Genomic DNA, 60,948 nt, shown 5'->3' with positions numbered 1-60,948 from the left:
GCACTTATTCTAAGATGGTGATTGGAGGGAGGAAGTCTGCAGGAAGGGACAACAAGGTCGAAGATGAGCTACAAAGGTTGTAAAGTTCCTTTCCTTCTCATTTACTCCCAGTAGACTTAATGGCAATCATGAATGTCTCTTGTTTTGAATTCTGTGGTCTACCTCTATTCTGTTATGTTACTTTTAGTAATAAGCATGGTTTACTGCTTATCATTGCACCTTCATCTTTAATCTACTTGCACCCATTATACTTAAAAATGCATCGAAGAAATCATTCTTTTGAAAGGAAAGTGTTGAGGAGTTTTATCAATTTTGAGGCAAGCTAAAGATTAAGAGATGGATTGATGGTATGATTGTGTATTGAGCTTACATGTTTGTGAAAACTTGCATGGGAGCTCATAGACAGGAATTGAAATTTGGAGAAATATTATGGAAATTCTCAAAAATCTATTGAACCAAGAAGCAGTAAACAAAAGAAAACAAAAGAAAAAGAAAAAAACAAGGAAAAAGCCCAAGGCTCTAAGCATCAATTACTAGGACAAAAAAGAAAGATACAAAAACTCAAAGAGTTATTGTCCTAGTTACATGCTTGTGGTGAATTTGTGTCAAAGAAAGAGGCCTGAGCAAGTAAATCCTTAGGGGTGCTTCATCACCTAATACCTTAATCCAACTGGGTTGGGAGTATTGATTGAAAACTTACCCTAAAGGGCCGCTTTGAGACATGACACCTAGAGTCGAGGCCAAGACAAATAAATACTGCTTCAAGGTGATAATCTATAAAGAGGACTCCATAATACCATCCAAATGACACTCCTAAGATCTAAGACTTCCAATATGTAAGGACTAATGAACACTGGAACCCTTGCATAAGCTTATAATTGGAGTTGGCCTCCATTATCACTTAATCACTTCACTCACCAAGGCATCATAAGAAAATCCTCAGCACATTCCAATAAAAAGAATCCTTTGTGCATAATTCTTTCCTTGCTTGGGGACAAGCAAGATTTAAGTTTGGTGTTGTGATACGCGTGCATCATTGCCTACTTTTAGTAGTCATTTCAGTAAATTTCTATTTAGTTTTCATACAAATATTGCCAATATATGAGTAATAGCATGAAAAATCTCTGCATGAAATAAAATCTCAAGCATAGGTGAATTTTAGCTAATATACAGGGTAAATATGATAAAATAGATCACACTAAGTGAAGTTTTGATTTTGAGTATTATTAGCACACTTAGTATATAAAGATTATCTTGTATGTTACCTTGATGCACTTTGTTTGTTTGATTTCAGGCCAAAAGAAGCAGAGAAGAGCCACGTTAGTGGCTACGTTAGTGCTACTAACGTGGGCACTAACATAGAAGGAAGGAAAGTTAGAACGTTAGTGAGAATGTTAATGGCATCAACTTTGAAGAAGAAGCAGCATTAGTGGCAAAAGTGAGTGCCAATAACGCTAGCGAAGGGCAAGAAGACCCACGTTAGCTTCCACGTTAGTTACATTAACGTGGGAACTAACATGGAAGGAGAGGGAGATGCCAAAGTTAGTAAAAAAGGTGAACGCCACTAACGCTAGCGAAGGAAAGGAAGACCCACGTTAATGGCCACGTTAGTTACACTAATATGGACACTAACGTGGGCAAAAGTCTCACCTGGCAGCTTGACTATGCCTTCTTCAAACAAGAATAACTTGAGCCACAAAGTTCCAAATGAGGTGATTCCAAAAGCATTGGAAATTAGGATTCCAGAGATTTCCAAGCATATATGGAACTACATGGTGGACACTAAATTTGAGGGAGAAAACTTGCCCCGAAAGTGCAAAGATGAACATGGTATCAACCTGTAGTAAGGCCAACTGACCTCTTCACTTTCCGAGATGTGTAACTCGAGCTGTAGAGCTCTAAATCATGCGCTTCCATTAGCTTTGGAACGTAGACATCCAGAGCTTTCCAACAATATATAATAGTATGGAGTGGACATTAAGTTTGAGCTCCAGATCCTGGCAATATTAAGCCCCTGATCGCTAGCGTTATCGTGACTCACGTTTTCCAATAACGCTAGCGACTATGCCAGCGACCTTGTCCACTTCAAAGGAGCATAACTTGAGTTACAGAGATCCAATTGAAGTGATTCTAGTTGCGTTAGAAAGCTGACATTCAGAGATTTCCAAAGATATATAATAGTCTATAGTGGGCATGAAATTGGAGCACAAACAAGAGGCATCTTTTAAGCCCCAAAAACACCAACTGTGTAGCAAGTGCAACGTTAGCCACAATAACTTTAGCACTAACGCCACACTTGTAGCGTTAGTGTGGCTAACGGAAGCATTAACGCTACGCACCTGGACCTCAACTTGATTCACTTCTCTCTCAAGTCCACTTCAAAACTCAAGCAAGCAAGCCCACAATTGTCAACCAATCAAGGCCACAAGAAGCATCCAAAATAGGAATTTTTATTTATTTGTAATTTGCTTTTAATTTCATTTTGTAATTTAGGAGAACCTATATAAAGGCCTTAGTCTTTACATTCAAGACATCCTAGTGCAGAGAATTGAAGGAAGGGGGAGAGAGTGAAAGACCAATTCAAACTTCTGTGAATTGACACACTCCAAGGGGAGTGGGTCTTCGGACCCCTCCCCTCAACCACTATTCTTCCTTTTCTGTTCTTTTCTTCCTTAGGAGTAGTTTCTTTTCTTTGTACTTTTCATTTATGAATTTGGAAGTTTCAATTTCAGATTTAATCTTCATCTTTACCTTTCTGCACTTTCTTTCTTTTCTATTTTGGTAGAGCAATGATCAACTAACTCTTTTCATTGGGTTAGAGAGCTCTATCGTGATTCAATGGATCAATTGTAGTTCTTATTCTTCTTCCTCTTTCTTTCTTCTTGATTTTACTAGAAAGCTTTCGATCTTCATCCAATTGGTTAGTTGTCTTGGAAAAGAAACTCTCCATAATTGGATCTCCTCTGAGCCTTGGAAAAAGGGATGAGGAGATCATGCTAGAAATTCTCTCTCACATTGGATTAGGTTGGGGGTTGCGCGGATATAGTGACATGTAATCCTCCCAATACTTTGATCTATGAATGTGTGTGGCATAATCAGTGATCAAACTTCATCTCTTCCCATGAGCAATTAAATCAAGGAATTGGAAAATTGTTCAAGCTTAGAGAGATTGGATTGCCAAGGAATTGGGATCCTATCACTTAAGATTGCCAAGGAGATCAATGAATGCATTGATTGAGGAAGAGATGAGAATGAACTTGATCCGGAGGATTGCAATATCTCTTGATCCCAATGTTCATTTGATTTTTAGTTCTTACATTTACTTTTCTTGCCATTTTACTTTTCTGCACTTTATTGGTTTCTTTACTTTTATGCCATTTACATTTCCTTGTTTCTTATCACTCCAATATAATTCATCTAACTAGGATAATCAATTAACCATTGATTGCTTAATCCGTTAATCCATGTGGGATTTGACCTCACTCTATTGTGAGTTTTTACTTGACGACAATTCGGTATACTTGCCGAAGAAAAATTTGTTGAGAGACAAGTTTTCATGCATCAGCTAGGAATGGATCAAAGGAGTGAAGAGAAAGCATGCAAAGTGGAGAAATCATGAAAAGCCAAAGATTTGGGATGCGCCCGTGGACACACGCGCGCACTAGACGCTTACGCGTGGATCGCGTAATGCTCTAGGGACGCGCACGCGTTGACGCTGGCACGTGATTTTTAAGTGAAATCGTGCCTAGAAAATTCACAGAAGCTGTGGGGCCTAGTTTGGAACTAACTTTGGTGCCAAAATGCTTAAAAGGACCAAGGCTTGAAGGGAAAAGGGGGGATTCCGTCATTTTTACACACATTAAGACTTTAGACCTAGTTTTAGAGTTAGTTTATATAAAGAGAAGCTCTCTCTTCTCTCTAGAATTAGGATTAGGTTTATGTTAGAATTTCTTAGATCTAGGTTTTAATCTTTGCTTTCATCTACTTCTACCTTTCAATTCTATGTTGCTACATCTTGTTCTTCTATTCTCTAGTTGTAATTTCCTCTATTTTGTTTCTATACTTTGTTGTGGATCTACTCTTGTTCTTCTCATTTTCTTTTAATGCAATTTGAGATAATTCATGTTAATTGTGTTTTCCTTGATTGTTGTTGTTGATTCTTTGCAATTAATTGTTGTTAGATTTCATTCTTGTTGTCAATTTACTATGCTTTTCTTTTATGTCTTCCAAGTGTTTGATAAAATGCTTGGAAGGATGTTAGAGTAGAATTTTATGTTCTTGGCTTGAGATGGTAACTTAGGATTTCTTGAGTTACTAATATCCAAGTGATTGACGATTGACGGCCATTGACTCTAGATCTCATTAATTCAATTAGTGAATAGTTAGGACCTATGGACTTGGATTGATATAGCTCATTTGACCTTCCTTTACTTGTTAGAGGACGATTTAATGGGATTAATCTTTGCAATTATCATGATGTATCTAGTGATAGGGATATAGATCCTTGACCACCAAACCTTCCCAAGACCGTTTTATCATTTGATTTTTATTGCCATTTACTTTTCATGTTTCTCATCCAAAACCCCCAAAATATTCAACTCATAACCAATAACAAGAATACTACCCTGCAATTCCTTTGAGAGATGACCCGAGGTTTAAATACTTCGGTTATTAGGATTATTAGGGGTTTGTACTTGTGACAAACAAATTTTTGTATGAAAGGATTATTGTTGGTTTAGAAACTATACTTCAACGAGATTTCATTTGTGAATTCTATACCACACAAAAGTCCAACCATCGTATGCACGAAGAGTATGTATACGCATGCTTAGAAAATTTTTAAGTTGGCGTGCACACAGGGGTCATGTGTAAATAAAGGCTGGAAATGGCATTCTAATGGGTGCGTACGTGGTGCAAGAAATTAGAACTCGCACAACTTAACCGACTAGTGCACCAGGTCATCCAAGTTCCTTAGGTGAGTGAGGGAGGATTGTCGGAGATGTTTATCTTTTCATATTAAAACTTCTGATTAACTATTTTAGCAATGAATGATTCATTTTATGGCAAACTGTAAGTGATAAACCCTAATCCCTTAGTGATTAACATGCTCTGATCCTCATCAAATGCCACTCCAGTGGTCATCCAATTCGGATTGGAGGGTGAAGTTCAGAAAACTATTTATACCACAAAGGCCCTAATCACCCCAAATCCCGGCTGAACAGATGTTTCTTGTCCCAAACAAGTTGTGGATTAGCTGTCTAGGAGGTGTGTTCTCAAGCTGTAGTTCAAGCAACCTTTCCCGAGTATCACAAGAACTCATGTAGAAAAAGGGTCATACTCCCGTTCCACCCAGTTTCATTAGATTAAGAACAAAAACACACCTTAGAATTGAATCAAACATATATTAAAATAGATGAATAATAATCTTAATTTACAGAAATAAATAGAGCTCCAAATCTTAACCAGCAGGTTTAGTTGCTCATAACTTACATAGAAAATAGGGTTTTGAAAAGATGCGAAAGGAAGAAGATCCTAAACTTAATTGATCTTTTCCTTTAAATAATAACCTAATAATGAATGCTAAATCTAAAAGATATTATTTTAAAATAAATATTACAAAGATAAAATAAGATAAAAATAATAAGCGCTAAATCCACTTTGGAAGCCCAATAATGTTTAAGTTGGACTATAGGCTGGCGTTCAGCACCAGGATTTGGCGTTCAACACTAGAGCTGGAGGCCACGTTCTGATCTCTTGCCCCCTTGCTGGTGTTGAACACAAGGTGGGCATTCGGTACCCAGGGGGGAGCTGTCAGCATTTTCCTTTCTTGCTCCAGGCTTCTCCAAACTACTCCAAATTTCACTTAAGACCATAAAAACACAAGAAAAACTCAAAGTATCATCCAAGGGTGATTTTTGCACTAAAATCAAGTAAAAGAAATTAAAATCTATTTAAAATTAATATAAAATTAACTAGAAAAAGGGTATGAGATGCTCACGCATCATAACACCAAACTTAAATTGTTGCTTGTCCTCAAGCAACCAAAACAATATAGGACCAAGGAAGAGCAAACACAGAAGATTAGAGTTGTCTTCTAAGCTCAGGTCTGATTATTGAGTGGGGCCAATAACACTCTATTTCTAAATAGCTTTGGCATTTCACTATCCTTTGAAGCTCAGAAATATTGGTGTCCTTCAGAACTAGAGCTCGGATGATATTATTGATCCTCTTCTTTAGGCTCTAGTTGATTCTTGAACACATCATTTCCTTTCTTTGGTGCTTTGCACCTGAGCCTAGCCATGACTCCAAGTGTTTTTGTCTTCAAGCTTAACTTGAAACAGGAATACCACAAGCACTTAACTGGGGGAACCTTTTAGGTTCTAATTTTTCTTTTCTTATATCCCAAACAGTGGTGCTCAAAGCCTTAGGCATATTCTATAACAATATTGGGTCACGACTTTAAGTGCTGAGTCTCAAGGGTTACTTGATACTTTCACACCACAAGGATATGGTTAGAGAAAACCACTCGTTTGAGCTTTTAGATCAATTTTGACCCTACTACCCATTGATGCTCAAAGCCTTGAACCTTTTTCTTTTGATTTTTCTTTTTTTTTCAATTCTTTTTGTTGTTTATTTTGCTTCAAGAATCAATAATACTTTTCTAATTCCTGTTCCTCAAGAACCAATATACTCAACTACAATATTAAATATTCATAGTCAATTCATACATTCAGAAATTAGAGATAAGGCCACCACATCAAAGTAATCAGAATAACTCATGATATAACTCAAGATCTTATGCATTTACTCCTTCTTTTTCAATGGATTTTTCTTTTTTAGCTTGATGCGTGCATACATAAGACATCTTCGAAAAAGTTTTAGAAATAAACTACTAAACTAGAATGAAAACAAATCTTAAGAGTGATCATGCAACTAGAATAAAAAACAGGTAGTACAATGAGACACTAGCAAACAACGATAAAATAGGAATAGGGAGAGTGAAACTAGACCACCTCGGTGATAGCGGCTACTGCTCCCTCCGAAGAATCCTCAGAAGCATTTGAGCTCCTTAATGTCACTCTCCTACCTCCTCTGCTCCTCTATCATCCTCCTTTGATCTTCCATCATCTGATGGAAGAGAGCAGATTGGTCTTGATGCTCTAACCTCAGCTGATAAACTAATGATGTCAGTTCTCCTAAGGATGTGGTCAATTGGTCCCAATAGTCACAGGGAGAGAAGTACATCCCTTGAGGCATCTCTGGAATATCCTGTGGAGGTGGTAGAATTGGCTCTTGTTGTGGTCCTTGTACGGGCTCCCTAGTGTGCTCCATACCCTTCCTTGTGATTGGCCTCTCCTTTTTTATCAGGGTATCTCCCTCTATGTGAGCTCTAGCTGCTGCACATAGGCGGTGAATGAGATGAGAGAATGCCAGCCTCGCAGTGGTGGAGGGCTTGTCTGCTATTCTATAAAACTTCTGAGGGATCACCTCATGCACCTCCACCTCATTACCAAGCATAATTCAGTAAATCATCACTGCTCATTCGATAGTAACCTTGGAGCGGTTACTCGTAGGGATGATAGAGTGTTGGATAAACTCCAACCATCCTCTAGCCACTGGCTGATAGAGAATTATTGTCAGTTTAGAATTTCTCAAAGGGATTTCATTGCAAGCATAGTCTAAGCCAACAATTAACCCTCAATCAAAGTTTAAATTTTATTTGTCACAAGTACAAACACCAATTAAAATAAACCGAAGTATTCAAACCTCGTGTCGTCTCTCAAAGGAATTGCAATCAAGTACTCAATTATTGGCTATAAAGGGAAGTATTTTTGGGAGTTTTGAATGATTGGCAAGAAAGTAAAAATAGCAAGAAAATAAAGCTAACAACTAAGAAAAGTCTTAGCAAGAGGTAAGAATTGGAATTCCTTTCCTCATTATCATCCTTAATTGTGATGGTAAATATAAATTGCCTTCACTTAGTTAACCTCTAACAAATGAAGGAAAGTCAAGTGCATACAATCAACTTGAGGTCACAAGTCCTAGTCAACTCATAGTGAAAGACTAGATTTAGTGAAGTTTAAGCTAACTGGCAATCTTCAATTACAAATCAACAAGAGACTTTGACAATTCAAGAGTCTCCAAATTACTCAATCGAAGCCAAGAACACAAAATTCTAATCTAAAATCCAACCAAACATTTTATCAAACACTTGGAAGGCATAAAAGGAAAGCAAGTAAAATTGCAACAATAATAAAATCTAACAACTACCAATTGCAAGAAATCAACACTAACAACTCAATTCAACAATAAGAACATCAAACATAAATTGTATTAATGAAAATTAAAACTAACAAGAGTCATGAACATAAAAGCAACAAAATGAAAGAAATAACAAATTAAACTAAGAGAGCAAGGATGTAAGAAGAAGAAATTGAAAGGAAAACTAAATCAAAGCAAGAATTAAATCCTAAATCTAAGAGAGATTAACCTAATTTTACCCTATTTTCTACCCTAATTCTAAAGAGAAGAGAGAGCTTCTCTCTCTAGAATTTTAACCTAAAATATGACTAAACCTTTTCTATGACTACTTGGTTCATCCCCTCCAATCCTTCGGTTCAAAAGCATCAGAAATGAGTTGGATTTGGGCCTCTTTGAGGTCAGAAATTTCCCCCAGCATGCTCCTTTAATGAGGTCACGTGACCAGTGTCACGCGTACGCGTGGGTGACGCGTGCGCGTGGGTGACACGTGCGCATGGACTTGAATCCATTGAATCCTCATTTCTTTATGAATTCTCTGAGCCCTTTCGCTCCTTGAATAACTGAGAACACACTTTCTACGATCCTATAGTGGCTTATCGTAGCTAACAGATGATCTTCACAAAATTTGGTCAACAAGCATGTAGCCCGATCCGAACGTAATTACATGTCTCAATACTTACTACCTATACCCGGACCCGGGCCGGAAAGGGCTAAATATAGCATTCGCTAAGCAGCTAAGCTGAAGTCAAATACCCGGCTAAGTCCTATCTCCGAATTCCGGTAAGGAAGAAATTCATTGATAACAGATCATTTCTAAGAAAGAAGAGTTGAGTTAGCAGGCTCAGGGGGATCTTAGATTAAAGCATTTTTCTTTCGAGCTGGGAATAAGAGAACGAGCTAGACACAAAAGCTACCACTGAAAGAAGGTAAACCGAAGCAAACAAATGAAGTAGAATTAGCCTAGCCTAACGGTTCTATAGCCTCTACCTATTGAGTTCCCTCTCCTGGGGTTCAAGAGTAGCTTTCAGAGCCCTTGATTGAGATCTCCGTCTCATCACGAACTCATAAAGACAGCGATCAACCTCTCTTTTCTATTCTTTGGCAGATTACTTGCTCCAGGAATGCTTGCTGTCAGCAGTTAAGGGACAAAGGGAAGGAGTGGGGGCTGTCAGAAGTGAAAGGACAAAGGGAAGGTGAGGAAGGTAATCCAACTACGGCACTAAGACTAATTCCGTCTATTTGGCGACTATTCCTACTGCTACTACTACGGCTACTGCAGTAAGGAAGGAATTCGGTTTTTTCATGCTTTTTCTTCATTCCTTCAACCCAATCTTTGCCTTCTAAACCTGAAATTACTTAACAAACACATCAATGAATCGAATGGAATTAAAGTAAATTCAATTTATCAATTTTAAAGCCTAAAAAGCATGTTTTTACTCTTAAGCACAATTTCGGAGAAATTCACAAAACCATGCTATTTCAATGAATAAGTGTAGGAAAAGTTGATAAAATTCACCAATTTAATACAAAATAAATCATAAAATTGTTGTTTATTACTGCCCTAAGGTCAAGCCTACCCAATTGGTAAGGCCGATCTTGAGCATCCCTCCTCCACTAAGCTCCAGGCATGCAGATGTCTGCAAGAACTTGCTCCAATCTTTGGTCAGTGTTGACCCTTCGAGTGTACGAATGAGGGTCTTTTTATGGCCCTGGCAACTATAGCGCTACCCTCACACTCTCATGGCTAAAATCCATTATATGCCCTCTGATCATGGTGCGCCAATTTTTTGGCTCCGGGTTCACGCTTGTATCATGCTTCTTTGTGACCTAGGTGTTGGAATAGAATTCCTGAACCATTAATACTCTAACCTCCACCATGGGGTTGGCCAGAATTTCCCAACTCCAACTCAAGATCTGGTATAGAATTTCTGAGTACTCATCGTCCTTCAGCTAGAAGGGGACCTCGAGAATCACCTTCTTCTTTCTCACCACATCATAAAAATGGTCTTGATGGGCCTTGGTGAAGAATCTTGTGAAATCCCATGGCTCGAAAGCAGGGGATTCCTCCTTTCTTTTCCTTGAGGGTTCTCCGGTCTTTGGTGCCATGAGTGTAAGATAAAAGAGGAAAAAAGCATAGCGTCCAACACCAAACTTAAAAATTTTGCTCGTTCCCAAGCAAATAAAAATATAAAAAAATAAGAAAAAATAAGAAAATAGAATGAAGAGATAGAGGAAATAGGGTATAGGCTTCTTTCTTTGGGGGGGAAGAAAGGGAAAAATGAAGAAATGGAATGTCTATGGTGAAGAGTATCTAAGATGGGAAGAGTAGTGAAGGTTTGGTGAACGTGGATGAAGTGAGGGGTATTTATAGGAGGGGGTGGGGTGGGTTCGGTTATGGGGAGGGAAAATAGGGGAGAATTGAATTTGAATGTGCTTGTTGGAAAGAGAGATGGATGGGATTTATGAGAGGTGATTGAGTGGAGTGAAAAGTGGGGTGAGAATCAAGGGAAGTAATGGGTGATGGGATGGATGAGTGTGGATGGAAAAATGGGTGAAAGGGGGAGAGAGAATGGATAAGAGTGAGTAAATGGGGAAGTGGTTGGTGGTTGGGTGTCATCCATTGGCCAAAGACTTCAAAATTCAAATCAGCATGCTGCCTTCCCCCTGGGCGTTGAACGCTGGGCTGCCGTTGAATGCCACCAGGGGATCCCCTTTTTTTGGCATTCAACGCCAAGAATAAGGGTTGAACATCCTAGAGGGATCGAAAAATTGCCTTGAAGCATTCCCTTTTGGATGTTAAACGTCCAACTTTGTACTCCCCCCTGGACACTGAACGTCAGATCTGGCGTTCAATGCCAGTGGGGGGCATCCTCCAGGGTGTGCTATTTTTCCTGCTGTGCTTTTTTGTTTCTGATCTGAGCTCTATACATGATCACAAAAGTTAGAAAGATGAGAAAACTATGAAAATAAATGTAAGATAAATTAATATGAAATCAAATTAAAATAACTTAAGTAAAACTGAAATAAAAAGAAGCTAAACTATAGGATACGTATAGTTGGGTTGCCTCCCAACAAGCGCTTCTTTACCATCATTAGCTTGACGGACAGCTCCATACGGAGGTTCATAGGGGCTCAGATCTTCACCCCTCATTGTGAACTTCCTTCCAGTGCTCTCATGAATTAATTCAACATGCTTCAGAGACAGGATTCTGCTCACGGTGTGTGGTATGACTGGACTTCTTGTGAAGACTACTCTCATGCCAGATGAGAAGTCTTCAGTTGGGATCTTCTTGTTCTTCCAACCCTTGGTACTTTCTTCTTGAGACCTCATCCTTCAATGGTGGGTGGTGAATGTCCAACACCAATCTTAGGTTTGATGTCTGTGGGGTTTGTATGGCTTTCTACTGACTAAGAGGGTTTGAGCATTGAGCTCTGCATGATAGTACCACCTTTGTTTGAGAGAGGTTGAGGCTTAGGAATCTTGAACAGTAAATGGTCCTCATGCATTCTCCGGACTAGCTCTCCTCTCTCTACATCAATTAAGGCTCTCCCAATAGCTAGGAATGGCCTTTCCATGATGATGGAGTTATCTTTTTCCTCTCCAGTGTCAAGTATCACGAAGTCTGCAAGAAGGTAAAAGGTCTTCATCTTTTACAGGAAGTTTTCCACCAATCCATATGCCCTTTTTAGGGACTTGTCTACCATCTCCAGCGAGATCTTTGTGGGCATCACCTCTTGAATCCCCAGCTTCTTCAACACAGAGAGTGGCATTAGATTTATGCTTGATCCAAGGTCACATAGTTCCCTCTTAAATGTGATGGTCCCTATAGTACAGAGAATCAAGAAGCTTCCAGGATCTAGCAATTTCTGAGGTAGCTTCTTTTGCACTAAAGCACTACACTCCTTGGTCAGCACCACTATTTCATCTCCTCTCAAGGCCTTCTTCTCAGAGAATACACTTTTCAAGCAGGCCATATAGGGAGGTTTCTTCTCCAACACCTCAGTAAAAGGAATATTGACTTGTAACTTCTTGAAGACTACTACGAATTTAGTAATTTGCTCATCCTCAGTCTCTTTTTACACATTTAGAGAGGGTCGTACTTTAGGCTCCTTTATCTTTACTGGGGCGTGTGTTAGTGCATTCCTAGTCTCCTTTTGAGCCTCTCCCTCTTTCAAATCCTCAGCAACAGCTTCCTCTTTGGGCTCGGCCTCCTTGTCTATAATGAGGGCCTTGCACTCTCCCCTTGGGTTTACCTCTGTGTTGCTTGGAAGAGTGATGAGCGGATAATTTATACGCCTTTTGGCAGTGTTTTTAGTATGTTTTTAGTATGTTTTAGTTAGTTTTTATTATATTTTTATTAGTTTTTATTTAAAATTCACTTTTCTAGACTTTACCATGAGTTTGTGTGTTTTTCTGTGATTTCAGGTATTTTCTGGCTGAAATTGAGGGACCTGAGCAAAAATCTGATTCAGAGGCTGAAAAAGGACTGCAGATGCTGTTGGATTCTGACCTCCCTGCACTCGAAGTGGATTTTCTGGAGCTACAGAAGCCCAATTGGCGCGCTCTCAATTGCGTTGGAAAGTAAACATCCTGGGATTTCCATAAATATATAATAGTTTATACTTTGCCTGAGATTTGATGGCCCAAACCGGCGTTCCAAATCAGCTCAATACTGCCCGGCGTTTAACGCCGGAATTGGCACAGAAGTGGGAGTTAAACGCCCAAACTGGCACAAAAGCTGGCGTTTAACTCCAAGAAAAGTCTCTACACGAAAATGCTTCAATGCTCAGCCCAAGCACACACCAAGTGGGCCCGGAAGTGGATTTATACGTCATTTACTCAATTCTGTAAACCCTAAGCTACTAGTTCTCTATAAATAGGACCTTTCGCTATTGTATTTTCATCGGGGGGATCACTTTAGATCTTCAGATCATCTTTGGACGTCTAGTTCTTAGATCATGGGGGCTGGCCTCTCGGCCATGCCTAGACCTTGTTCTTATGTATTTTCAACGGTAGAGTTTCTACACACCATAGATTAAGGTGTGGGGCTCTGCTGTACCTCGAGTATTAATGCAATTACTATTGTTCTTCTATTCAATTCAGCTTATTCTTATTCCAAAATATTCATTCGCACCCAAGAACTTGATGAATGTGATGATTATGTGACGCTCATCATCATTCTCACTTATGAACGCGTGCCTGACAACCACTTCCGTTCTACAAGCAAACAAGGCTTGAATGTTTATCTCTTGGGTTCCTTAATCAGAATCTTCATGGTATAAGCTAGAATTGATGGCAGCATTCTTGAGAATCCGGAAGGTCTAAACCTTGTCTGTGGTATTCTGAGTAGGATTCAAGGATTGAATGACTGTGACGAGCTTCAAACTCGCGATTGTGGGGCGTTAGTGACGGACGCAAAAGAATCATTGGATTATATTCCGACATGATCGAGAACCGACAGATGAATAGCCGTGTTGTGACAGAGCGCGTTGAACATTTTCACTGAGAGGACGGGACTGTAGCCATTGACAATGGTTATGTCCAACATACAGCTTGCCATGGAAAGGAGTAAGAAGGATTGGATGAAGACAGTAGGAAAGCAGAGAGACGGAAGGGACAAAGCTTCTCCATACGCTTATCTGAAATTCTCACCAATGAATTACATAAGTATCTCTATCTTTATTTTATGTTTTATTTATCTTTTAATCATTAATCCTCCTTAACCATTTGAATCCGCCTGACTGAGATTTACAAGATGACCGTAGCTTGCTTCATACCAACAATCTCCATGGGATCGACCCTTACTCGCGTAAGGTTTATTACTTGGACGACCCAGTGCACTTGCTGGTTAGTTGTGCGAAGTTGTAATAAAAAGTTGAGATTGCAATTGAGCGTACCATGTTGATGGCGCCATTGATGATCACAATTTTGTGCACCAAGTTTTTGGCACCGTTGCCGGGGATTGTTTGAGTTTGGACAACTGACGGTTCATCTTGTTGCTTAGAGTAGGTATTTTTCTTCAGAATTTTTAAGAATGAATTCTAGAGTTTCAAGGTGATGTTCTTATCATCACCAAAGCTGATTGATTTTCATCAATTTAGCTCTAGAATGTAATGTCCTGCTGAAGCTTGGCTAGCCATGTCTAATCTTTTTAGACTAAAGCTTTAGACTAACATTGCATGATTCCTGGAATTCTCATTAAGAATTTTGATATCCTTATTTTCTTTTTCCACTCAATTTTCAAAAAATCAAAAAAAATTTATAAAATCTTAAAACCAATAATATTTTTTTGTTTCTTGTTTGAGTCTAGTGTCTAATTTTAAGTTTGGTGTCAATTGCATGTTTCTATTCTTCTTGCATTTTTCGAATTCATTCATGTGTCTTCATTGATCTTCAAGTTGTTCTTGATGATTTCCATGCTCTGATCTTTAAATTCTCTTGTCTTGAGTGTTTTGTTGTTTCTCATATGCATTCTCAATTTGTTGTGTCAATAGTCTACAAACTTTTAAGTTTGGTGTCTTGCATGCATTGTTTATTTGATTTTAGTTGCATTTTGATTATTCCTCATCATTAAAAATTCAAAAAAATTCTTAATTTGTGTCTTTTCAAGTCAATAATACAGAGAATTGAAGATTCAGAACATGCAGCAGAGGAATTACACAGAAAAAGCTGGGCGTTCAAAACGCCCAGGGAAGAAGGAAAACTGGCGTTTAAACACCAGCCAGGGTACCTGGCTGGGCGTTTAACGCCCAAAAAGGTAGAGTTTTGGGCGTTAAACGCCAGAATGGATACCATTCTAGGCGTTTACTGGCACAAGAGGGAAGATTTTGTTTTTAATTTAAATTTTTTTCAAGTTTTCATAATTTTTCAAAATCAAATCTTTTTCAAATCATATCTTTTCAATCATATATTTTCAAAATCAATTTCTTTCCATTTTTCAAAAATACTTGCTAACAATTAATGATTTGATTCAACATTTCAAGTATGTTTCCTTTTCTGTTGAGAAAGGTTTAATGTTTGAATCATATCTTTTCTTGTTAGCCAAGTCATTAATTTTAAAAATCAAATCTTTTTAAATTGTTTTTCAATCATATCTTTTCAATTATATCTTTTTAAAACCATAACTTTTCAATCATATCTTTTTAATCACATCTTTTTCAAAATAGTTTTCAGTCATATCCTTTTGATTTCTAATTTCAAAATCTTTTTCAAAAATCACTTTATTTCTTTCCCAACTTTAATTTTCGAAAATCATTCTTCAGTTTTTCAAAATTTCTTCAAAATCTTTTAATTTATTCTTCCCCTCTTCTCACATCATTCTATTTATGGACTAACACTCCTCCACTATCAATAATTCGAACTCCATCTCTCTTGATAAGTTCGAATTCTTCTACCTTCTCCTTCTATTCTTCTTTTCCTCTGACACCTCAAGGAATCTCTATCCTGTGACATAGAGGATTCCATATTTTCTTGTTCTCTTCTCTTTCATATGAGCAGGAGCAAAGATAAAAGCATTCTTGTTGAGGCTGACCCTGAACCTGAAAGGACCTTGAAGCAAAAGCTAAGAGAAGCTAAAGCACTACTCTCTGTAGAGGACCTAACAGAAATCTTCAAACAAGAAGAAACCATGGCAGTCGAAAACAACAACAATGCCAACAATGCAAGGAAGGTGCTGGGTGACTTTACTGCACCTACTCCCGACTTCTATGGGAGAAGCATCTCTATCCCTGCCATTGGAGCAAACAACTTTGAGCTTAAGCCTCAATTAGTTTCTCTAATACAACAGAATTGCAAGTTCCATGGACTTCCATTGGAAGATCCTCATCAGTTTTTAGCTGAATTCTTGCAAATCTGTCACATTGTCAAGACCAATGGGGTTGACCCTGAGGTCTACAGACTTATGCTATTCCCTTTTGCTGTAAGAGACAGAGCTAGGATTTGGTTGGATTCACAACCTAAAAAAATTCTGAACTCTTGGAAAAAGCTAGTCAATGCCTTCTTGGCAAAGTTCTTTCCACCTCAAAAATTGAGTAAGCTTAGAGTGGAAGTACAAACCTTCAGACAGAAGGAAGGTGAATCCCTCTATGAAGCTTGGGAAAGATACAAACAATTGATCAGAAAGTGTCCTTCTGACATGCTTTCTGAATGGAGCATCATAGGTATCTTCATAGGTCTGTCTGAACTGTCCAAGATGTCATTGGATAGCTCTGCTGGAGGATCTCTTCATCTGAAGAAGACGCCTGCAGAAGCTCAAGAACTCATTGAAATGGTTGCAAATAACCAATTCATGTACACTTCTAAAAGGAATCCTGTGAACAATGGGACGAATCAGAAGAAAGGCGTTCTTGAGATTGATACTCTGAATGCCATATTGGCTCAGAACAAAATATTGACTCAGCAAGTCAATATGATTTCTCAAAGTCTGTCTGGAATGCAAGCTGCACCAGGCAGTACTAAGGACGCTTCATCTGAAGAAGAAGCTTATGATCCTGAGAACCCATCAATGGAAGAGGTGAATTACATGGGAGAACCCTATGGAAACACCTATAATCCTTCATGGAGAAATCATCCAAATCTCTCATGGAAGGATCAACAGATACCTCAACACAGTTTCAACAACAATAATGATGGAAGAAACAAGTTTAGCAATGGCAAGCCTTTTCCATCATCTTCTCAGCAACAGACAGAGAATTCTAAGCAGAACTCCTCTGACTTAGCAACTATAGTCTCTGATCTAATTAAAACCACTCAAAGTTCCATGACTGAAACAAGGTCCTCCATTAGAAACTTGGAGGCACAAGTGGGTCAGCTGAGTAAGAAAGTTACTGAACTCCCTCCTAGTACTCTTCCAAGAAATACAGAAGAGAATCCAAAAGGAGAGTGTAAGGCCATAAACATGGCCGAATTTGGAGAGGAGAAAGAGGCAGTGATCGCTACTGAGGAAGACCTCAATGGACGTCCACTGGCCTCCAATGAGTTCCCTAATGAGGAACCATGAGAATCTGAGGCTCACACTGAGACCATAGAGATTCCATTGAATTTACTTCTGCCATTCATGAGCTCTGATGAGTATTCTTCCTCTAAAGAGGATGAAGATGTCACTGAAGAACAAGTTGCTAAGTACCTTGGAGCAATCATGAAACTAAATGACAAGTTATTTGGTAATGAGACTTGGGAGGATGAACCTCCTTTGCTCACCAAAGAACTGGATGACATGACTAGGCAGAGATTACCTCAAAAGAGACAGGACCCTGGGAAGTTCTCAATACCTTGTACAGTAGGCACCATGACCTTCAAGAAGGCTCTGTGTGACCTAGGGTCAAGCATAAACCTCATGCCTCTCTTTGTAATGGAGAAGTTAGGGATCTTTGAGGTACAAGCTGCAAGAATCTCACTAGAGATGGCAGACAATTCAAGAAAACAAGCTTATGGACTTGTAGAGGATGTTCTGGTAAAGGTTGAAGATCATTATATCCCTGCTGATTTCATAGTCCTAGAGACTTGGAAGTGCATGGATGAATCCATCATCCTTGGCAGACCCTTCCTAGCCACAGCAAAGGCTGTGATTGATGTTGACAGAGGAGAATTGATCATTCAAGTGAATGAAGAATCCTTTGTGTTTAAGGCTCAAGGATATCCCTCTGTAACCATGGAGAGGAAGCATGAAGAGCTTCTCTCAAAACAGAGTCAAACAGAGCCCCCACAGTCAAACTCTAAGTTTGGTGTTGGGAGGTTCCAACATTGCTCTGAACATCTGTAAGGCTCCATGAGAGCCCACTGTCAAGCTACTGACATTAAAGAAGCGCTTGTTGGGAGGAAACCTAATGTTATATTTATCTATTTTCTATTGTTATTTTATGTTTTCTACAGGTTAATGATCATGGGAAGTCACAAAATCAATTGAAAAAGAAAAAACAGAATGAAAAACAGAAAGAAAAATAGCACACCCTGGAAGAAAATTTGCTGGCGTTTAAACGCCAGTGAAGATAGCAAAATGGGCGTTTAACGCCCAGTCTGGCACCATTTTGGGCTTTTAACGCCAGAAAGGGGCTGATAAACCCCAATTTGACGGTTTATCTTGTATTGAATTTAGAGTATTTTGATGACCTTTTCTCACATTTAACCCATGAATTAGCATGGTTTTGTAATCTCTCCCGTATTTCTGCTTAAGTGTAAAAACATGCTTTTTAAGCCTTATTTTGATGAACTCTAATTCCTCTTTGATTCCACAAGATGCCTTGATGTGTTTTGCTAGTAATTTCAGGATTGAAATAGGCTAGGCATGGATCAAAGGGAGCAAGGAAGGAAGCATACAAGTGGAGAGAAGCATAAAAAGCCAAAGAAGCAAAATCAGTCATGTACGCGCACGCGCACAAGGCGCTCACGCGTACATTGCAGATTGGTCAAGGGCGCGCACGCATACCGTGCGCGCACGCGTCGAAGTCCGCACATGACTTCATTAAAGCAGCACGTGCCTGGCGATCTTGGGGAGTTTCTGAACCAACTTTGGCGCCAAAATGCACTAAAAGGATCAAGGATTGAAGGGGGAGACATCTTGGAATCATTTTAGCATCATTAGGATTAGGATTAGTTAGTTTTAGAGAGAGAAGCTCTCACTTCTCTCTAGAATTAGGATTAGGTTTAGGTTAATCTCTCTTCTTAGATCTAGGTTTAATTCATGCTATGATTCACTTCTCCATTATCAATTCTTACTCTTCTCCTCTTCCTCTCTCTAGTTATGTACTTTAATTCTTGCAATTCTTCATTTTGTTGTGGATCTAATGTTGTTCTTTTGTTTTCTTTCAATAATGCAATTTGAGGTAATTCATGATAATTGTGAGTTCCTTGATTGTTGTTGTTAATATTTTTGCATTCAATTGTATGTAGAATTCATTCTTGTTGTGATTTACTATACTTTTCTTTTGTGCCTTCCAAGTGTTTGATTAAATGCTTGGAAGAATGTTAGACTAGAATTTTATGTTCTTGGCTTGAGAAGGTAACTTAGGATTTCTTGAGTCACTAGTGTCCAATTGATTGATAGTTGATAGCCATTAACTCTAGCCTTCATTAATCCAATTAGTGGAAAGCTAGGATTTATGGACTAGGATTGATATAACTCACTTGACTTTCCTTTGTTAATTGATTTAAGGATGACTAAGTGAGATTAATCCTTGCAACTACCATACTTGTGGCTAGTGATAATGATGAAGACCCTTGACAACCAAACCTTGCCAAGACCATTTTGTTAATAAAGTTTTCTTACCATTTACTATTCATATTTCTCATCCAAAACCCCAAAATAAACAAGTCCATAACCAATAACAAGAACACTACCCTGCAAGTCCTTTGAGAGACGACCCGAGGTTTAAATACTTCGGTTTATAGATTTTAGGGGTTTGTACTTGTGACAAACAAAATTTTGTATGAAAGAATTATTGTTAGTTTAGAGACTATACTTTACAACGAGATTTCATTAGTGAAATTCTAAACCGTCAAAAATCCAATCATCAGGGGCACCAGACTGGCATTTAATGCCAGAAATGGGCAACAGCCCGGCGTTTAACGCCAGGATTGGCAGAAGGAGCATTTTTGCACGCCACTTGGTGCAGGGATGAGTTATCCTTGACACCTCAGGATCTGTGGACCCCACAGGATCTCCACCTACCCCACCACTCTCTCTCCTCTTCACCCATTCCCCAATCACCTCAATACCTCTTCCCCAAAAACCCCTCACCTATCAAATCCCACCATTCTCTTCACCACTCACATCCATCCTTCATAAAACCCCACCTACCTCACCATGCAAATTCAAACCACTTTCCCTCCCAAACCCACCCATAATAGCCGAAACCTACCCCTCTCTCCACCTCTATATAAACCCATCTTCACTCCTTCATTTTCATATAACCTACACACTACTTCTCCCCCTTGGCCAAAAAATAAAGCCACCTCCATCCCCTCTATTTCTTCTCTTCTTTCTTCTTTTGCTCGAGGATGAGCAAACCTTCTAAGTTTGGTGTGGTAAAAGCATTGCTTTTTCTTTTTCCATAACCATTTATGGCACCTAAGGCCAGAGAAACCTCTAGAAAGACGAAAGGGAAGGAAAAAGCTTCCACCTCCGAGTCATAGGAGATGGAGAGATTCATCTCAAGAGTGCATCAAGACCACTTCTATGAAGTTGTGGCCCAGAAGAAGGTGATCCCCGAGGTCCCTTTCAAACTCAAGAAGGGTCAACTTTGATCAAAGGTTGGACCAAGTCCTCATGGATACCACTAAGAAGAGGATGGAGCAAACAAAAGATCCCACTCATGGACATGAGGAAATTCCTCATCATGAAATCCCTGAGATGCCTCAAGGGATGCACTTTCCTCCACAAAACTATTGGGAGCAAATCAACACCTCCCTAGGAGAATTGAGTTCCAACATAGGACAACTAAGGGTGGAGCACCAAGAACATTCCATACTCCTCCATGAAATTAGAGAAGATCAAAGAATCATGAGAGAAGAGCAACAAAGGCAAAGAAGAGACATTGAGGAGCTCAAGCACTCCATAAGATCTTCAAGAGGAAGAACAAGCCGCCATCACTAAGGTGGACCCGTTCTTTAATCTCCTTGTTCTTTATTTTTCTATTTTTTGAATTTTTATGCTTATGATTATCTATGTTTGTGTCTTATGATCATTAGTGTCTTAGTGTCTATGCCTTAAAGTTATGAATGTCCTATGAATCCATCACCTCTCTTAAATGAAAAATGTTTTAATTACAAAAGAACAAGAAGTACATGATTTCAAATTCATCCTTGAAACTGGTTTAATTATTTGATGTGGTGACAATACTTTTTATTTTCTGAATGTATGCTTGAATAGTGCATATGTCTTTTGAATTTGTTGTTCATGAATGTTAAAATTGTTGGCTCTTGAAAGAATGATGAAAAAGGAGACATGTTACTAAGGATCTGAAAAATCATAAAAATGATTCTTGAAGCAAGAAAAAGCAGTGAATTCAAAAAAAAAGAGAAGAGAAAGAAAAAGCAAGCAGAAAAAGCCAATAGCCCTTTAAACCAAAAGGCAAGGGTAATAAAAAGGATCCAAGGCTTTGAGCATCAGTGGCTAGGAGGGCCCACAGGAATAAAATCCTGGCCTAAGCGGCTAAACCAAGCTGTCCCTAACCATGTGCTTGTGGCGTGAAGGTGTCAAGTGAAAACTTGAGACTGAGCGGTTAAAGTCGTGATCCAAAGCAAAAAGAGTGTGCTTAAGAACCCTGGACACCTCTAATTGGGGACTCTAGCAAAGCTGAGTCACAATCTGAAAAGGTTCACCCAGTTTTGTGTCTGTGGCATGGATGTATCCGGTGGTAATACTGGAAAACAGAGTGCTTTGGGCCACGGCCAAGACTCATATAGTAGTTGTGTTCAAGAATCATAATACTTAACTAGGAGAATCAATAACACTATCTGGATTCTGAGTTCCTATAGAAGCCAATCATTCTGAACTTCAAAGGATAAAAGTGAGATGTCAAAACTGTTCAGAGGCAAAAAGCTACAAGTCCCGCTCATCTAATTGGAGCTAAGTTTCATTGATATTTTGGAGTCCATAGTATATTCTCTTCTTTTTATCCTATTTGATTTTCAGTTGCTTGGGGACAAGCAACAATTTAAGTTTGGTGTTGTGATGAGCGAATAATTTATACGCTTTTTGGCATTGTTTTTAGTATGTTTTTAGTATGTTTTAGTTAGTTTTTATTATATTTTAATTAGTTTTTATTTAAAATTCACTTTTCTGGACTTTACTATGAGTTTGTGTGTTTTTCTGTGATTTCAGGTATTTTCTGGCTGAAATTGAGGGACCTGAGCAAAAATCTGATTCAGAGGCTGAAAAAGGACTGCAGATGCTGTTGGATTCTGACCTCCCTGCACTCGAAGTGGATTTTCTAGAGTTACAGATGCCCAATTGGCACGCTCTCAATTGCGTTGGAAAGTAGACATCTTGGGCTTTTCAGAAATATATAATAGTCTATACTTTACCCGAGATTTGATGGTCCAAATCGGCGTTCCAAATCAGCTCAAGACTGCCCGGCGTTTAACGCCGGAACTGGCACAGAAGTGGGAGTTAAACGCCCAAACTGGCACAAAAGCTGGCGTTTAACTCCAAGAAAAGTCTCTACACGAAAATACTTCAATGCTCAGCCCAAGCACACACCAAGTGGGCCCGGAAGTGGATTTATACGTCATTTACTCAATTCTGTAAACCCTAAGCTACTAGTTCTCTATAAATAGGACCTTTTGCTATTGTATTTTCATCGCGGGGATCACTTTAGATCTTCAGATCATCTTTGGACGTCTAGTTCTTAGATCATGGAGGCTGGCCTCTCGGCCATGCCTAGACCTTGTTCTTATGTATTTTCAACGGTAGAGTTTCTACACACCATAGATTAAGGTGTGGGGCTCTGCTGTACCTCGAGTATTAATGCAATTACTATTGTTCTTCTATTCAATTCAGCTTATTCTTGTTCCAAGATATTCATTTGCACCCAAGAACTTGATGAATGTGATGATTATGTGACGCTCATCATCATTCTCACTTATGAACGCGTGCCTGACAACCACTTCCGTTCTACAAGCAAACAAGGCTTGAATGTTTATCTCTTGGGTTCCTTAATCAGAATTAATCAGAATCTTTGTGGTATAAGCTAGAATTGATGGCGTCATTCTTGAGAATCCGGATGGTCTAAACCTTGTCTGTGGTATTCTGAGTAGGATTCAAGGATTGAATGACTGTGACGAGCTTCAAACTCGCGATTGTGGGGCGTTAGTGACAGACGCAAAAGAATCACTGGATTCTATTCCGACATGATCGAGAACCAACAGATGAATAGCCATGCTGTGACAGAGCGCGTTGAACATTTTCACTGAGAGAACGGGACTGTAGCCATGGAAAGGAGTAAGAAGGATTGGATGAAGACAGTAGGAAAGCAGAGAGACGGAAGGGACAAAGCTTCTCCATACACTTATCTGAAATTCTCACCAATGAATTACATAAGTATCTCTATCTTTATTTTATGTTTTATTTATCTTTTAATCATTAATCCTCCATAACCATTTGAATCCGCCTGACTGAGATTTACAAGATGACCATAGCTTGCTTCATACCAACAATCTCTGTGGGATCGACCCTTACTCGTATAAGGTTTATTACTTGGACGACCCAGTGCACTTGCTGGTTAGTTGTGCGAAGTTGTGATAAAGAGTTGAGATTGCAATTGAGCGTACCATGTTGATGGCGCCATTGATGATCACAATTTCGTGCACCAAAGAGTGTTAGGAGGCCCCTCAGGTATCCAGCTGCTCAACTGACCCACTTGTATTTCCAAGTTCTAAATTGAAGATTGGGTTTCTTGCATAAAACTATGAGTGGTCTTGGAGAGGTCAGAGACTATTGTGGCCAAGTCAGAGAGGCTTTGCTTAGGCATCTCCATCTATTGTTGAGAGGGTTGGAACTATCTATTGTTGAACCTATTTTGTTTAGTTCCACCCTGATTATTGTTGAAGCTTTGTTGAGGCCTCTACTGCTTCTTCCACTCAAAGCTAGGGTGATTCCTCCATTCCTAGTCAAAAGTATTTGCATATAGATCATTATTGGGATTTCTAGAGGAATATCCTATGTAATTCACTTCTTCCATGGTGGTTAGGGAAGCATCACCAACATCCCTTCCATAAGATGCATCTTGAGTGTTGACAACTGAAACTTGCATCCCGGTTAAGTACTGAGAGATCATGCTTATCTGTTGGGACATGAGCTTGTTCTGTGCCAAAATCTCATCCAGTGTTTCTATTTCCATGACTCCTCTCTTCTGAGTGGTCCCAGCGTTCACAGCATTCCTCTTAGATGTGTAACATGTACTGGTTGTTGGCCACCATCTCAGTGAGCTCATTTGCCTCTTTAAGCATCTTCTTCATGTGCATTGAACCATCTGCTGAATGGTCCAGTGACATCTTAGCTATCTTAGAGAGGCCAACATAAAAAAATTCTAGCCTGGTCTAATCTAAAATCTTGTCATGAGGACATCTCCTGATCAGCTGCTTGTATCTCTCCCAGACTTCATAGAGGGACTCTCCCTCTTTCTGTCTGAAGGTCTGGACTTCCATTCTAATCTTACTCAACTTCTGGATTGGAAAGAACTTGGCCAAAAATCCAGTGACTACCTTGTCCCATGTGTCCAGGCTCTCCTTGGGCTGAGAATCCAGCCATAGCCTTGCTCTGTCCCTTACAGCAAAGGGAAAGTGCATGAGCTTGTAAACCTCAGGGTTCACTCCATTCGACTTGAACGTGTTACAGATCTGCAGGAAGTCAGATATGAATTTGATGTGCTCCTCCTGTGGGAGTCCATGAAATTGACAGTTTTGTTGCACTAGAGTGACCAGCTGAGGCTTGAGCTCAAGATTATTGGCACCTATGGCAGGTACAGATATACTGCACCCATAGAAGTCAACAGTAGTGGGTGCAGTGTATGAGCCAAGCACCTTCCTTGCATCCTCTTCAGCTTTCAGATTAGCTGTTATAATGGTCTCTTTAGCTTCCTTCTAAAAGGTTTCCGTGAGATTCTCTTAGGCTTTGTAAGCCTTAGTTTGTTGCAAATGCCGCCTTAAGGTCCTCTCAGGCTAAGGATCAAAATCAAGAAGGGATTCCTTATCCCTGTTCCTACTCATAAACAACAAGAAATAAAGAAAAAGTGGGAGCCTCTATGTCAAAGTATAGAGAACTCCCAGTGAGATATCTTGAAAGAAATAAAATAAATTAAAGTAAGCACTTAACGAAAAAAGTTGAAAATAAAGATGGAATATTTAACCTAAAAATTTTTGAAAATTAGAAAGAAAGGGGTTTAAAAATTTTTTAAATTCAGAAAGAAAGAGAAAACACTAAAGAGACACCAAACTTAAAAATTAAAATTAAATGAAAAGAAGATAACTAAAACAAAATTCAAAAATCAAGGGAAAGATAAATAAGATAAAAATTGAAAAGCAAGAAAGATAAACAAGATAGAAATAAAAAATTAAGAAGAAAATTAATTAAACAAAAACTAGTAAAAATACCTAATCTAAGCAACAAGACAACTGGTAGTTGTCAATCACGAACAATCCCCGGTAACGGCACCAAAACCTTAGTGCGCGAAATTAGAACTCGCACAACTTAACCGGCAAATGCACCGGGTCATCCAAGTAGTACCTTAGGTGAGTCAGGGTCAATCTCACAAGGATTGTCGGATTGAGCAAGCAATAGTTATGCTATTGGACTTAGTCAGGCAAACAGTAAAAGTTGGTTGTTATTGAAAACGCATCAACAAATAAATAAGAAAAGCGATAAAAGGTTTGGTGTAAAACAATGATGAGAAAATAGTTAAGGTCTCGGAGATGTTTATCTTTTTGGATTAAAACTTCTTATTAACTATTTTAACAATGAATGATTCATTCTATGGCAAACTGTAAGTGATTAACCATAATCCCTTAGTGATTAATCTCCTCTGATCCTCATCAAACGCCACTCCTGTGGTCATCCAATTCGGGTTGTAGGATGAAGTTCAAAAAACTAGTTTATACTACAAAGGCCCTAATCACCCCAAATCCCAGCTGAACAGATGTTCCTTGTCCCCAACAAGTTGTGGATTAGTCGTCTAGGAAGTGTGTTCTTAAGCTGTAGTTCAGACGACCTCTCCCGAGTATCACAAGAACTCATGTAGAAAAAGGGGTTATACTCCCGTTCCACCCAATTTCATTAAATTAAGAATGAAAACACACCTTAGAATTGAATCAAACATATATTAAAATAGATGAATAATAATCTTAATCCATAGAAATAAATAGAGCCCCTAACCTTAACTAGGAGGTTTAGTTACTCATAACTTACAGAGAAAATAGGGTTCTCAAAAGATGCGGAAGGAAGAAGATCCTAAACCTAATTGATCTTTTTCTTTAAATACTAACCTAATAATAAATGCTAAATCTAAAAGATATTATTTTAAAAATAAAGATTACAAAGATAAAGTACGATAAAACTAATAAGTGCTAAATCCACTTTGGAAGCCCAATAGTGTGTAACTTGGATTGCAGGCTGGCGCTCAGCGCCAGGATTGGGCGCTCAACACCAGAGAGGGAGGGCGCGTTCTGATCTCTTATCCCCTTGCTGGCGTTGAACGCAAGGTGGGCATTCAGTGCCGAAGGGGGAGCTGTCAGCGTTTTCCTTTCTTACTCCAAGCTTTTCCAAACTGTTCCAAATTTTACCTAAAATTATAAAAACACAAGAAAAATTCAAAGTAGCATCCAAAGGTGATTTTTTCACTAAAATCAAGTAAAAGTAATTAAAATCTAATTAAAAACAATATAAAATTGACTAGAAAAAGGGTATAAGATGCTCACGCATCAGTACGCACAAGGGTGATGCGTATGATTTCTCTGTTTTTAACTGTTTGGCTTTTCCGGCAAGCTTGTAAACTTCCATAACTCGTAATTAAGGTCCTATAACTAGTTTTTAGGCTTGAAAATGAGTGTGAACTTATGAATTAGATTAAATTGATGTTTTGGAAGTGGTTTTGGATCAAAGTGAATGGTTATTAATGGAGGCTTTATGGCTAATATAATTATTGAGTAAAGATTTTACTGTGAAATGAACTGAGATGTATTATTACAAGGTCAATGGTATAACCTGCTTGCATATGGATTGATGTTACTCTTGGCAAGGACATCGCAAGGACTGCTGTGAATCCCGCTTGCATGAAGAATAAAAGGGAATTAGGTGCTGGAATTTTAGAAATTAAACAAGAGAGAATAAGTAGAAACCAAACAGAGAAGTGGAAGATGAAATAAATTGCAGCAGATTCAAACAGGAAGGTAAAATAGCTTGAAGAAGCAAACAGAAATTAAATTCAGCTTAATTGCAAAATGAAATTGAAGATCTCAGGGAATCAAAGAGACTAGAAAACAAGTCTAGATCTCAATTCCTTCCTTGATCCAACAGAGAAACAATTTGAAGAAGAAATAGAGATGGAAGCAGTAAAGAGAGCCTTGATTCAAATCACAATTCAGTGAAATTATGCAGACAAACAAAACAAAGAGAAATCTCAAAGGGAGAATGAAACAAAATTCCTTCAATTCTCCACCTAAGATTCAAAATAGAAATGAAAACTAAAAGAGAGGGCAAAATGAAAACTAAAGAGTGCAAAACTCCCTATTGGAGCCAGCCTTTTTCACAAAAATGAAAATGATGCCTTATATAGGCTTTACAAAGTGAAAATAAAAATAAAATTGAAAATAATTTAAAATTCAAATGAAAATCCTAATCTAACTGATCTTTGTGCCTTTGAGTGATGATAATGGGCTTTGCTTGCTTTGGATTTGAAGAAGAGTGGATTGATTTAGATTTGGCCTTTTCAAATTGGTGAAGAATTGGCTACCAATTGGTTTTTAATTAAAATTGAACCATGGTGCACCTCCAGGGGAGCGTTCAGTTAACTAAGTTAACTGAGCGCTCAAAGCTTGTTTCCTTGGCCCATTTGATGCGTGCCTCGCTCCAAGGTAGCGTTAAGTTAGAATTTTCTAACTGAGCGCTACATGTGCTTGTCTTTGGCCCAATTCCCTTGCGTGACAAAGCTTCATTGGGCAGCCCTCATAGCGCTAAGTTAACTAAGTTAACTGAGCGCCCCTGCCTTGTAGAGAGAGGCTCCAAGTTCGAACCTTGGGTGAGTCAAATTGGTGCCATTCTCCTTGTATTTTCTTTGAATGAGGCACGATAAAGTTAACTTAAGTTAACTGAGTGCTCCTTGTGAAGTATTGGCGCTCAGTTAAAACATTTTAACTTAACGCCCTTGCTTTCCCTTGGTCTCCACTTTGAATCCTGGCTCTCCCAATTTGGAAAATTTTCTTGTACATTAATAGCGCTACTTTGCTTTGGAGAGAGGCTCCCACTTCTAGCCTTGCTGGTTGCATTTTGTGGTTGATTTTTGGGCCTTAAAGATGCCTTTCACTTGTGCTTCAATTGTATGCCAAATATGGATTTCTATATATCATTGCAAAGCTCTGAATGGCAGCTTTCCAACGCAACTGAAATTGCATCAATTGAACATTTGTAGCTCAAGTTATGGCCCTTTGAAGAAGGTATGGTCATGCTGTCACAAGGCTTTATAAAAAGCCTAGCGCTCTCTTCAAATTAGGCGCTGGTTCCTTGTTGAGCGCTATTTGTTCATGGGTCATGCTTTTAAAAGCGTGGCCTAAGGCATCAAAGTGTGTTCTACCTTCAAAGTGTGCCCCAAAACTCTTCTTTTCTCCTTTTTAGCTTATTTTGTGTTTTTTTTGCTTCTTTTTCTTCTTATTTTCTACAAAGTTTATCAAATCAAAAGATCAAAGAAATATACCATTTAAGCACCAAAGCATTCAATATTTAAGCACAAATCATCAATTTCTTGTATGAAAAAGCATAGAAAAATATGACATTGTGATATGTCATCATTGGGCACGCATCTCGAATAGCGCTGCCTCTGGTGAGAGGTGCAAGGGTGTCCCTGCTCTTTTTAGATCGTCTTTGATGAAGTCGAGATTGTTATATTCCTCAAGGAGATGCACGACACAGAGACAATGTTCGGGTTAGCTATCGGATGTGTCAGGTTCTGGAAGAATAACCGACACGTAAGCTCATGGCTAGTGGGATAGGCATGCATCATATGCATTTATGTAATGTTTGAGTGTGCATTGTTTTAGTTTGCCTACTTTTTTATCTCTGCTTAATTGCTAACTACTGTATATGTTATAACTATTCTTCATTGTGTTTGAACCCTATTAATTGTGTTTGCATTTACTAAATACATTTACTGAAATCAATACCAAATTTATGTGGTATTAAATCAGAAAGAGACAGGCAGAATGGATTGTGGGATGAGACTGAGATTTGGACCATGAATAGTGAAGTATGTAAAGTGTTTTACCCAGTTTTGGATTAGTATAACCCTAGGCTTGGATCTCGGTTGTTGGAGCTTAGGATTGTCTAGTGGGTTCAGGTAGTTTTACATCGTCTCTATTTGGAACTATTACCCTGTTAGGAACCTTTTGGTTCTCATTCATTTCGAAATTTTTTCTATTTTTAGATATAGGACGTGACACACCTCGTTGAGCGTGCTTGATTCTCTCTGCAAGTGAAGACTACTTTTGGGGTTTTTATTTTGTACTTAGAATATATATATGTATATGCTCTCCACTTTTGCATTTTAACTTGTATATCTCTCTTAGAGGTTAATTTTAGAGAAATAGGATTTATGTTTATGTTAGCTTTTAGGGCTGTATATATATGTACTCTAGCCGGCCTTTACTTCATAGGTCGAGACTAATAACTTGATATGTATCTCTTTTAGATTCCTGTGTTATATATATATATATATATATATATATATATATATATATATATATATATATATATATATATATATATAAAAGAAAAAAAGCAAGCAGAAAAAGCCAATAGCCCTTAAAACCAAAAGGCAAGGGTAAAAAGGATCCAAGGCTTTGAGCATCAATGGATAGGAGCGCCCAAGGAAATAAAATCCAGGCCTAAGCAACTAAATCAAGCTGTCCCTAACCATGTGCTTGTGGCATGCAGGTCCAAGTGAAAAGCTTGAGACTGAGTGGTTAAAGTTGTGATCCAAAGCAAAAAGAGTGTGCTTAAGAGCTCTGGACACCTCTAACTGGGGACTTTAGCAAAGCTGAGTCACAATCTGAAAAGGTTCACCCAGTCATGTGTCTGTGGCATTTATGTATCCGGTGGTAATACTGGAAAACAAAGTGCTTAGGGCCATGGCCAAGACTCATAAAAGTAGCTGTGTTCAAGAATCAATATACTTATATAGGAAAATCAATAACACTATCTGAACTCTAAGTTCCTATAGATGCAATCATTCTAAACTTCAAAGGATAAAGTGAGGTGCCAAAACTGTTCAGAGGCAAAAAGCTACAAGTCCCGCTTATCTAATTAAAACTAATATTCATTGATGTCTTGAGATTTATAGTATATTCTCTTCTTTTTTATCCTAATTGATTTTCAGTTGCTTGGGGATAAGCAACCATTTAAGTTTGGTGTTGTGATGAGCGGATAATTTATACGCTTTTTGGCATTGATTTTAGGTAGTTTTTAGTAGGATCTAGCTACTTTTAGGGATGTTTTCATTAGTTTTTATGCAAAATTCACATTTCTGGACTTCACTATGAGTTTATGTGTTTTTCTATGATTTCAGGTATTTTCTGGCTGAAATTGAGAGACCTGAGCAAAAATCTGATTCAGGCTGATAAAGGACTGCTGATGTTGTTGGATTCTGACCTCCCTGCACTCGAAATGAATTTTCTAGAGCTACAGAACTTTAAATGGCACGCTCTCAACTACGTTGGAAAGTAGACATCTAGGGCTTTCCAGCAATATATAATAGTTCATACTTTATTCGAGTTTAGATTATGCAAACTGGCGTTCAACACCAGTTCCATGTTGCATTCTGGAGTAAAACGCCAGAAACACGTCACAAACCAGAGTTAAACACCAAAAACACGTTTCAACTTGGCGTTTAACTCCAAAAGAAGCCTCTTCATGTGTAAAGCTCAAGCTCATCCCAAGAACACACCAAAGTGGGCCCCGGAAGTGGATTTCTGCACTTAAAATTATGGAAAAGTCTAAGGGGCCAGCAGTTTTATTGAATTTTGGCCAGCATGTAACCAGCAGAGGAAGGTGAGCCATTGGATGAAATCTCACACCAATCTCACACCATCAAATTATCATTGATGGCTAGTTGATGGCTAACAATCACAAAAATTGCTGGCCCCCTTGCATTGCTCTAAAATTATTTCTGTAAACCCTAGTATCTAGTCTAGTATAAGTATGACTTTTTACTATTGTATTTTCATCTGGGATTTTAAATCTTTGATCACATTTGGGGGCTGGCCATTCGGCCATGCTTGGACCACCATCAATTATATATTTTCAACGGTGGAATTTCTACACACCATAGATTAAGGTGTGGAGCTCTGTTGTACCTCGAGTTTTAATGCAATTACTACTATCTTTTATTCAATTCAAGCTTATTCTTATTCTAAGATATTACTCGTACTTCAACCTGATGGATGTGATGATCCGTGACACTCATCATCATTCGTCCTTATGAACGCGTGCCTGACAACTACTTCCGTTCTACAAGCGAAAGCTAGAGTGAATATCTCTTGGATTCCTTAACCAGAATCTTCGTGGTATAAGCTAGAATTATTGGCGGCCATTCTTGAGAATCCGGAAAGTCTAAACCTTGTTTGTGGTATTCCGAGTAGGATTTAGGGATTGAATGACTGTGACGAGCTTCAAACTCGCGATTGTTAGGCGTAGTGCAGACGCAAAAGAATCAATGGATTCTATTCCGACATGATCGAGAATCGACAGATGATTAGCCGTGTTGTGACAGAGCATTTGGACTATTTTCACTGAGAGGATGGGATGTAGCCATTGACAATGGTGATGCCCTACATACAGCTTGCCATGGAAATGAGTAAGAAGGAATGAAGGAAGGCAGTAGGAAAGCAGAGATTTAACAGGAACAAAGCAGCTCCATACACTTATTTGAAATTCCTACCAATGATTTACATAAGTATCTCTATCTTTATTTTATGCTTTATTTATTATTATTTTCGAAAACCATTTATAACCATTATAATCTGCCTAACTGAGATTTACAAGATGACCATAGCTTGCTTCATACCAACAATCTTCGTGGGATCGACCCTTACTCACGTAAGATTTATTATTTGGACGACCCAGTGCACTTGCTGGTTAGTTGTGCGAAGTTGTGAGGAATGTGAGTGAACCATAGTAGTGTGCACCAAGTTTTTGGAGCCATTACTAAAAATTGTTCGAGTTATGAAAACAGTATATCACAATTTTGCCTATCAATACGCTAAGCTAATCATTCCAAATTCATATGAAATCATCACGATGTTGCTCTCTGCGTTTTGGGATATTAGGTGCCGTTTTGATGATTAAAGAGACTACAAGTTACACAATTACAGAAATATAAAAAAAACATTCATTTAATATGAAAAAATATCTTAATACTTAACAAAAGAAATATCAAGTTATATTTTAGCAAAAATAATTAAATATCTATAAAATTTTAAAAAAATATGAAATTCTTAAAGAAATAGAGACATTCACATTTGTAATACAAAAAAATTCGAAAAATATATAAAAGAACGTCAATTTAGTATGAAAAAGAAACATTCTGATACTTAGCAAAAGAAATATCCATATATATTAACTCGTAGAGATTTTGGATTCACTCAGAGGTATTTGGCTGATTTTTTGCTAATATTTTTTTGATTCCTAGCATTGTTGTAAATTAATTAGTACAATGAATGTAAATTAATAATCATCCAAACAAATATAGATGGTTTGTTTCCCGTGCTGTTTGTTTGGGGATGGAAACAAAAACATTTTGGGGGTAAAAGGAATCGACATTGGAGATGGTGGGCCTTGTTACCTTGTAACAAAGTGATGGAATTAAGTTTGATGATGATGAAAGAAACCAAGCTTTTTCCGTTGCGGTGGCTTTTTCCCTTCTCTGCCCTTGTCAACATTCAAGTAGCTAGTAATGTAGTTAGAACTGAATCCAACGTTACAAACATTTTAATGCATAACCTCTGTCCGTGATACCGTTTATATTTTTATTTTCACTTTTTGTTTTGCTTTTAATTTTTAAAGCTTGTTTCTTTTATTTTATTTTTTTTCGGTTCATCATTAACAGTGGTCACATTATGGAACGGTAGCATATCGAGTGCTATGCCCTTTGCGCACATGTCATAGTGCGTTACCACTGAACAAATGAAATTAAAAGTGCTCTCTCATACCATTCTAAATTGCATGTTCGGAATCTTAGGCTTTGTTGATTAGTTATAATTATGTCATACTTTATTTTTTTTTTAATTTAGCTGAATTATTGTGTTATACTTTTTGTATGCTGAAAGGAGCTTCCTTTTTAATATATAAGTTTAATTTGTTAATTACTTATATAAAGTTTGATCAAATCAACATTTTATTACTAGCTATATAGGGTTTTAATTACCGTAAACCGATAGTAGTATAAAATATTTTACATTATCATCTAATCAAATTATTTTATTTGCATGAATATTTAAGAGATGATCTGATCAATGTTAATAATGTTGACAAATGTCACCATTTTGTTATTAGTAAATGATATTGTTATAAACATTACTTGGAATAATGAGAATAATATAACAGGTATAACAAACAGAATTATGAAGCTAAGCTTGTTAAGAGAAAAAATGGTTTTTCCAAAAAATGCTATAAATAAAATAGAAGAAAAAGTTGAAAAAGATAAGTCTATAATAATCATAAAGTGTACAAAATTAACTTAAGTATCGAAATTTTTTTATAAGTGCTGTTTCTAAATAAAGTAGTTATTTGCACGAGATACTAAATTTATGTATCTCATCAAGATCTAAAAATAATTAAAAAAACAAAAAGAATTATGAACAGATATATAATATCAAACTCAATATATTTAAGTTTAATTCTTTTACTAATTTGTTTAAGTGAAGATTTGAAGTTTATTTATTAGTTCTTAATATGAGCACAATGAAAGAGCCTAGCAGCGGAAACGACACAAATGTCCAACACAAAAACAATATGGAAGCACTCACAACACAATATGGCAGCAACTATAACAAGCAAATATAGCAAGTAAAGCAATAATAAGAACACACCGAGATTTTAACGTGGAAAACCCCCTCAAGGTAAGAGGTAAAAACCACGAGTCGTCCAGACCAATGAAATAGCTCCACTATAATCAAATGAGGTACAAGAGAGTCTCAAACAAAGCACAAAAATGTGCATATAACCAGCCAAAACATCAAAGCACCAAAGCTCACAAATGAAAAGCAAGAAGATGAAATATACCCAAAAAACAGAGCTGCTGTCGAAGCCAATTTCTCCCTCTGTAGACCTCCAATTAAAATCTCCACCGTCCAGAATGAAGAACAAGATGTGAAGAATCTACAGTTCAAATTTCACGTCGATCCAACGGTGAAAGAATGAGAAACTGCCGTTCCAAAATTGCTGCTCTGTGTAAAAACGGGAAACCTAATTTCTCTCTTGCGAAGCCAATTTCTCTCACTGCAAATCTCCAATCAACATCTCCACCGACCAGAATGAAGAACAAGATGATAAGAACATGCAGTTTAAATTTCAAGCCGATCCAACGGTGAACAACTGAGAAACTGATATTTGAAATTTACTGCTTTGGGCAAAAACGGGAATTTTGTTTTTCCCCTTCTCTCTCACTTGGTGGCTACTCTCACTCACTCTCAATGACCCCAAAAATCTGAACTAGGGTTGTGGCACAATGGGTGCAAGAGACACCCTCAAAATGTTGGGCTTGGGCCTCACAAAGGAGAGAAAAACCCAACAAATCTCCCCCTTCTCGACTAGGTGGAGGCTCTCGCCATTCCGGCGATCAAACAACATGTTTCAAACTTTTCTCTTGACAATGCTTTTGTCATCATATCAGCACCATTGTCATCAGTGTGAACTTTCTCAAGTTCCAACAACTTTGAATCTAACACATCCCGTATCCAGTGATACCTAACATCAATGTGTTTAGATCTTGGATGAAAAGTAGAATTCTTGGCAAGATGAATAGCACTTTGGCTATCACACAACAACACATAACGGTCTTGCTTGAAACCAAGTGCTGCAAGAAACTTCTTCATCCACAACAACTCTTTACATGCTTCAGTTGCTGCAATAAACTCTGCCTCTGTGGTAGAAAGTGCAACACACTTTTGTAGCCTTGACTGCCATGAAATAGCTCCCCCTGCAAACTTGACCAAATAACCTGAAGTAGACTTTCGAGAATCAATATCTCCTGCCATGTCTGCATCAGTAAAGCCAACTAGCAAAGGTTTCTCACCACCAAAACTCAAACTCAAGTTAGTTGTACCTTTGAGATATCTCATAATCCATTTAACAGCATTCCAATGTTCTTTACCTGGATTAGAGAGAAAACGACTCACAGTACCAACTGCATGAGCAATGTCTGGTCTAGTACACACCATAGCATACATCAAGCTTCCAACAGCTGAGGCATAAGGAATTTCATCCATTGCTTGTTTCTCCTCATCAGTGGTTGGACACTGCTTGGTACTTAACTTAAAATGAGGAGCAAAAGAACTAGCAACACATTTGGCATCATTCATGCCAAACCTTTGAAGCACCTTCTTTATGTACTTCTCCTGTGACAAATAAAGCTTCTTGGAATCTCTATAACGAGTAATAGTCATGCCCAAAATTTGTTTGGCAGGACCCAAGTCCTTCATAGCAAAGAACTTACTCAACTGTTTCTTCAACTCATTAATCCTCAAAGCATTCTTGCCCACAATCAAAATATCATCCACATAAAGCAAAAGAATGATAAAATCATCATCAGAAAATTTTTGCACAAATACACAATGATCTGAAGTTGTCTTACGGTAACCATGCTTCCCCATAACAGATTCAAACTTCTTGTACCACTGTCTTGGAGCTTGCTTCAACCCATAAAGACTCTTCTTAAGCTTGCACACAAAATCTTCCTTTCCTTTAACAACAAAGCCCTCCGGTTGCTCCATGTAGATCTCCTTGTCTAAATCACCATGAAGAAAAGCTGTCTTCACATCCATTTGCTCAATCTCCAAATCAAGAGACGCTGCTAATCCAAGCACAGCACGAATGGATGACATCCTCACAACAGGAGAAAAAATCTCCTCATAATCAACACCTTTTCTCTGGCTAAAGCCTCTAACAACCAATCTAGCCTTATACCGAGGCTTAGAATTGTGTTCTTCATTCTTGATTCTGAATACCCATTTGTTCTTCAAAACTCGCATACCCTTCGATAGCTTCACCAACTCATAGGTATCATTCTCAAGCAAGGACTTCATTTCTTCTTGCATAGCTTCAAGCCATTGAGCTTTGCTTTCATCTTCAACAGCCTCTCCAAAGCATTCAGGTTCTCCCCCATCAGTCAACAAAACAAACTCATGTGGAGAATACCTTGACGAAGGCTTTCTCTCTCTTGTAGACCTTCTAAGTGCATTTGCAGGAATTTCTAAAGCTGGTTCTTCATCTTGATCATCATCACCAACTTCATCAAGTATTGGATCAACTGTTCCATCTTCACCTGCACTTGTATCATGCTCATTATTTTGAGCTTCAACTCTACCATCTTCTACCATAGGCATAGAGGGAGTAATATCCAAGTCAGAAAAATCATCACTAGGCTGAACCATTGGCTTTTCCGCATTATCAACATCCTTCAATGTTTGGTCTTCAACAAAGACAACATCTCTACTCCGAATCACCTTCTTGTTAACAGGATCATAAAACCTGTAACCAAACTCATCCATGCCATAGCCAATAAAAATACATTGCCTAGTCTTTACATCAAGCTTAGATCTCTCATCTTTAGGAATATGAACAAAAGCTTTACATCCAAAGACTCTTAAATGATCATAAAAAACATCTTTACCTGACCATACCTTCTCTGGCACTTCAAATTGCAAGGGAACACATGGTGTTCGGTTCAAGACATGAACAACAGTGCTCAAAGCTTCACCCCAAAAGGATTTTGCCAATCCAGACTGTGACAATAAGCACCTAACTCTTTCAACCAATGTTCTGTTCATCCTTTCAGCCAAGCCATTCAACTGAGGAGTCTTCGGAGGAGTCTTCTGATGTCTTATACCATGCTCTTTACAATAAGCATCAAATGGACCTGAGTACTCACCACCATTGTCAGTACGAATGCATTTCAACTTCTTCCCAGTTTCTCTTTCAACAGAAGATTGAAATTGCTTGAACACATTCAAAACTTGATCTTTGGTCTTCAAAGTGTAAACCCATAATTTCCTAGAATGATCATCAATAAAGGTTACAAAATAGATAGACCCTCCAAGTGTTCTTGTCTTCATCGGCCCACATACATCAGAATGCACCAAGTCAAGTATTTCTGACTTCCTTGAAGGTGGGTGGCTCTTGAAAGAAACCCTGTTCTGTTTCCCAGCAAAGCAATGGTTGCACTTTTGCAAAGCAACCTTACAACCAGATAAAAGATTCCTCTTGGATAACATATTCATGCCCTTCTCACTCATATGACATAATCTCTTATGCCATAAATCAGTTTCATCAACAAACTCAGCAGCATTAACAACATCTTTCACAATCTTTGCTTGAGTTAAATAAAGAGTAGAGTGTCGAGTACCTCTAGCAACAACCATGGAACCCTTGGTGAGCTTCCAACTATCACGAGAGAATGAGCTATCCAAGTCTTCATCACACAACTTACCAACAGAAAGTAAGTTCAACCGAATATCTGGAACATGCTTCACACGCTTCAAAGTCAACTTGGTACCGTTGGAGGTTTCCAAGCAAACCTGTCCAACACCGACACATTTTGCAACACCTTGATGAGCCATTTTTACATCACCAAAATCACCAGGAGTATAGGACGTAAACAAATCCCTCCTAGATGTAACATGAATAGAAGCACCGCTATCAATCACCCAACTAGTGCTATTATCAACAAGGTTAACAGATTCAAACTCTTCAACAACAAGAAAATCATCATGAGTTACATTAACCTTGTCTTCCTTGCTACCATCATCTTTATTTGTGCTCTTATCTTTACTTGCCTTGGCTTTCTCCTTCTTTAGCTGCCAACAAAATTTCTTCACATGTCCCTTTTGACCACAATGATGACACTCAATATTCTTATACTTTCCTCGAGACTTGCTTCTACTTTGATCTCTACCTTTAGGACCTCGACTTTTGCTTCTCCCCCTAGACTCAGAAACAAGAACATCTGAATGTGTAGTCGATGTACCTTGTGACTTTCTTCTCATCTCTTCATTCAAAACACTGCTCTTGGCAAGATCCATAGAGATTACACCATCAGGAGCAGAATTGGACAATGACATTCTGAGAATTTCCCACGAGTCTGGTAAGGAGCCAAGAAGTAACAATCCTTGAACCTCTTCATCAAACTTGATACCCATGGAAGATAACTGATTCATAATTCCTTGGAAATTATTCAAGTGATCTGTCATTGATGTCCCATCTGTATACTTCAAAGCCAACAACTGCTTGATCAAAAACATCTTGTTATTCCCAGTTTTTCGAGCATACAACTGTTCAAGTTTAATCCAAAGAGTCCGAGCATGTGTCTCTCCAATAATATGGTTCAACACATTATCGTCAACCCACTGCCTAATATATCCACAGACTTGTCTATGCAACAAAGTCCAATCATCATCAGATTTATCATTAGGCTTCTCTGTACCAAAAACTGGTTGATGAAAATTCTTGACATAAAGCAAATCTTCCATTTTTGACTTCCACAAATCATAATTAGGACCATTAAGAGTGATCATCCTACTAGTATTAGTATTAGCTTCCATTGTTCACAAACTCACAAGCCCAGAAAAATACCAACAAGCTCTGATGCCAGTATGAAAGAGCCTAGCAGCGGAAACGACACAAATGTCCAACACAAAAACAATATGGAAGCACTCACAACACAATATGGCAGCAACTATAACAAGCAAATATAGCAAGTAAAGCAATAATAAGAACACACCGAGATTTTAACGTGGAAAACCCCCTCAAGGTAAGAGGTAAAAACCACGAGTCGTCCAGACCAATGAAATAGCTCCACTATAATCAAATGAGGTACAAGAGAGTCTCAAACAAAGCACAAAAATGTGCATATAACCAGCCAAAACATCAAAGCACCAAAGCTCACAAATGAAAAGCAAGAAGATGAAATATACCCAAAAAACAGAGCTGCTGTCGAAGCCAATTTCTCCCTCTGTAGACCTCCAATTAAAATCTCCACCGTCCAGAATGAAGAACAAGATGTGAAGAATCTACAGTTCAAATTTCACGTCGATCCAACGGTGAAAGAATGAGAAACTGCCGTTCCAAAATTGCTGCTCTGTGTAAAAACGGGAAACCTAATTTCTCTCTTGCGAAGCCAATTTCTCTCACTGCAAATCTCCAATCAACATCTCCACCGACCAGAATGAAGAACAAGATGATAAGAACATGCAGTTTAAATTTCAAGCCGATCCAACGGTGAACAACTGAGAAACTGATATTTGAAATTTACTGCTTTGGGCAAAAACGGGAATTTTGTTTTTCCCCTTCTCTCTCACTTGGTGGCTACTCTCACTCACTCTCAATGACCCCAAAAATCTGAACTAGGGTTGTGGCACAATGGGTGCAAGAGACACCCTCAAAATGTTGGGCTTGGGCCTCACAAAGGAGAGAAAAACCCAACACACAAGTCAGAGGCATCATTAATATACGTAAAGTTTTAAATAATTAGTTAATTAAATTCTATAATTTTTAAAATGACAAGCATAAAAGTATTTTTTTTTTAATAATGCTACACATCACCAAGTAATTTACTTCTGATGATAATAAGGACGTCAAGAAAAATATTTTCGTACTTTAAGACATAAATGAGTAATTTTATAAATATGTACACTATCTATATATTGTAGCGTTTAAAAATTAAACTCTTTATTAATAAATCAATTGAATATATATATATATATATATATATATATATATATATATATATATATATATATATATAGCTAGTTAGTAAAACATTTCAACTGGAAGAAAAAAAGACGAACAATTTCACTCGTCATATTAAGTTAGGCTTCATGTATAACAGACCAAGCCTATAACATAATTAACTGATTGATGATCATAGTGCAACTTGTAGCCTGTTATAGCTTCTTCTTTTTTTTTTCAAGTACTAATAAGTTTGATCAACTATAGGTTTGACAATTTTTTTTATAAAAATAAAAAATTTTAAAAATTATTTTTAATAAAAGTTTACTTTTATGTAATATACTAAATTTAATATTTATAAGAATATTTAAATTTTTAAATTATTTAAAATATACAAAAATATTTATAATAAAATATAATAAATTAAAAATGTTTAATAATTTTTTAATTATAAAAAATATTTTTATATTTATTTATATTTTAATATGTTTAGACAAGCCTGACAAGTTAATAAAATTAATTTGAGTTAGAACTTGTCTTATGAATAAATTTAAACTTTAAAATAATTTGAACTGAACATTTTTTATAATAGAGCAGACCAAGTTAATCAAATACAAACCAAACTATAAACTCCAAATAGATCATTTGGCCTATTTCCACTCTAATTGTGGAGCTATATTATTTGAGTTGATGAATTTCATATACATGATAATTACGTCGTACTATTAAGCAAGTCACCATACAATTAAAAATGTCTAAAAGCCCTTTTTATTCTGTTTTTTGTAATAGCAATCATTAATGACATCTTTTGTCAAAGTTGTAGGCCATTGTAAGGTGCCACCTTCATTCATTTAACTCTTTTTGGACCGAAATTATCAACATAGTCGTTAAAGGGTTCTTGATATGTCCTTTGTGTCTCAAAAAGAACCTGATTCTTCAATCATTAACAACTCTTTATCTTTGGTTTCAATTATAACCTTGTGCATTATTATGAGTCCCAATTAGAAGAAGAAAAAGGCAAAGGAGATATGAACTTAGTCAATAGCAATTCATTTTGCTTTGTGCCTTAGTGGGCAGTGGCACGGAAAGAAAATACTTAATTAAGTCAAGTTAATTAATTGACTAAATTTTTATAGTGGTATGTATTAGAGATTTATGATTTTTATTAGTTTAATATCTTTAATTTTAATTTTTTGTACTAATTTTCGAGATTTAGTTTTAGACATCATATTAATTTCTGTATCATTTTTGATATTGAATCAACGAACAGAATACTGAGCTAACTTTGACTAGTCATATTAGACAAAGAGTAAATGATATTATTTCATTTTGACACTTAAATAAGATAAAAAGAGATTATTTTGGAGAATAAGAAAAAATAATATTGGTTGTACATTATATAAAATCGTCTTCGTCTTCTTGATTTTGTTTTGTTTAAATGCCAAAATAAAAATAAATCCATTTAGTCCTATATCTATTATAGCAAGTCAAAGTTAATTCAATATTTTATTTACTAACTAAGTGCTAGAAAAAATTTAAGAATCAATATGGTGTCCAAAATTAAATCTTAAAATCAGTATAATAAATTCTGAATTTAAAGAATTAAAATAGTAAAAATCATGAATGTGAGTGACCACTTTGAACATTTAGTCCTAATTAATAATTAACAAGTGATGTTATTAAAAGCGATTTCATCATCACTAAAAAGTAAAAGATAAAAGGTAATTTCATCATGTATATTGTTGAAAGTTTACGGCTATAATATTTAACAACTGATAATTTTGTAAATTGAACACAAGTTTATTATTTATATTTTTACCTAGTAATATTTTAAATCAGTTCTTAAAAATTTTTTAACCAAACATTTTAGTTGTTAATAAATTTTAATTATTAAATTAATTTTAAATTTTTATTTCATTAGACATATTAGTTATCACATCATATTATTGTTCATTTTTTAAAAGAATTGAGATGAAAATTTTATAAATTTTTTAGAACTATTATGTTTTTTATTAAATAACGATAGAAATTGAGTTATTTATTTTTTATCATCAAAACTTGACATGAAAATTGATTTGTCTAAAAAAGTAATTAAAAATTAATTTAATAACTGAAATTCATTAAAAAGATAAAATTATCAAACTAAAATTTTTTTGAAGAATTATTTGGAATATTATTCTATTTTTGTCTATAGGCATGAGAGTTGAGACTCACCATTTATGTTATGTGACATGTGCGCACTAAAAAAATGAAGTGATATGCTTATGCGTGCGTGCTCATACAAATATATATCTCATAAGTTATAAGAACTTTTTTTCATTTAATTTTTCTTTCCAATATAAAATTTTCAACCTAACTTTCAACTAGTAATTATTAGAAATTATTACAAAAAAAAAAAGGAATTAGGAGAACTCTATGACAGTAACCAAACGTTCTATAAAGTAAGTTCACCAACCAATCCTTATTATACAAATATATTTCTGAGACAAAAAGAATAATTTTTATCGATCCCATTCTATGAAGATTTTTTTTATTTAAATTAAATAAATATAAAAATTACAAAAATAAATAAAGATTGAGGTAGTTACAAAAATATACTATAAAACATATTTTAAATGCTGAGGGAGCAACTTAAAAATAAGCATATCTTGACGTCTGAGACCTCGTGCTATGATCGGGTGACGTCGAGTCACACCTATTGGATGCACCTGAGATATGTATAAGTACAGAAATCGGATACTGAGCATCTGAGATATGAACATTACGTGCTGAGACCTCCTTTACGTAATACGCATATATCAGGTGCTCAATACTCGATTTTTATACTTATACATATCCCAAATATACTTAGGATGTGATTCGGCGTCACTCGATCATAACAGGAGGTCTCAAACATTGAGATATGCTCATTTTTTTATTACTCCCTCCACGTCCGAGATGTATCTCATAATATATTTTTGTAAATACTTCATCTTTTATTTATTTTTGTAATTTTTATATTTATTTAATTTAAATAATTAAATCCCATTGTATGATGGCAAATTAGCAATATGGGTTAGCCAAAACTTGTTCTTAGCTTAAGTACAGTAATAAAAAATTACACACTCATGGTTCCAAAACTTTAAGTGGTTTAAGAAAAGCTTCAATTTTTTGATGAAATAATATATAACAAGGTAGACAAAAAATATAATGTAACTCTCACATGGATCCGGATGAAATATTGTCCGAGAATTAAAAAAGAAAATGGAGGCAGCGTAATCACTGCAAAAATGATTTTTTTTAAAATGGAATTAATAAAGGTGAAATGCTTTGGTATGGGTCGTATAGGCGTTGAACGCGCGTGTATGAAAGTTGCATCTTCTTGCACCGTACAAGTTATAATTGCTTCTCGCTCCTAGCACGAGAAGGCTTCTGGCTCTGTGCGTGAAGGTTAAAAGAAAGAAGAGACAGAGTTAGGGGAAGTGAGGGAAGAAGAAGTAGGAAAGAGAGGAGGAAAAAGACGACGGTGGTAGGAGTGATTATTGCCGGCGCCGTCGTTGAGACGTGATGGAGGGGAGGAGAGAAGAACACCTCCCTGCAATTCCTTGAGAACACGACCTGAGATTTGAATATTTCGATTATCAATTTTATTAGGGGGTTTGTTACTTGTGACAACCAAAACTTTGTACGAAAGGATTCTCTGTTGGTTTAGAAACTATACTTACAACGCGATTATATTTGTGAATTTCTTTACCGATAGAAAATCCGATTGTCAAAATGGCGCCGTTGCCGGAGAATTGCAAACGTGTGCCTTATTATTGGTTTTTGTAAATATTTTTCTTATTTGTTTTCTTTATTTTGATCTAAAAATTCTAAGTTTGGTGTCATTTTATTGTTTTTTCTCTTTCCTCGTTAAATTCAAAACTATTTTTTCTCTTTATTTTAATTGATTTTTTTGAAAATTAAAAAAATTCAGATTTTTATTTTAAAATTGTTATCTTATCTTATCTTAGTTTTAAATTTCAAAATTTAAATCTTTTTCAAAATTCCAATCTTTTTCAAAAATCATATCTTTTTCAAAATCTTATCTTATCTTATTTCAAAATCAAATTTCAAATTTCAATATTTAAATTCCAAAATTCAAATTTCAAATTTCAAAAATTTAAATTTAAAATTTTAAAAATCAAACATTTTCAAAATTTAAACCTTTTTCAAATTTTTATCTTATATTGTTGTCAGTGTTTCTAGTTTTAGGAGTTTATTTTCATTAACTTTTATTAGTTTTTATTTCCTTTAGCTACCATGAACTCTCACAACTTTAACTATGAGTCTGGTTACAATTATGTTGCAGGGATAGGAGATTACAATGAGAACATGCATCAAGGATGGGACAACCAAAGATGGGAGGAGCCACAAGGATTTGATCAACCCTCTTGGCAACAACTTCCACCAACATACTATAACCAAGAGCCCTTCCAAGAGGCATACCAAGATGACGGCTATGATGAGCACTCTTTTGATTATCAACAACCACCACCATACGCCTATGAACCCCCTCCCCAGCATAGCTTTGAACCACCATACTCACAAGCCCCCTACAACCAACCACCTCCATATGGCCCAAACCCATATCCACCATACCAACCACCCTATGAACCGTATGAACCATACATAAAGCCACCCCAATTCCAACCCAATTACTCCCAAGAACAACCACCTCAATATACACCATGTCCATATCCATCAACCCAAGAATCAAGGGAGCGTCTCAAAAAAACAGTGGAAAAACTTCATGCAACCCTTCGCCAACTGGATCAAGCGATAAATCGATTGTCTTCCCGATGTTCGGATACTCAAGGAACCCCCATGGCTTCATGTGGTCAATCTAACGAAGAACGTAGCATTAAGGAGATACTAGAAACTCCGATGGACAGTAAGAAGCATGACTTTGTACTGGAACAATTGGAGGAAGCCGAAATTATCCAAGAAGAAGTCGAATTGGTTGAAGACTTAGGAGATGATGAACCTCCATGGGAAAGTCAAGTTATAGAGCCTCTTTCAAAGACGTTTGAAATTGACGTTGAGGAGGGTGTACAACCTCCAAGGCATATCATGGTTGAAGACTTTGAGGGGGATGATCAAGAGATGGATTCAATCATTGATGAATTCTTATCTACATTTGAATCCTCTCCCATTGAACTTAACATGGAGATGAAAGAAGAAGAAGCACAACCTCCCATGCCCTTGGTGAATAATGAAGAAAAAATTGAATTGGAAGAAAGCTACCAAGAGGAAGAGGTTGAAATTGAAGAAGCTTGCAAAGAGGTGAAAGTTGTCAGAGAAGAGCACAAGGGAGTGGAGCTTGCAAATTCATTAGAAACACCTCTCCCAAAGCCATCACCGTCCATTCCTTCATTCAAGTGGGTAAATCTCTCATCTTTAAGCTTAATTAGCTCACTTGAATATGCTTTACTTGAGACAGATGGTCAACTTAGAGCTCTTTGTGGCATTAAGAGCAAGTGGAAGATGGTTAGTGGTTGGAGTTGTCAAGCAAGGTTCAACATGGTTGTATGCTCCAAGTTGAAATGCAAGGTTTGGTGTAAAGCTCAATTGAATGGGTCTAGGAAACAGTTTGGATGCCTTAGTGAGAATTTCAATTGCGTGCCACCCGGATGGAATCATGATAATCAACAAGAAGACGGGTGCAAAAGCAAGATTTGGGACCCCGGAATTCAGTCTAGCAATCAATACTCTTGGGGCCTTGTCACTTACTTTAACTTGCTTGAAGGCTTTCTGCGCCTAGTTTAGGATCCCGGAGGCCATTGGCATTACAAACATTGGTGGAGATTCTTGGATGAGTTCAAGCATAAGCCACCATGACAGGGAGCTCACCAAATATCCAACTTAAGGACTTTAACTAAAAGTGCTAGGTGGGAGACAACCCACCCTGGTATATTCTTTCCTTTTTGTTGTTAGTTTTATTTTTCATTCATGTTCATTCATAATTTCTACATAGTCATCTGCATATAGCCTGTATTTACATTTGCATATTGCAAAAAAAAAAAAAAACACGCACGCGACACGTAAGCGTTGCTGACGCTTCTGCATCACAAGTGCGTTGGGAAGAAAAGAAAATTAAACAGAAAGTCACGCGAGAGCATGGCTGGAGGCGTGCCTTAGGCACAACCATGCTCACGTGACCGCGTCAATAACGCGTCTGCGTCATTCTGAAAAAGAGCCTCCCACGCGTCCGCATCACCCATGCAAATGCGTGGCCCTATAAAATCGACGTAAACGCGTGTATGGCAGCAAGTTGTGATGGAGTGGGGCTGGAATCATGCTAGAAGCACAAGCTCTACCACACGAACGCGTGCTCCATGCATCTGCATCGTTTTCAAAAAATGACCATTCACGCGATCGCGTCAACCACGCGAACGTGTCACCCTAAAATTTGGCAAAATGAGTTTCAAACAGAGAGTTGCGCGAACGCGAGGCTGCTCTCGCGCCAATAGCACAAATCAACTCACGCGACCGCATGACCCACGCGTTCGTGTCACTTGAAAACATCGCACACCACGCGACCGCGTCACTCACGCGTTCGCGTCACATGCGGCACACAACTTATCCAGCTCAGCCAAATATCTTATCTTTTCTTTCCTAAATCCTAATTTTTCTTATCCCTTCTTATTTCTTTCTTCTCCCTTCTTCCTTCTTCCTTCTTTCTCACTTTCTACTTCCTCTTTTTCACCACCATTATCAAGGTTTTTCTTTTCTTCTTCCCTCTTTACTTTTCTATTCTTATTCTTATTTTTATGTTTTCTTCTTCTTTTTCTTTTTACTTTCATTATCTATGTTTTCTTTTTCTTTCTTTTTCTTTTAATTGGGGTTGGAAATTTATTTGGGTCATTATTTTCTATATTTTGCTTGTGAATTATTAAGAAATTATTTGACAACTATATATTACTTTTTATAGGGTTACTTGCATGTTCAATTTAATACTTTCAATAACTTATTTACCATGCATGCTAAGTGTTTGTGAAAAAGCCTGTATGGCATCATGCACTACTTTTATGTTATCCTACTACTTTAATGCTTGTTTTTCACAAAACCCCTTTTATATTTTATTAATTAAAATATAATTGTCAATACAAACAGATTGTTAGTTTGAAAGAGGTGATAATCTAACTTTAACATTTAGTGTTTGATCTATGCTACTCATGCCTTTGCCAGCATGCCAATAAACATCTTGCATTTAATTGTCATTAGATGTACTTGCTATATTTCCATTGATGAACTTTTCACATGATGTCATCACCATGCGTTAACGACATCCCTCTTTACCGTGCATTGATTATCACATATACTATCCTCTCCCTTGCTCGAACCCTTAGCTTTACATGTACTTATTTTTTTTCCTTTTTAGGATGGCCATCAAGAAAGGAAAAGAGAAAGCTACTCCCAAACCATCAGCAAGAAAAGGAACAAAAAGAGCACTAGCTGCGGAACCACCCGTCCACTTGTACATCTCTGCATGCACCGAGGATGGTGCAATCTTTAAGTGTGGGGAGGTCGATACCGACTTCCAAGGGTTAGTTACCTTCTTTTCAACACCAATATTCTATTTTCTTTGTTTGTTCATTGTTGCATTTGCATATTTGATTGTATGTTTGTTTGATTTTATGCATTTAGTTACTACTTGGTTGAAGTAATATTTTCTTTTTCAAGAAATTTTTATAGTATTTCACTAATTTAAATTGAAAATTTTTTGTTAAATTTGTTTGAAGTTGTATTTGGAACATAGTTTAAAAAGCTAAGAACAGACAACCCATAAGATTTTGAGTCTAATTACATGGTTATACTATTTAAACCATGAATTTTATTCTTGTGTGCTTTCTTCCCTATGATTGCAATCTTTGCTTTGTTCCATTCTATATGTCCACTATTTAGTGTATTTACATGCTTGCATATGATTGAGGCCATTACTTGTTTTAGCTCACTTCTCCCAAATAAGCCTACCCTTTTATGTCACCCTTGTTAGCCACTTTGAGCCTTTTAATCCCATTTATTCTATATTTTACCACATCACTAGCCTTAAGCGGAAAAACAATTAATTACCTCAATTGAATCTTTGGTTAGCTTAAGATAGAGATTGTGTATCAACTAAGTGTGGGAAAACTATGGGAACATGGGTTAATAAGGGAATGTGTTATGTTTTTACTTTGATAAAATATTGGGAATTTGGGTACCTACTCATGTGAGACCAGAAAAATAAAAAAAAATCCATGTGCATTGATATGTTATGTTTATTTTCAAGTAAAAAAATAAAAAAAGAGAAAAATCCAAAAATATTCAATAAATAAGTAAATAAATAAGGGGACAAAATTACCCCAATGCAAGGTTAAGTTAATAAAAATATCAATGCATATGTGATAAAATTAAAATAAAGGTTGATGCATGAGTATGTAATGCAAAAGTGGGAATTTTGGGTAGCTAGGCATGAATTTAAAAGTATATAGAGTATGTGTATAGGTGAGAACTTAGGTTAGTCAAAGATTCATATTATAGCTCACTTGGCCATACATATACCCTCACCCTTACCTTAGCCCCATTACAACCCTAAAAAGACCTCATGATGTTTGCATTGGTATACTAAATATTTGTTGATTGGTTAGATGAAGAACAAAGTTTAGAAAGCATGATAAGAGAGGAGTAGAGTGAATTACCCTATACACTTGAGATACTAGAGTGATATACACTACCAGTGAGGGTTCAATGCTTGATTCTATATTCCTTGCTTTCATGAGCTATCTTCTTACAAGTTTACTTGTTTTTACTGTATGGTTTGAATTAGTGGAATTTGATTTATGTTTGTCTTGGAGAACTTATTTATTTTTAACCGAGTAGGTAGAAGCATTTCACATTTAGTTGCATTCATATAGATAGGTTGCATTTCATACATTTTACCATTCCTCTTCACTCCTTTATAGCTTCTCTTGGGCTTAGCATGAGGACATGTTAATGTTAAGTGTGGGGAGATTGATAAACCACTATTTTATGGTTTATCTTGTAGCTCAAGTTATGACCATTTGAGTGCGAAGAGGTCAGGGCTGACAACTTTGCAGTTCCTTCAATTTCTTTTATTCCTTCCACTTTTGCATGCTTTCTTTCCCTCCTCTAAGCCATTCCTGCCCTATAATCTCTGAAAACACCTAACGCACATATCATAGCATCTAATGGTAATAAGAGAGGGTTAATATTAGCAAATATAAGGCCAAAGAAGCATATTTTCAATCATAGCACAAAATTAGGAAGGAAAAATATAAACTCATGCAAATTATATGAATAAGTGTGTAAAGAATTAATAAAAACTACTCAATTGAGCACAAGATAAACCATAAAATAGTGGTTTATCAAGCTCCTAACCTTAACAGTGGGTGTTTAAGTAAGAAAATGAGGTAAGAGAGAAGAGAATAGAGCTCGAAGGGCTAATTTTTTTTCCTGTTATATATAATCCTAATTAATGTAAAATATATTTTCTAAAACTAAATAATATCTTTTCCTATTTGTAAATAAAATTAAAGTTTTAATCAAAATCTAAATAAATCTTTGAATGCTCCTTGATCATACGCTGGGACCATTGATTTACGCTTGGCTGGCGTCTAACTTCACCAAAGTGAAGTTAGACTTCACCTTGGCCGAATGCAATTGGAGTCTTGATTCTTCTTCCGGCGTCTAACTTTCGAAAAGCCAAGTTAGGCGCCCATATGGCCGAACATGCTGGAGAAGAAGTGTATACTATTATACATTGTTGGAAAGCTTTAGAAGTTAGCTTTTCAATTCCACTAGAAGCATGTCAATTGAACTTCTGTAGCTCAATTTATTCCTGTTGGAGTGTAGGGAGGTCTCAAGGTTGATAGCATCACTCACTTTCTTCTCTTTTTCTACAGAAACTCCATCAAATCCATCCGAATGCTACCTAAAATAAGCATAATTGCACACAACTCAAAGTAGCATCCATAGTGGCTAAAAGATATTTAAATCTTGATTAAACTTAACAATTCAAATGCAAATTCACTAAGAAAAGATAGAAAAGATGCTCACGCATCACAATACCAAACTTGAATGGTTGCTTATCCTCAAGCAACCAAAACTAATATAAGCTTAGAATGTGAATTTTTATGAGAAGTGAGTGTTCAATTAAGCTTCTGTCTCTTCTTAAAGTGGGGTTTACAAACTACAATCCTAAATAGCTTTGGCATCTCACTATCCTTTGAATCAGAGAAATGTCACTGTCATTTGGAATTGGAATCCGAATGATATTATGAACTCTCTGACCTTTATACTTTGGTTTAATCCTTGAGCACATCAAAATTTCTTTCATTCTCTTTTCCTTGGTGATTTTGACCTTGAGCCTAGCCGTGACTTTAAATGCTTTGTCTCAAGCTTTACTTGACACAAAAGTACCACAAGCACTTAACTGGGGAACTCTCTTTAGGTTCTGATTTTTCTTTCAATTACTCCCAGACAGTGGTGCTCAAAGCCTTTGGCATACTCTATTAAATGCACTTGATCTCGACTCTTAGTGCTTTATCTCAAGGATTACTTGACACATTTACACCATAAGCATATGACTAGGGAAACAAATCTTTAAGCTTTTAATCATGTCTGACCTCCCTAGTCATTGATGCTCAGAGCCTTAGACCTTGCTTTTATTTTTCTTTTGCTTCAAGGATTAAGCTTATGTTTACTTCAGAGAATTCATAATAGTTCTCTAAATTCTTATTCCTCATACATAAACATCCTTTAATTCAAATTCAAATATGTACTATTCATATCATGCATTCAGAATCATAGATAATACCACCACATTTAAGTAAATAAGACTACTCTTTAATATAAACTCAATTTCTCATGTAATACATCACTTCTTTTTTCTTTTTCTTTTTCTTTTTGGATTCAAGCTCAGTGAGCGTACATGAGACAACTTTTTTTAGTACTAAAAACAAATAACAGAATTAAAATTTGTAAAATTAAACTAGAAACTAGGAATTGAAATAACTAAAGATCATGCAGACACTAAGACAAAATAGTGGAAAACAGGAATATAACATAATAAGAACGGAAGGAAATATAGAATGAAAGGAACTCAACCACCTCAGTTATCCTAGTGGCCGTCTCATTTTTCAGGTTGTGCTCCTCCGTGAAGATGATTCGTCTCCCTTTGGTGCCATTAAAATAAACAGAGAAGCCACAAGCGAAGCGAAAACACCAAACTTAAAAATTTGCTCGTCCTCGAGCAAAATAGAAAATAACCAAGATGAAGATGGAAGAAAAAGGAATCTAAAATAATGAAATAAAATTAAATTTAAAAGTTTCTTTTTCTCTTTTTTTTTGGGAAATAAAATAAACAAATAAAAGAAATAAAGAAAGAAAAGGCTGTACAGAGGGGGGAACGTGGGAAGGGGGAAGGGGTTGATGGGGTGATATGTTGTGGGTTAGGAGGAGTGGGGGTGGGGGCAAGGCTTTGAATTTGTGTATAGAAAAGGGTTGGGGATGAGGGAATGGGGAGAGCAAGACTGTGTGGTGCTCGAAGAGAGTAGTTGTGGGGTATGTTGTGTGTATGGAAGAAGGGGTGGGGGCGTAGATGAAGCAAGGTTGGGGTGTTAATGTATGTAGATAGAATGGGTGGTGGGGTCACGAATCATGAAGGATTGGACTTGATTTTGGTTTGATGCAGATTTGGTTTGGAAATCACATGATTTGGTCTTGAAATAGGCCAAATTAAGGAGCTGGCACCTAACTTGGTGTAGATGGCCCCTAACTTAGTGTGAAGACCCAACCTGGCGCCTAATTTGGAGATTATGGCGCCTAATTTCATGTGTGTTCCACTCACGGTGCCTAACTTCATGATACTGGCGCCTAACTTCATCCTTTGCTTCTCACCTGGCACTTAACTTGAGAAATTCCAAGTTAGGCACGGACCAGGCAGAACTAACATTTCCTAGCACGCTTCATATGGCTCCTAACTTGATGGAGCGAAGTTAGCCGCCACCCATCCAGTGAGCGACGCCCAATTGCATGCATCATTGGTGCCTAACTTCAAGGAGTGAAGTTAGGTGCTACCCCTCCAGGAAGCACCTCCAAATTGAGTTTGTATGTGGTGCCTATTTTGAGGTTTTGAAGTTAGGCGCCACCCTGTCCGCAATAGCTTCCTCTTGGGTGTCCGAAACTCTGTCTTAATGCACCTGTTTCTGTTCTAATCTCTCTGAATGATCCAAGTACACGTAAAACAAAAGAAAAACAGTAGAAACTAAAAAAACTAAATAAATAAAAATTAAAGTAAAAATCAAACTTAAGGATACAAAAACATCGGGTTGCCTCCCGAGAAGCGCTTCTTTACTGTCACTAGCTTGGCTATCAGCTCCTCTAAGGTGGAGGATCATAAGGGCTCAGCTCTTCACCCCTCACTGTGAACTTTTTTCTGTGCTCTCATGAATCAACTCTATATGCTCAAGAGACAGGATCCTGTTCACTGTATGAGTCAGGATTGGGCATGCAGTGAATACCACCTTCATTTTGGGGAAGAAGTCTTCAGTGGGAATCTTTTTATTTCTCCATCTCCTAGGTACTTTCTTCTTTTTGAGAACTTCCTCCTTGGTGGATGATGCATTCCCGACACCAAACTTCGGTTTGATGTCAGGGAAAATTTTGTTGAATGTCACCAAAAGTGGTTTGAGCTGCAGATTATGTTGTGCATCATTGGGAGTTCTTGAAGGTTTGGATTAGTAAGCTCAGTCTGCATGCACCTCTTCTCTTCACCTGCTGAATGCATATCTTTGAAGACATGAAAGACCAGTTGCTCATTATGCACTTTAAGCACTAATTCACCTTCTTCCATAACAATTAGAGCTCTCCCAGTGGCTAGGAATGGTCTTCTTAGGATTATAGAGGTGCTATCATCCTCTCCCATATCAAGAATCACAAAATCTATTGGGAGGAAGAACTTAACCACTTTGACCAAGATATTCTCCACTAATCTATATGCAGGCTTTAGAGATTTGTCTGCCATTTGTAATGCTATACTTAAGGGTTGTGCCTCTTGGATTTGTAATTTCTTCATCATAGACAAGGGCATTAGATTTATGCTTGCACCTATATCACATAGGACTTTCTCAAAGGTAGTGCTCCCAATGGTACATGGAATTTGAAAGTTCCTGGATCTGGCATCTTTCTTGGCAAGTTATTCTGAATTATGGCACTACATTCCTTAGTCAAGACCACTGTCTCATCTCCCTTTAAAGGCTTCTTCTTTGATAACAACTCCTTCATGAATTTAACATAGAGAGGCATTTGCTCCAAAACCTCAGGAAAAAGAATATTAATTTGTAACTTTCTGAAAACTTCCATGAACTTTGAAAACTGCTTGTCCTTGGTCTCCTTTTGAAGTCTCTGAGGGTATGGCATCTTAGTCTTGTATTCAGGAGCCTTAGGTAATGTTGGATGTGTGTCAAGAGTGATTGGAAAATGATAGTCAGCACGCCTAGGAGGGGCGTGCACTATTGAGTTTCCTCTGGAGCTTCTTTTTCAACTGGCTCCTCAGTAACTTGTGCTTCTGTACTTGCCACTTGTCCACTTATCAAGGTGATAGCCTTGCATTCCTCTCTTGGATTTGGAATTGTGTTACCAGGAAGACTATTAATAGTCCTTTGATCAATTCCATTAACTTTTGTGGCTAATTGACCCATCTAAATCTCCAAGTTCTTGATTGATGCTCTGGTTTCCTGTATAAAGCATGCCATTAGTGCTTCCAAATAAGTGTTCTTCTGTGGTTGAGAATTCGGTTGCGGAGGTGGTTGTTGTTGAGATGACTGAAACTGGCGATTATTAAAATTATTCTATTGAAAACCACCCTGAGAATTATTATTAAAATTCTATGACTCTGAGGTTGCCCTCTCCACCCTAAATTTGGTTGATTTGTCCACCCTTCATTATAGGTCTTGGCATATGGATCATTATTGGGGTTTCTTGGAGTAGTCCCCATATAGTTGACCTATTCAGGAGGAAATTGAGCATAGTCATAATTCTCACCTTGCATGAAGCTACCATTCATGTCATGAGGAGCCTCTTGAGGGGGCATTCTGAGCATTAACAGTTGAAACCTGCATCCTACTCAAGTGTTGAGTAAGCATATTAATCTACTGAGACATAACGTTGTTCTGAGCAAGAATAGCATCCAAGGTCTCCACTTCCAAAATGCCTTTCTTCTGAGGAGTTCCAGAGTTCACAAGATTTCTATTAGAGGAGTAAAGATATTGGTTGTTAGCAACCAACTCAATAAGCTCCGTAGTCTCTTCAGGCATTTTTTTCATGTGCAATAAACCACCTGCAGAATTATCTAAACACATTTTAGACATTTCACATAAGCCCTCATAAAAGATTTCCTGCTGGGTCCATTTAGAAAACATGTTAAGGGGGCATTGCTTGGTGAGCAGCTTGTACCTCTCCCAGACTTCATAGAGGGTCTCACCATCTTTATGCATGAAGGTTTGAACCTCCACCCTTAGCTTAGTCAACTTCTGTGCTGGGAAGAATTTAGACAAGAATCCAGTGATTACCTTATCCCAAGTGTCCAGGCTCTCCTTAGGTTGAGAATCTAACCATAGCTTTGCTCTATCCCTTACAGCAAATAGAAAGAGCATGTGCTTGTAAACCTCAGGATTCACTCCATTTGTTTTTACAGTGTCACAAATCTACAGGAAGTTAGAGATAAATTGGTTTGGATCTTTTTGTGAGAGTCCATGATACTAACAATTTTACTGCACCAGAGTGACTAACTGAGGCTTCAGCTCAAAGTTGTTTGCAGCTATAGGAGGCACCACAATATTGTTCCCATAGAGATCTGAATTGGGGGAAGTGTATGAGCCAAGCACTCTTCTAGGTTGTTTATTCTCATTCGGATTTACCACATTGGCATTAACAGCACAATTATGATCCATAATGGACTCTGTAGCTTCCCTTTCAAAAGTCTTACTTAGATTTTCACTAGCCATGTAAAGTCTAGCTTGTTGCAAGCGTCGCCTCAAAGTCCTTTCAGGTTTAGGATCAAAATTTCTAAGAGGTTCCTTGTCTCTGTTCCTGTTCATAGACAAATAGAAAACAAGAAAAGTGGGAATTTTAGTGGAAAATGAGGAATGTTACTTTGTATTGGAACAATTGGAAGAAGCTTTAATTGTTGAAGAAAAGGAAGAAGTGGTTGAAGGCTTAGGAGATGCGGAACCTCCATGACAACCTAGAGTTAAGGGAGATCCCTCCAACAAGATTGAATTTGATGTTGAAGAGGAAAGTACACAACCTCCAAGGCATATTCCATATGAAGAATTGGATGGGATGGAGCAAGAATTGAGTTTCCTTGGTGATGAAAATCATGCATCAAATCTTAGTGGCGAAGAATCCTTTAAACTTGAAGAACATTCTCTCGGTGAATTAGAAAGCAAAGTGGAGGTAGATTTATCTCAGCCTCCCATTTATGATTTGAGTAAGGGAAAAAAGTTAGATAAAATTGATGAGAAATGGATTGAAATTGAGAAATCTTGTGAAGAAGTGGAGGTCCTTAGAAAAAGAAGGACGGGAGTTGAATACACCTTGTCAAGATCCTTGGAAGTTTATTTCCCTAGGTTGTCATCTCCTACACTTGAGTGGGTAAAAGTCATCTCTATTAGCTTTATTTGCCCACTTGAGTATGGCTGGCTTGAAACGGATGGTCAACTTAGAGAACTTTGCGGGATGAAGCGTAAGAGAAGGATGTTTCATGGTTGGCATTGCAAAGCGAGGTTTATTTTGGTTGACACATCAAAAATGAGGGACAAAGATTTGGCTAGTGCGTAATTAGGTGGGTCTAGAAGAAGGATTTGTCACTTTATTGAAAATTCATCTTGCTTGCCACCCAAATAGAATAATGATGATCAATTTGAAGATGGGTGTAGAAACAAGATATGGGATCCGGGAATACATGAGGATCACTTTTGGGAGCCCTTACCTTGTGAAGAACATCATCAAGGCTTGGTGGCATTAATTTTGAAGAATGGAGCTTATTGGAAGTCCAAGCATTGGTGGATGTTCAAGGATGGATTCAAGCACAAGCCACCTTGATGAGAGCTCCCCATATGTCCAACCTAAGGACAATAAATAAAAGTGCTAGGTGGGAGACACCCCACCATGGTAAAATCTTTTCATTTTTCTATTTTGTACATATTGATAGAAATTAGTTTAATTTCATGCTTTGTTTAGTTTGTGTGGTAGTTTAGTATGTTGAATAAGGTTTTATGATGTTTTGGTAGCTGTTTGGAGGTTTGGAATGCTTGGTTTGGTGCAAGAACATGGAAAAATTTTAAAAAATAGAGCACCAGTCCACGCGTACGCGTCCCCCACGTGTACGCGTGGTCGCAAGTTTTTCAACCATCCACACGCATGCGTAGACCATGCGTACACGTAGATCTAGAAGTTTCACCCCTCCATACTTTTACCCGAGAGTTAGGCAAATTGTGCCTATGCACAAAACCAACCCACGCGTACGCGTCGCCACTCTAAATAACCCACCACGCTTACGCGTGACCCACGTGTACGCGTCGCTACGTTTCGCCCATCCACGCTTACGCGTCTCTGGATGCGTACGCGTGGGTTATCCTGTTTCGCTCCCTTCTTTTCTTCTCTTCTTTCAATTTCTTTCATTCTTCTCTCTTCTCTCCTCTTCTTCCTTTCTTTCAACCATCATCCAACCCTACCAAACACCATCCATAACCATTTCTTCTAGTTAGTTAGTTAGTTAGTTAGTTATTTAGTTGGTTTAAGTTTTGGTTAATATTTTTTATTTTCCATTATAAGTGCTGGATTATTAATCTTGTTTACCGTATATTGCTGCTGCTTACTAACAGGATGTTATCTTAACATCATTGTGTTTATACTCATTGTTGGATTCTTTGATTGAGGTTATATTTTGCTACTTGGATTTGAGTTTCTGTGTGAACATTTGTTAATACCAAGTACATGTTACATTGCCTTCAAGTTTGTTAATTCTTTTGAATTGCATGATTTGGCCACCATGTGATTTGAATCCCTATCTTTGATTAGGCAATTTCTTGATGGATGTTACGTGTTTACCATTGTGCTTCTAGATCATATGCATCCATATGTTATATATTTGGTTGAATGCTTTCATGCTTCTTTATCGCTTGTTTGGTTGTTTTAACCTACGAGTTTAGAGTGTTTCAAGCACAATAGATTGAGTGAAGTGCATGCTTCTTTTGTGTAAATTGTGACAAAGCGTTTCATCCTAGAGTGTGTGTATTCAAAACCACGTGCAACCTAGAATGCACACTTACTTGTATCTATGTCACACATTGGGTCACTCACTTCATTCTGGTGGTTTTTACCTCATTCCAACAATTTACACTTCCTTGATTTTGTATTTTCTCATCTTACTTCTATTAATTTCTATTTTTCATGAATGATGCACCATAAGCAACAAAGGAAGTGGGAGAAAGAACATGCAGCAACCGGTTGATCCACCACCTGAAGGCGGCTATCCGAAGAGTCGCCGTACCCCTTTGTTCATCTTAGAATGCACCGAGGATGGTGCAAACTTTTAAGTGTGGGGAGGTCGTCCGACCAGTCGGCGTTTTTGGGTGACAAGTTTTTGGGTGAGAAGTTTTTGCGCGTTGTTTTTAAAAGTCCGAGCGCTATTTACCTCTAAACCTGTTTATTATATACTATTTGTATTTAATATTGAGACTTCGTAAATACGAACCAAAACTTTAATCAAGAAAAAGAAAGGTTTTTACTTTAAACCTCTTAATCACAAAAAAAAATATATTCACATAGAATTATTTACATAGACATATTGAGAGATCGTCAAATATAAGTTCTTACCCCTCTAAAAACCAAAGAAAATAAGTGACGAGGCAAAAATAAAGTCTAAAACAAAATCAAAAACAGTAAATACGGATATATATGTACATAAAACTCTTATGTTCAGTCACGGCTCCGAGCCAAGGATTCTTGAACCTGTTGCAGAAAAGAAAAATCTGTAGGGGGATGAGAACGTCGTCCTCGCATGTTTTCAGTAGGGAAGGTGAATGCCGTAAGAGTAAAGAAATAATATGCCCCTTTGAACTCGCTTTAAAGACTTTAGTTAGTTTTCTTTAAATTACATTACTAAGTTCGTAGCATAACAAAATACCGAATTAAGCATATAAGCAAGACACCAAGACAAACAGCACAAGCAAACAACATAATCACAGGAAAATAAAATAAACAACCACAATCAAATGCTAATGCACAAACAATATGATGCATGTCTGTCCTAAGCAGACCATGAGCTCATGTGTCGGTTTCCTACCCGCTCCCGACATTACCCGGGTACGAGTCCCAAATATGGCTTTCGAGATGCATACAATTTGCTTATAAGTCTTATGGCTAGGCTGCATACAGTGTGACTTTCAAATCAATGAGCTTACATCTGAAAAACAGTTCTCAGTGTGTGGGCGTTCCCACTATACATTTCGCACTAAGACCCAAACAAAGTCGCATCTGCTCTCTTATGGCAAACATTCCTTTAATTAATATATTCCTTTGATCTTTGTTCTCTACTCTCCTGTGACAGAGATTCTTTCTCTCTTTTCTTTACTTTTCATTCTTCTTCTTTTCTTTCTTATCAAACTGAACTCAAAACATAACTTAAAACAAAATCCTTTCTCAAAAGATTGAGTGTAAAACATTATACTTTTCTTAATAAATCGAATTGAAAACAAAACTCTTTTCGTAATAAATCGAAAGTAAATAATATTCTTAAATCAGATTTGCTTTTAAATAACATTTTGAATAAAATCTTAGAGTTTTATAAAAAATTTAGTAGTATTTCCTCTAAAATTCGAACTATACCACCTTTTTAAGGTCCTAACAAAAAAATCTCTCAACCATTTTAAATGTAAAATCCTTTTCAATAATCAAACCATTTTCAAATATCAAATAATTCTCAATAATTAAATCGTTTCCTTTGAAACTAAGCTACGCTCTATTTCAATAAAATTCAGCTTCCTTTCAAATTCTTTGCTCTTGAATCAAACCAATAATTACTAATGAATCAAACCAATATTTTTTCAAACTCTTTCCAACAGTTTCAAACCCAAGTCACTCTTAGTGTAAATTTTATAACTCAGACTTTGAATACAAAACCCTTTCTTAATGTGAATAAATATGCAACCAGATCTTTTTCAACATAGAATCATTTTCTTAAAATAAGTTTATAAATTGGATTTCCAATAAAAAAGATCATGTCTTAATATAAGTACATATAAAAATCAAGTTTTCAAAACAAAATCACTTTTTCATTTGTTTTTACAAGAATACAAGTGGACCCTCCTCCAAACTCGACTTTACCACCCTTACGGGCTCCCTCACTTTCATAACTTATCAACATAGAATCATTTTCTTAAAATAGGTTTATAAATTCGATTTCCAATAAAAAAGATTATTTCTTAATATAAGTACATATAAAAATCAAGTTTTCAAAACAAAATCACTTTTTCATTTGTTTTTACAAGAATATGGGTGGAATCCTCCTCTAAACTCGAGTTTACCACCCTTACGGGCTCCCTCACTTTCATAACTTATCAACAGTTTACCAGACTTCCATCAGCACTTTTCAAACACAAGGTTCTCAATAATGACATATAATTCTAATTCTAGTAAAATCATTTATATAATAACACCAAAATCAATTATCATTCACCTTCTCAACTAAAAATTAAAACCACAATCACAGCCAATCATCCACAGCAAAAAAATCCAAACTCAATATTATAATTACTAACATATTTATAATTATTTACTATACTTTTGGACATTCTTAAATTGAAAACTATTAATTTTAAAATAAAACCTCCTACCTTCATATGGTACTAAAACAATGGAAGCTCCAAAGAAACTTTTTGATCCAGCTATCGAGAAAAAAACGTTTGGAATCGTCTATATCTTTTAGAACTCCAATTAACCGACTCAAAAAATAGAGGTGTTACGTCGCTATTAATTTCTGCCGGACGAAAGTGATGCCAAGACATAGAAAAAGAAGATACAAATACTTTTATCAAATTATTTTTTTTTATTAAAATTACGAAGGTCAAGAAATCGAAACTAGAAATCATAGAAGTGTCACGGCTCTCCTTCAAGAACACTCGGTCTCTCACTTCATTCCCTTTCCCAGTTTTAATTTCGGTGATGATATTGAATATACAATGAAAGGCATGATGATGATTAATGAATAAGGTTATGTGTCATGATAATATATATGTATATAAGCATTGCAAGCCACGTTGCCAATTCTTTCTTTTCTTTTGTCTTGATGGCTTTGGACAAGTAAATGAATCCAAGTTAAAAAAATATGATTATATATATGTATAAGGCATATGAGCCATGTTTCAAATTTTCTTTCTTTACTCCCTTAAAGGCTTCGGCCAAATTTCTTTCTTTTCTCCTTTTTTTTTCTAGCTTTAATAATAATAATAATAATAATAATAATAATAATAATAATAATAATAATAATCAATTTAATTCTTGTTTTATCAAATTAGTTTTTGATAAATAATTCAAATTTAATAGAATAAGTGATAATTAAATTAAACTTCAATAATCATAAAATTTATTTAATTATTTTTATTAAAAATAATTTTTTTTAGAAATTACATCTCAATATAATATATTAGCTAATAAATAGTTAATTATTTAATTTTTAAAAATTCGAGGTCTTATATCCTACCTCACTTATAAAAATTTTCGTCCTCGAAAATTGATACATTAAAATAAGTTTGAATTCAAAAAAAAGGGACTAAATTCATGAGAAAAATACAAGCAACATGAAAGATGAACACTCGAAAGGGTTCAAGTGAACAGATAGAAAAAGAATCAAAACAAAGCTCTCTTCAAAGAAGATTCTAAAATAAGAACATCCGAAGAAAAGTACTAGAGATGGTTTATCGTATCAAAACAAGTTTGAAATTTTTATCGAGAGACTATA

General features: G+C 36.9%; 2 non-coding genes across 2 annotated transcripts; one reads left to right on the top strand and one right to left on the bottom strand.

Annotated features, from left to right (window-relative positions):
* Window positions 1-16,295: 16,295 nt before the first annotated feature.
* LOC112793229 (small nucleolar RNA R71) lies at window positions 16,296-16,403 on the bottom strand. The gene has a single exon (XR_003197932.1). It is a non-coding gene; the product is annotated as a small nucleolar RNA R71 (small nucleolar RNA).
* Window positions 16,404-54,340: 37,937 nt separating this feature from the next.
* LOC112792889 (small nucleolar RNA R71) lies at window positions 54,341-54,448 on the top strand. The gene has a single exon (XR_003197609.1). It is a non-coding gene; the product is annotated as a small nucleolar RNA R71 (small nucleolar RNA).
* The last annotated feature ends 6,500 nt before the right edge of the window (window positions 54,449-60,948 follow it).

The sequence above is a fragment of the Arachis hypogaea genome, chromosome 3 (assembly GCF_003086295.3).
Source record: "Arachis hypogaea cultivar Tifrunner chromosome 3, arahy.Tifrunner.gnm2.J5K5, whole genome shotgun sequence".
Taxonomy (NCBI): domain Eukaryota; kingdom Viridiplantae; phylum Streptophyta; class Magnoliopsida; order Fabales; family Fabaceae; genus Arachis; species Arachis hypogaea.
The sequence above is the reverse complement of the archived record's forward strand: the minus strand, read 5'-3'. Positions and strand labels throughout refer to the sequence as shown.